General features: G+C 34.6%; 6 protein-coding genes across 8 annotated transcripts; 3 read left to right on the top strand and 3 right to left on the bottom strand.

The window, feature by feature from the left end:
• Window positions 1-1,863: 1,863 nt before the first annotated feature.
• Window positions 1,864-5,407, top strand: ACR4 (ACT domain repeat 4). 2 transcript variants are annotated; one of them, XM_088515341.1, is made up of 8 exons: window positions 1,864-2,156; window positions 2,973-3,057; window positions 3,170-3,215; window positions 3,338-3,452; window positions 3,547-3,614; window positions 3,698-4,288; window positions 4,380-4,484; window positions 4,807-5,407. In XM_088515341.1, the coding sequence occupies exons 2-8, from the start codon at window positions 2,993-2,995 to the stop codon at window positions 5,146-5,148; spliced, it is 1,332 nt and encodes a 443-aa protein (XP_088371467.1). In that variant the 5' UTR covers window positions 1,864-2,156; window positions 2,973-2,992; the 3' UTR covers window positions 5,149-5,407. The 2 variants fall into 2 exon arrangements, with proteins under 2 accessions (XP_088371467.1, XP_059445781.1); XM_059589798.2 differs by having other exon boundaries at window positions 1,865-2,163.
• A 6,625-nt stretch (window positions 5,408-12,032) lies between these two features.
• On the top strand, window positions 12,033-18,331 carry LOC132177333 (Chaperone DnaJ-domain superfamily protein). 2 transcript variants are annotated; one of them, XM_088516085.1, is made up of 6 exons: window positions 12,033-12,199; window positions 13,846-15,350; window positions 15,534-15,631; window positions 16,946-17,056; window positions 17,288-17,437; window positions 17,974-18,331. In XM_088516085.1, exons 2-6 carry the CDS (start codon window positions 13,856-13,858, stop codon window positions 18,115-18,117), a joined length of 1,998 nt encoding a protein of 665 aa, XP_088372211.1. In that variant the 5' UTR covers window positions 12,033-12,199; window positions 13,846-13,855; the 3' UTR covers window positions 18,118-18,331. The 2 variants fall into 2 exon arrangements, with proteins under 2 accessions (XP_088372211.1, XP_059445585.2); XM_059589602.2 differs by having other exon boundaries at window positions 13,846-15,631.
• A 2,335-nt stretch (window positions 18,332-20,666) lies between these two features.
• LOC132179397 (nucleolar-like protein) lies at window positions 20,667-30,433 on the bottom strand. The gene is made up of 14 exons (XM_059592120.2): window positions 30,103-30,433; window positions 29,832-29,966; window positions 29,003-29,138; window positions 27,938-28,020; window positions 27,018-27,077; window positions 26,717-26,929; window positions 26,267-26,395; window positions 25,082-25,780; window positions 24,095-24,287; window positions 23,761-23,954; window positions 22,287-22,391; window positions 21,976-22,115; window positions 21,266-21,544; window positions 20,667-21,150 (listed from the first exon to the last, which is right to left on the bottom strand). Exons 1-14 carry the CDS (start codon window positions 30,325-30,327, stop codon window positions 20,886-20,888), a joined length of 2,856 nt encoding a protein of 951 aa, XP_059448103.2. The 5' UTR covers window positions 30,328-30,433; the 3' UTR covers window positions 20,667-20,885.
• Window positions 30,434-31,876: 1,443 nt separating this feature from the next.
• On the bottom strand, window positions 31,877-33,056 carry LOC132179532 (Adenine nucleotide alpha hydrolases-like superfamily protein). Its single transcript, XM_059592265.2, has 3 exons — window positions 32,606-33,056; window positions 32,408-32,502; window positions 31,877-32,319 (listed from the first exon to the last, which is right to left on the bottom strand). The coding sequence occupies exons 1-3, from the start codon at window positions 32,913-32,915 to the stop codon at window positions 32,035-32,037; spliced, it is 690 nt and encodes a 229-aa protein (XP_059448248.1). The 5' UTR covers window positions 32,916-33,056; the 3' UTR covers window positions 31,877-32,034.
• A 6,956-nt stretch (window positions 33,057-40,012) lies between these two features.
• Window positions 40,013-41,813, top strand: LOC132178420 (E3 ubiquitin-protein ligase). The gene is made up of 4 exons (XM_059590857.2): window positions 40,013-40,132; window positions 41,211-41,394; window positions 41,556-41,665; window positions 41,787-41,813. Exons 1-4 carry the CDS (start codon window positions 40,013-40,015, stop codon window positions 41,811-41,813), a joined length of 441 nt encoding a protein of 146 aa, XP_059446840.2.
• A 482-nt stretch (window positions 41,814-42,295) lies between these two features.
• LOC132179115 (agamous-like MADS-box protein AP1) lies at window positions 42,296-59,268 on the bottom strand. Its single transcript, XM_059591758.2, has 8 exons — window positions 58,982-59,268; window positions 44,390-44,468; window positions 44,173-44,237; window positions 43,980-44,079; window positions 43,836-43,877; window positions 43,651-43,692; window positions 43,400-43,515; window positions 42,296-42,495 (listed from the first exon to the last, which is right to left on the bottom strand). Exons 1-8 carry the CDS (start codon window positions 59,164-59,166, stop codon window positions 42,396-42,398), a joined length of 729 nt encoding a protein of 242 aa, XP_059447741.1. The 5' UTR covers window positions 59,167-59,268; the 3' UTR covers window positions 42,296-42,395.
• Window positions 59,269-71,106: the final 11,838 nt, after the last annotated feature.

A 71,106-nucleotide genomic window follows, 5' to 3' on the forward strand; every position in this document is an offset into this window, starting at 1 on the left:
TTAACAGATTTACACTATATATGTAGCATTATATATACTATTAAATGCAATTAAATAAAATCTTAACCATAAAATAGATTCTAAGTAAAATAGAAAGGAATAAAAGATGCTTGTCATATATTTTTCTTGCCTACTTATCAAGTTATCATTATGAGTGATGCTTAATAATGTGAACATGTCCTATATATTAGCACATGTTACACATAAAATCCACCATCACGTCAGTCGGTAAGATTTTGTTTTTTAATTTTTTTTGTTTGTATAATGCTACTCTTTTTTGTTTAAGTATTGTGTAAAATCCACTTAATTCCCTTAAACTATCACCCCAATGACAATCTATCCCCCAAAATATCAATTGCAACAATTCATCCTCCAAACTATCAAAACAATGACAATGTACCACAAATTTTAACAAAATGACGAAATTACCCTTACTAAAATAAAAACAAAAATACCAAAATTTATTTATTTTTTCAAAATTTTAAGAATATTTTTGTCTTATTAAAAATTATATATGGGTAATTTCATCATTTTGCCCAACTACAACTATATGGGTAATTTAAAAATTAAAATTTTTTGTCTTATTAAAAATTATTAAAAATTATACATTGTTATTGTTTTGATAGTTTGAATGGTAAATTGTCGTAATTGATAATTTGGGGGTAAATTATCATTGAGGTGTTAGCTTGAGGGGGTTAAATAGACTTTACCCTTAATTATTTTTAAAAAGTTTGTATAATGAATGAATATACATATTGTCTTTCTCGACATGCGTGTTGTGCAAAAAGACTTTGTAGGTGTTCGTTTCTTGGAAAGCATTTGGTGGAAGAACAAAGGCGATGATGTCAATTCAATGCGCCTGAAAGTAGGATGGGGCTTCGGTCCACAATAACTTTCTTTTAAAAGAATATAAAATATCATCTAACGTTATCATTTTAATAGATTTTGGTGTTATATATACGCTTTTTTTTTTTTTTTGACATGTCCGCATAATAGGGGAGAAGAGGATTCGAACTAATAACCTCCACTTCATTAAGTGTGGTCCCAGCTGATTGAGCTACCTCTTGGAGACGTGTGCTAACTATTGTAATTTATATAAGGTTTTTATAGAAGTTATTTTATTTCAGATTTACTTATTTGATTGCAAAGAGCAAATCATTGTACAAAATCCCTAATCGTAGGAAATTTGGATCCGTTAGTAAGTGGGACATATTACCCACTTTTATAATTAAGTAAAACAAAAAAAAAAATTTCCCTTTATCTTTTTATTTTTTATTTTTTTCCTTTTTTTGTAAGATCAGATTCAACTTATCTAGCACTATTACAGCACCATTTACTTGCACGTTTTATAAACAATATCGTTAATCGGATGTTTCACACAAAAGTGATTGTCGTACATGCATGTGTGGATTGTAAAATACATACTCATAAATAGAAAGTTGCATTTGGCGCGATGGAAACTCAAGAGTCAAGAGCGAGAGTGACCGCAACAATTTTTTTATTTTATTTTTTTACGTTTTTACCGTTTCTGCCTTTTGATGAAAGAAAGTAAAAAAGTCATTAATATTGGTGTTAGTGAATTGGACTGGGGTCCAATTGGTCCGCTCCACAAACCTTGGAGCGATTATTAACCCAACCGACTAATAACACGTGGCTTATTGTTACCACTTACCACCCCTTCCTAAATAACGAAACTTCAAGCCCACCAGCGCACTTTAGCATATACCTGCCACTGTGTCTAATATGCACCGGGGGTAGTTCAGACTCACTGCTCTGTTTTAGAGAGAAACTGAAATCGGAAACAGAGCATACAAAAGAGAGAGAAAGAGAGAGAGAATGGGGGAAAGGAAAGGCTAAAAGGGTGCGTGTGTTACGTGGTACTTTTTCGTTGTTGCAGGTTTTGGAGCATCGTGTCGGGGGAAGGGTCTGATTTTTTTGGAATTCTTTTATTTTTGGGTTTTCTTTAAAGGTTGAGACTTATATATATAAAAATATTTCCTTGGTGAGAGAGTACATAGAGAGAGAGAGAGAGGTTGAGATCTCCGAGTGCGTATATAAATATATACTGTGCTTTGTTGGTCGCAAACACACGAGCTTCCGTGTTTACAGAACCGAGAAAACTTTTGGTGTAGTGGATCACTAATCTTCAAGAATTGGTAATGGGTACGTGCTCCTTCCCCCTGTTCCTCTTTTGTTTCTCGTGCTCTGTTCTTGGATTTGTGCCTCCTGTTCTGTGTTCCTCTGTGTGGCTGTTAATCCTTGTTTGCTTTTGGGGTTGGGCTTTATCCTGGGTAGGAAGTACCGGGCGGTGTGTGTTTCCTGTGGTTTTTGTTTTAAGCTTTTGGGATGGGTGGTGGTCATAACTTTGTTTGTTGTTTTGGCTTTTTAGTTTCGGCTTGTGTTGGTGAAATTTTTTGTGTTCATTATGGTTAATTTGTTGTTTCCGGGGATTTGTACCGGTTCTCTGGTTTTTTTTTTCTCGGATTTTGTGTTTTTTGGGGGCTGGATTTTGTTAGTTATGTGTTCTCTGCAGCCTTAATTGTGATCCCGGCGGATGGAATCTGTGCCTTTTTCTGGTATTTGTGCTTGACTCTCTCTCTCTCTCTCTCTGTTGAAGCTTTTGTGCTTCAATGGCTTGGTGGGTTATGTGTGTGTGTTTTTTTTTTCTCCTGTTTTCTCTCTCACATTCGCCACCGAGCCTACCAACACATTTACATTTACACGCGCCCCCACCAACTTTTTGGTGGAGGTGGCTTGGCTTAATTGGCTTTCTTGGTATCTGGGCAATTCTAGAATTTGTTAGTTTTCTCTCAAGCCCCCCACCCCGCTCTCCTCCCCCTTCTCTACCCTTGAGAGGATTTGGTTTATGGCTTTTTTCTTTTCTTTCTAATCTTTATGAATTCCAGTGTCTTTTGTTTTCTCTGTAATTGTCCTTTCTTCTCTGATTGGTTCATTTTTTATTATTCCTACAGCTTTTATTTCGGAGGTCAACATGAGCTTTTCACATGACATGGATGATGAATATGAGAAACTCTTTCGGAGAATGAACCCACCTCGGTATGTAAATTTCTGTCTTCTTCAGTGTCTCTCTGAAAGTGACCTTCAAAATTTGGCCCAACTCACGCTGAGATTTACGCCTTTCTGTCCACCAACCTTTTTTCTTTCTCAGGGTTGTAATTGATAATGAGGCCTGCAAGAATGCAACAGTAATAAGGGTATGGCTTTAATTTCCTTTTTTTATTTTCTTTTATTTATTTATTTATTTTGTCCTTTATTGCCTTTTTTCCCCCTTCTTTGAGAATCTGTTGGTACTTATTTTTGCTCTATTATGATGCAGGTTGACAGTGCAAACAAATATGGAATACTTCTGGAAGTTGTACAAGTCTTTACTGACCTTAACCTTATCATAACTAAAGCTTACATATCTTCTGATGGTGGATGGTTCATGGATGGTAGGATTCTTTTAGAGTCTCTGAGACCCATTCTCTGATATATTTAACTGCAGAAGTCAAAATTTATTTTGTGATTTTTTTTTTCTTCCACTAGTTTTTAATGTCACCGATCAAGATGGAAACAAGGTTACTGATAAAGGGATTTTGGACTATATTCTAAAGGTGAGTTGCATTGGATATTGATGTATTTCTCTGATTTTTTGCATATACTTAGCTGATAGCTGATTACTTGTGTTCATCTTCAGTCTCTTGGGCCAGAATCATGCTTTATATCTTCTATGAGATCTGTTGGGGTTAAACCATCAACCGACGACACTGCAATTGAGCTAACCGGAAGTGACCGACCCGGACTTCTTTCTGAAGTTTGTGCTGTGCTCACACATCTTAAATGCAATGTGGTGAGTGCAGAGGTGTGGACACACAACACCAGGGCTGCATCCGTGATGCATGTGACTGATGAGGAAACTGGGTGTGCAATTACTGACCCAGAGAGGCTATCTAGGATCAAGGAACTTCTCTGTAATGTACTCAAGGGCAGCAACAAATCTAGTGGAGCCAAGACTGTTGTCTCTCATGCAGCCACACACACCGAGAGGAGGCTTCACCAGATGATGTTTGCTGCTAGGGATTATGACCGAGCTGATGATGATGCCTTGGAAGAGAAGCAGAGACCTAATGTGAATGTTGTCAATTGGTCTGACAAAGACTACTCTGCGGTTACCATCCGGAGTAAAGATAGGCCAAAGCTTCTCTTTGATACAGTTTGCACATTGACAGACATGCAATATGTGGTTTTTCATGCAAATATTGATGCCGAGGGGCCAGAAGCTTATCAGGTATGCCATTTTCCTCCTCCTTTGGTTAGTTACACACGCTTGTGATATTATTTGTAGCATTGTGGCTAATTTTGTAGGGATAAATCTGCAGGAATACTATATCAGGCACATTGATGGATCCCCTGTGAATTCAGATGCAGAGAGACAAAGACTAATACAATGTCTTGAAGCAGCTATTGAGAGAAGGGTATCTGAGGTGAGTACTCTAAATATGTTGAGAGGAACTTGCCAATATTTTACCAACAATTATGTACATTGAACATATGGATAACTATATCTTTGGAATAATTTTGCTGAACATATTTATTGCTTTAACATTGATCTTAATCTTTTGAGCATATTCACAAATTGACTGTTTGTTTGTGTGATTAGGTTCTATAGTTCTCTAGTTCAGATCTCTTCAAGAAATATTAAGCATCCAATAGAACTTGTAAATAGCAGCTGAAAACAAGTGCACTTGGGTCATCTTTTGTTCCTTGGAGAGGCTCTTTTTATTAAATTGTTTCTTCCTCATTCAGGGCTTGAAGCTAGAACTCTGCACCACCGACAGAGTTGGGCTGCTATCAGATGTCACCCGCATCTTCAGAGAAAATAGCCTCACTGTCACCAGAGCAGAAGTCACAACCAAAGCAGGCAAAGCTGTTAATACATTCTATGTTCGAGATGCATCAGGGTATCCTGTTGATTCAAAGACAATAGATTCCATCCGACAAGCAATTGGGCAGACTATACTTAAAGTGAAAGGCAGCCCGGAAGAGTCAAAGCCTGTTACTCAGGAGTCTCCCACCCGGTTCCTCTTTGGTGGTCTCTTCAAGTCTAGATCCTTCGTTAACTTTGGTTTGGTCAGGTCCTACTCCTGAGGAAAACTCATCAAGACCTCACGCCCCCTTGTACATTGAAACCCTTCAAGCTGCATACTTCATTACAAATCTCAACCACAGTGACAGAGTCAAGTCCTTGTAAATACCACCCATTTTTCCTGCTTTTTTAACCCTTTTATTTGTTATTATGATTCCAACACTCACGTTGGAATCTTGAAATCAAAGAAGGAAAAAGTCTAAAATCTAACCTCAATGTACATAATTTTTCTCTGCCTTGAATGAATCTTTTTGACTCTAATTTTGGATTCTTGTCCACATCTTGAATGTTCTTTAGAATAGGTTTGTGTTAAGATACTATTACAATTTACAAACCTCGGGGAAGGAATTTCCAGTGAAAAGATGTGCCTAAGAGTTTGAATTTTGTGGATTCAGCTACCTACCTTGACCATTATCACCCCATTGGACGGGGTTGTTTGAGTGGCGGCTTACCTTTTTCCAGTCATAGATTTAGTATCTAGATTCTACCTAACATTTGGATGCCAAGATCTTTTAACATCACTCCCCTACAAAGACAGCCACTTCATAGCTGGGTCCGGTTTGTCAACTAGAAACCATTTGGTTTGTTGTTGAACACTGTGCCAACCCTTTGACAAGTCCATTGTTTTCTTTTCACTGGAATATATATATATTATATATTTGTTTTTGAATAGTTGCACCCAAATGATTTGGTATATACCGTATATGTAAGATTCTGCTAAGGATACCAAAGAAAAAACCCATTTGGATTGAAATAGAAATAGTTCCCTCATTATTCTTTTCACCAACTAAAATAGTAGTTTGCAAGTCCTTCTCATCCAATCCAAAGCAATCTGAACATTCTTTTTGACCAAGTGGGGAGAGAAGAGGATATGGTTTGAAAGCTGAAAGCAAAAAGCTCAACACAATATGAAAAGATGAAGGAAAAAAAAAAAAAGGTGGGGGAAAGATGCGGCCTTCTTTTCTGAATTCCTAGCCCCACACTTGTTATAATAATAATAATATTAATAATAATAATTCTATTTCTATTTCTATGTCATCGTCACCACCTACATGATTGGCGCTATCATTATTGGTTGCTGCGTTTCCAGGGGTGCCTCCGCGTGGCATCAGTTTTCACTAGAATTAACATCATTGGATTACTCCCCACCTGCAAGATAAGATGCACCATATAATGTTTAGGTTAATGTGGAAAGGTAATCAGCATCCTCATTAATTCTAGTTGCATAAAAGTAAATCATAATTTACTTTTTATTAGCATGAAAGTGACGAGATGCTTTTTTGTTTTGTTTGAGCACATCTTATTAAAGCTAGAGCTGCACAAGTCTTGAAAAAGTTCAAATAATTGGCCACATTATCCTCTCCCATAAAACCACCCTATTGGCCAAGCATTTCCACTTTATTCATACATTTTGCAAGGCAATATATATATATATATATATAAACAATAGAATAGAGAGACGTGCACAGAGCTGATCTGATACCCCTCTAGTGTTTTGTGTTCTGCTAGACTAGTCAGCAGTCAGCAGTCAGCAGTCAACCATCAATGCTCCCATAACATGTGAAGCATCAGATAGTGATTTATAAATAATAATAAGAAATGCACATCAGCTGGGTTGGCATGATAATCATAGTCTAATAATAAGCACGATTATAAGATATAATATATAATATATAATAAACTTAATTTTATTGCTACATATGCTTAATTCTATATCATAAAAAAATGGGCACGACTCCGTGAATAAAGAAACCCAGAGTGTAAAGGTGAGAAATCAGTAACTAAAGTGTTATGTGCGTCTATGGAGTTGCTGTCACTGAAAACTTTGGGCTTTTAATGTGTGCATTGATTCTTGTTTCACGTGGAGGACGGTTGGAAATTGCCAGTTTCTTATTATGGCACATGCACCATCTGGGCAACCTCCCCTCACATGAACGCCTTTGGAAGAGTTAAAGCCTGTGTGTTTTTTATTAAGTCGTTTTGTTGGAAATGATTCATTCTTTATACATTAAATATATATATTTGTGATGTGCCACTCTCTTGTGGGTCGAGGTGATGCTGATATTTACGAGGCCAATTTTATGTAAAGGACGACTTGAAATTATTGAAACAAATGGCTTAGAGGTATGTTGGGGTGAGACGGTGATTCGGTGAAGGATTCGTCCAATGCTTAAGTCAATTGAGAGTTTGTCTTCGGTGTGGATTCTCTAAGCATAAGGCTATTTCTTCTCCATACGAGTCCATTAATTACGGTCACCGATTATGGTAGGAGGTGTACCTGATAACCCTCTCTCTGTTACGGATTAGGTGGCATTAAATGCTAACTGTCATAGTAATAGGAGGAGAATGGTGCTCTCACATTGTCTTCGGTGTGGGTTCTCTAAGACAGCTGTTGACACATCGAGGTTTGAACTAATTTAGGTAACGGAGTGATTGGGTACTTCACACGGTCACACCCATTGAGCTGCAAGCTGGCCGAAGCGTGGGAGGTAAAATCTAGGCGTATCAGGTACATGCATGTGGGTGCACTTAAAAAAGATAAGTTTATAATGAAAATTGCAGCAATAAAATGCATCACAACTGTCCAGCAATTCTCTTGTCATAATAAATTTCATTAGTTTATTATCTTTCATATTACATGATTGAGATCTGTCTCGATCTCTCTATCTCTCTTTCTAGGCCACTACTAAAAAGAGAATAGATAAAAAGGTCCAAGAACATTAAAAAGTGGAGACCCATGGAGGATTCTAGTTCTGAGTTTCCTGGCTTCCAAATTTGTGTTCATAAGGATGACTTCGTATTTAGAAGTTCTTTAAGCCGTTTGCAAAGGCAAGCTCCTTCTCCTCTTCAGTTAAAGCCTACAGTCCCTTCAGCATGCAATGCTGCGTCAAAACCGTTTGTGGGCAGTTCAAATTCCTCTTCGTCGCCATCACCATCTTCATTGAATTCATTCTATCACAGTAAAGATCCCATACCTCTACTTTCGCCTCTTGTGTTGCCTTCGTTGCTTGATTCTGCCTATATTCAGGATGGAAATACAAGGAAATCACTTTGAATATTCTATATATATAATCTATGGCATATGTTGGCTGGCTCTTAGATCCTCTAAAATGTGGCCAATATTGGTTCTTCTTAAAGGTTAGTCTAATTACTACAATGAATATTTCTCTTCTTTAAGAGTAGTCTTTTTCCCTTTTCCACTTGCTTTTGTGAGATAACAACTATGAGCTGATGATTACACTATCAGCCTGCATTAGCGCTAATGCAGGCTGATAGCCCTTTTAGCAAGTTACTTGAAAGTCACTTATGAGATGTTAATCAATAAACCTTCCACTTCAAAAGTCACCTAATAATAAGTTGCTAAAGTTTTCAATTTTGGAGGATATATACATCAACAGTTGCACCATTTCAGGTGGATGCTATATGGTTAAAGTAGTATGAATGCTTATTGATTAATGATCCAACAGTTGCACCATTTGGAGTCATGTGTGTGTGCCAGTAATGGTTGCATTTCCTCTCTTATGTAGAGTGCTTTTTCTTTGGCCCGACAGGAAATAGCTCTGACATTTAAGTTAGCAAACAATCCAATAAATTTTTGGGATTGTTGCTATCAATTCATTTGACTTGTGTTTTTGACATCATTCACCAGAGTTCTCTTTCACCTTTTGCTGCCAAGGCCCTGCAATTGAAGTTGGCTTTTGAAAAAAAAGAAGAAGAAGAGGAAGAAAAACGAAAAGCAAGCAAAACTTTGCTAATAAGTTTTCAATTGAACCCAATTTCAAGGTAGCAAAATGTACATGTGAAACATTGTATAGTTTGACTTGTTGCGTTGTATTGTGACATTAATATAAGATTATATATATCAATCTCAACCTAACCTATTTAATTAAATGAGTCAAACCTCTCAATTCTAACCTGTTGTATTGAGTTCAGGAGGCATGTAAAACATGTTGGACATAATTTTGGATGGTGCACAAATTCTCATTGATATAAAATAATTACAATATTAAAATTAACAATAAAATACAAGAGATAAAAAGTAGAGTATGAAAAGATCTCACAATACTATAGAATCACGCAAGAGCGTTGTCTTTAAAGGTTGATTCGTGCCTCCCGGAGTGTATAATTCAGTGCGATCGGATCCTTTGACACGCAATCTTCCAAGATTAGACTATAGCGTCTACTTTCGTTAATGATGCACTTCCAATAACGAAGATTAATAGAACAACCTTTTGATTTGCTTGATAAAAATCCGCATAGAGAAAAACATCGAATAAAAGACACTAGGAGGACTTTTATTTTATGAACAAAACTAGATAAATATGTCACCAAAAATTGGATGTAAATATAGAAGCTTTTTTTTCTCTCTCAAAAAAAAAAAAAATCAACAATAAAACTAACAAAAGTAGTCTTTTATATTGCTACTTTGTTAGAAGGTGTCAACTTAAATTATGGTAAAACTTGAAGAAATGTAATACCAAACGTATTAAACGGTCAAACCGTTGAAGACTAAAACCATTTAACTCACCAATGGCCATAAATCTTAGAGAAAATCATTTGGTCAAAAAAGAGAGTTAATGACCAACAGATACAAACGGAAATGTGAAAGTTGATATTTCTTTTCCACTAAAACTCATGAAGATGTGATAAATGCAAAAAGGTCATAAAAGATATATATACATTTAAAGCTTATGACCATATGTTGAAGACTTGGTCTTCAAAGTATGAAATAGTCATTAATAAAATAATTAAAAGCTTGTAAATAAAACTTTAATGATTAAATGGTTAAAACAAAAATAATGGCTTTTACAAAGTTTTTTTTTTTTTTTTTTTTTTGAGAAAAACATAACATTTCATTCAATAATATCACGAGCATAAAGCTCTTACATCACAGAGTAAAGCTCTGAAGCAACCATAGCATAAAGGAATAAGATTACTAGGTTTAGTACAAGATTAAGACTAATCCGCTAACCCATGACTAAAATCAGATTTAATACTAGATCTGTGACAGACAGACTCAACCAAATGCATGGATAGCAATTATTCCTCAACCCTGAGAGCAGAAAGACTTTCATGCCGAAACTCTTCATCCTCGACCCGAAGGCCAGGATAATGATCACATCTACAACCCAAAGGTCTGGACCAAAACTAATTAACCCGAAGGCGACATAGATCGAGTGAGAGAGGAAATAGCCTTATTACGAACCGAAACAAAACATGGAAATTAAACAATACAGGAAAAAAAACACACGTCAAAACACAAATACATCTTAAAGAAGCAACATAATAGAGAAATAAAACAAGAAAAAAATAGCACACTCCGATCACGCACACGCCGGGAACCGAAAACCGAAGGGGCGTTGGAAGCTCATCGCGGCGGGGACGCGTCGAAAGGCCCAACAGTGGACGGTGGGAGGCAAACAGGCGCGGAGAAGACCGGCAAAGCAGGACCCGTGCAAGCCTGAAACTAGATAAAAGCTTTTGCAAAGTTTTTAATACAAAAAAAAAAAAAAGTTTGTAACACATATATTACAACAAAACATTGACAATCCTACCTACTAGAAGTATTTTGTGATGCATAATGGGGACGTCTTAGGGATATTCAATGCTTGGTCTCTAGATATTACTATTACTTGGACACATGAGTGGAACTAGAATTTTAGAAGAGTCGGGACAAAATTAAAAAAGATAGATTTTTTTAGGGTAAAAATTAATTTTGGGGATTCATTTCATTAAAATAATTAAAATTTAAAGGAAAAATTCAAATTCTTGTGACATTTTAAAATTTTGAAGGGCCGAGACCTCAAGACCATAAGTGGTTCCGCCACTGCTAAGACACAATGATAGTTCCTCTGCATCTAGTTACATTATATTATGTTAATAAAACAACAATTTGCTGATTTGCTTACGAAATTTCTTGGCTTGACAAAATGTCACTATCTCTTTAACAAAGTTAAATAATTCTGAATATACACGGTAACATGAGGTGGGTGTCAAGGAAGGTGTTAAGGAAGGTGTCAACGCAATTAATTGTAGCCCGATTTGCTCCTTATTCCTTCAATATTTTATTCTTTTGGTCAACTATGATTTATATATACTAACAAGTAAATGCCAAATATATTGCAATGAGCAATGTTATCGGCTTTTTTTTTTTTTTTTTTTAATCATTTTTTTTTTTTGTCATAAACTTGAAATGACTTTTAAAATCATTACTCGATCAAAATTCAACAATAATTCATGCCACTTCAATTTTAAGAGGATTAAAAAAAAAGAAGATAAAAAGATACTAAAAGTACATACTATTACAAAATATGTGTACTTTTTATATATTAAAGACACATATGACAAATTTAAATACTGATTTATAAGAAAGATTATGCAAACAAGTGAGAGGAAATTTGTGTCCATTATAAACGGATCTGCATCTTATAGGCCCATGAAGCTCATTACCTCAAGCCACACATCAAATTTTTTAAATTTAAACCGTAGCGTCCACTTTGCATAATGCCCGTTATTTAATAAATTATGTATATTTATTTATTTTCTTGAGCTACATCCGAAAATAAATAGGGAGATCAGGACGAGTCTTTCTTACACTTAATTCTAACATATGAAAGAGAAGCAAAGAATGTTGAAATGCATTCATAATAATGATAAGAAGCAACTCATTTGACAATAACATGTGCCCCAAGATTAACTCTCCTATAAACCTAAGAGCATAAAATTGTTCAATTATATATATATATAATTGTTATGTATCATTTAATATATAAAAAATACGTGGGCTTGTCTAGTAATACTTTTGAAGATAATTAAAAAAAAAAAAAAATCCCTTTTAATATTACATTAAAAAAATATATGCTTCTTACGTCATGCCAAATTCAGGTTTCTCCCGGTTTCTCTTTTGGTACCAATTTGTAGTTTCCAAAACCCTCACGTCGTCGGTCACATTCGCTCGCGACCTCTTAATCACCTTCTATCGGTCTCCTTCTATTGCGAAGAGTAAGGCTGGCTCGTTCTATTGCGAAGAGTAAGGCGGCTTTTCATTGAGAGGTAAGCCTATTTACTTTAATTTCTCCTGCTATTTTTCGATTTCATGCTTTTAGTTTTCGTTCTTGGAAAATTGGGATAGTTTTGTGCTTACAAAAATAAAAATATGGATTATTATGCAGTTGCTTTGTGTTCGATTTTGACTTTGTCGTTGTAGTTAGGGTTTGGTTGCGTTCAGCAATACGCCAAGCTTCTTCCTCGTGAGAGACGATTACGCTCTCTGATTTTTTGCTTAAGTCTGGTTTGGGTGTTTGAATGTGAATGTTATTTTTAGGGCTTTTGGTTAAGGCATATATTTGAGGCTAAAAGATTTGGTTTGTATTGATGAAACTGTTCTTTGGCAAGGACGCATAAAGATTTTGGCGTTTCAATCGAATATATTTCCTAAAATTACTATATAACTATATTAGTAATTTAAGACAGGGAAATGCTTCTTTGTATAAAATCTCTTGGTATTCTATTCATTATTAGTTTTTTTTTTTTACTTATCAAAAAAATATATATATATATTTCCTAAAAAGAAAATTTGGGCGAATTGTTATTTCACTTGTTCTGTATCGTTTTGAAAAGAAATGATATGTCCAGGAAGTTTTTATTTTTATTTTTATTTATATTTATTATTTATTTATTTTAAAAAAGCGCAGTAGCATAGGCATCCAGAATTATGTGCAAACTTGAGAGGAAATTGAAGAGGGGTTGCACCCAAGTGTCTTCCTCTTTCTTTTTTTTTCTTTTTTTTTTCTTTTCAAGTACCATTTATGCAGACAATTATGCTATTGTTTTTTGTTATCGGCAGAGTAAAGATCTCCATCCCGTTCTCCTTTTCTTAGAGAGAAGTATTTATTTGATGGAAATTGGTAAGAATAGATTGATAAATCAACAACTTATCGATATGGGTAATGCTGTTTATGCTTTGTCAAATGTAATGCAACGATTAAATTAATAACATGAACTATATTGCTGTCCTTGCACCATGGGACCCCAATCAACCATACATCCCTGTCAATTCCTTCCGCAGAATACTTTTATCAGAGACCATACACACCTGAGAAGGCCATCTAATGATATTTTACACATTGAGACCTACAAGATGCAGAGAAGTTACCTTCTGCATCATTACTCTTTTTGACCCAAAGCAGCAGCACCCCACCCGAAGGACATACTGCACACAGATTATCCCAGCCAGTGACTTGAACCCAAAAGCAATGAGTTAAGAAACCTTTGCCCCAGTCAATTATCTGTAAAATGAACACTGGACCACCTTCTTCGGCAATCACTTTGAAAGATTTTCACTCAATCTGAAAAAAGCTACTCCTTCAATTAACCCAAAACTTGGTTGATTGTATAAAAACGGAGGCTGGGTAATTTCAGGATCTCTAGACGCTAGCGTGATATAACAGAATCATAATGAATTGGAAAAATAGGTCTGCTGGAAATATTCACCGTTGTATTGCTTGTGGATTAAAATTTTATCTACTTTTAGCAACATATAATTAATTCTCAAAATGGTACCTCATTTCACTTTCATCTGCCAATCGAAATAGGGTGGAAATACCATCCTTATTGGTCTCATGTTGTGGATATGTTGTTTACTACCTGTGTATTTATGCTATCTTGAATAGTAATTTTCTTACATATGTTGTTGCCAGGCAGAAGTAAATGGGAGGAAAAGGAGTATCAAGAGGTCATTCTCAACCTGGAACTTCTTCTGGGAAGAAAAGACTGAAAACTGGCGAGACTAAAGGAAATCTTGATGATGTTGTTCTCATTGATGTTGACAGTGATCAATCTAGTAATGTTATTATTATTGACGGTCCCGAACCTATACAACAGACTTTAAGAGGTTCCAATGTGCAGAGAAAAGGGAGAAAATTTCCACTTGAGGGTGTTATTAGTATTGACGATGATGAAAGTGATATCATGGACCATCCTGGAATCAGTGACAAAGGTGGTGGGGATCTGGATAGTGATGCCACCTCAAGTAAAAGATGTTGTCCTTCCTCTAAGAATATGCGGAATACTGTAGACTTGGATGGTGATGAATGTTGGGTTGTCCATGAAAAAAGATCTTCATTCAAGTTGTCAAAGTGCAATCAAACATACTCAGAGAAAACTGCTAGCAGAAATCGTTATGGTTTGGATTCCGAGTTCGAGAGTGGTTCATCTGATAGCGATTGTTCTGATTGTGAGCTTATGGAAGGTTCTTTTGGAAAACTTCATGAACAGTGGAAAAAAGCTTCTTTAAAGAGAAAACATGATCTTCCCAATGGTCAATCTGGTTCAGATGATCAGACTAGTATTTCTGGTTCCCATACTGATAGCCCCACAAAAGTTGAAGTAGAAAATAGGACAGAAAAGCATCCAGAGGTCCCTGTTTGTTCAAGTTCTAGCAATGAGGATTGTGAAAAGGAAAATTTGTTTGGCTTCTTTGCAAGTGGTGATGGATACATGCGGAGTACTTCCTTAGGCTCTGGTATGGAGAGCCCTTTTGTGAAATTTGATCATAGAGATCCTCCTCTCAGCCATGGGTGGCAGAGATGCAATCATGTTAATAGTGGTGGCAGTGGTTTTTGCCGTGGAGAACAAAGTCATCGAAGACATCCTTTATCAACTGATCAAGGACAGAGTGATAAACAATCTAAATATGCAAGGTCCAATCAAGAAGGTGAAATACATGCTGGTCCTGGTAGAGTTGTATCAACGAACAAAGATGGTGACTTTCCACAGGCACCTTCTAGTTGCAATTCCTTTGATGAAACAAATGATAATCTTGATAGAGTCGTGACAAATGAAGCTGGTGGCAATGAAGAAGAACAGGTTAATGGCATTGGCAATGGTTTTTGCAATGAAGAAGAACACCAACCCCAGAGTTCTTTATGGTCCAACCAAGAGCAGGGTGGTAAACGATCTAAATGTGCAAGTTCCAATGAAGACAGTGAAGTACATGTTAATCTTGATCGAGGAGGTATATTCAGGAACAAAGATGACGGGTTTCAATGGGCACCCAGTTGCAGTAATTTTGATGAGAAAGATAGAGTTGTGTCGAATTCTCGATCATCTGGTGAAACACAGTTTGATAATGGTGTTGCTTGTGCTGAGTACAAAGTTAGAGCTTTTCCTGAAGAATCTTTCTTTTGCAACATCCCTTTCAAAGGCAAGTCAGGAGTCGGTAATGAAAAAAAATTTTCTAAAGAAAAGGTTATAGAGGATTCTGAGCAAAGACATTTTAGCAACACTCAACGTACTGAAACACATTTGGTGGAAGCAAAAGAGGCATATGATGTAAGGGATCAATTACTTGCCCAAGATGGTGATGTTACTCCTTCTTGTCAAACAGATATAATTAATGAACGAGAAAAGCTGAAGGAGACTGATGAATACAAGCGAGCAATTGAAGAAGAATGGGCATCTAGGCAGCGACAATTAGAAATTCAGGTTTGACATATATATTAATTGTGGGTAGTTGCTTCTAAATGCCATTCTGTTTTCTCCCATGTCATATTTATCCTCTTCTAATTTTATACTGTACCATGTATTTGCATGACTGAATATCTTTTTTCCCCTCCTGATTTGCACTCACATTTTCTTATTTTGTCCATTGAGCAGGCTCTAATATTTGTGTGTGAATGTATAATTATTGCCTGGAATTGTTAAAGAAAGCACATGTGTGGTACACGCATATTGCCAGCTAATTTTTTCTTCTAATGTATTTCATACACAGGTCATATGGATTAAAGTGTCCGCTTTTATGCCTTCACATAATTCTCAACTATCTCTGTTGAATAACACTTATGTCCTATGAATTCTTACTAAGTATCCGATGCAGTTAATGGTCTAATGCATATCTAACAAACAAGAGTATCTATATGAACTATCACATTCTGCTCGATAATGTGTTAGTTATGTAGTTTAAAACTAGGTACAATTAATGTTTAAGTTTACAATGCTTTTGAGATGATAAAAATTCTCTGAAAATTGTCTATGGTAAGAGTTTCTTCTGGTGAGATGGTAGGGACATTAAATAAAAATTTAATTTATTAGAAGTTTTTTTACCCCTCTAAATGTTTTTTTAATTTTTTTTATTATAAGTAATTGAGATATTATTAAATGTAAGACACCCACGCACACAGGAGTTTAGCTGCCCTAGCCTTTGGAGGTAGCTAAACCACCTCCAAAGGCCATTGGGTTCGGCCGCTTCCTTTGGTAATCAGGGTTACTTCGGCCACCTCCAAAGGCCAGGTTGGGGGTGGGGGAACCACCCCTTGTGGCCATGGCCAAAGGGGATGGTTCGGCCACCCCCAAACCCCCTCGTTCTGTTAATTTTGTTTTTATTTTTTTCTAATGTGGCATTTTTAAAATGGTATGGCAAAGTTAATTGGTGTTGACTCATTAATATGTACACGTGTCAAGATTTCATTAGATATGATGTGGCCATCAGCTTACATATCATTGCTTACCGTTAAAAAATCTAATGGATGTAGTGATTTGATAACATTGCATACTTTAAGAACTGCCTTTTACATTCTAAGGAGTGATTTTAATAAAAGGTAAAACTATAGAGCCCTTACAGTATTTCTAAATTTTTCTCTTTAGTTTTGAACATTTTTTTGGGGCTGTTCATGAGACATGTTCTTCACTTCTTATCTTAAAAACTTAGGTTGAAGCATATGGGCAAACCAAGAACTATTGAATTATTCAATAGTTGACAAACGTATTATCTGAAACTTAAATATACTTGCTCTTTTGCAGGCAGAAGAGGTACAGAGGTTGCGCAAGATAAAAAGAGCGGAAAGGCGTTTACTGGACATGCAAAGAAGGCAAAAGCAACGTGTGGAAGAAGTGAGAGAGACTCAAAAGAAGGTGTTGAAACTTTTGATTTAGCATAATAGATATATTATAACTTCCCTTCGACAAGGATGCTTTTCCTTAGCCTTCTCTGGTTTACCTTCTCTTGCTCTGCTTCCGCTTGTCTTTCTGCTACAGTTAGCTGTTTATGTATTTCCTTCTCAAGTTTAGCCAGACACGATTTACCATTTCGAAGATTGCTAATATTAATTTCTCCCCCTATCTTCTAAATGATGCCAAATACAGGATGAGGAAAATATGAACTTGAAAGAGCAGCTTCGTGTTGAAATAAGGAAGGAGCTTAATAAATTGGAAATGATGTGCATTGATATGGCTTCATTGCTTCGTGGTTTAGGAATCGAAGTTGGAGGTGGTTTTTATCCCTTGCCACATGAGGTGAGTTACATACATCGCATGCCTAGATACGTACCTACCTACCTACCTACCTACCTACCTATAAACGTTCATAGATAATGGTTCAGTTCTTAGTTCTTATTGATATGGTGCAACTGAGACTTGCATACAAGTTTATGGATTTACATATGTCCATAGAACCTTTTGGTCAGAAGTCTTTTTGTATTACAAAGTGCAATATGTTGCTTTTATGAGTGGGCGGAATCAATTGTTGGTTGACAGGCTATTTATTATGATTATATATACTTGTAAGTTATGTTGGAAAATGTCAGTGGACTGTATTGATCCTTTGTCACTGCTTTAGTAGTTTTGTGTATATTCTTCACTAACAGAAGCAAAACGCGCTACGATACTTGAAATAGAGATTGGTGTATTTGAATTGTGTGGTTTGGTTAGATTCTCATAGCATGAAGCCACGGGAAAAGTGGCCACACATACACCTTATATCAAAACTCTTTTCTGTTGCTTTTCTTTTTTTCGATAATTTTTTTTTTGATGAAGGGTGGTGATGATTTCAGGTGCATGCAGCTTATAAACGAGCCTTGTTAAAGTTTCACCCAGACCGGGCGTCAAAAACAGACATCCGCCAGCAGGTTGAAGCTGAAGAAAAATTTAAGCTTATCTCTCGCATGAAAGAGAAACTTTTAGGGACTTCATTTTAGTGAGTGCTAACAGAAGAGTTTTAATTTTAATTAGAAATTTATCGATTTCAGTTGCATTGATTGTAGCCTATTTGTGGGGCTTGTATCCTAGTTAGTTTCCAATTTTCTTTCATATTTTATCTGATGTCCCTGAGCCAGTGAGTCAGGTCCCGCAAGTTGTATTTGTAACACGGTTATAATTTTCTCTTATTCTTTAAGGAAATCATTTTCAGCATCTGTGAACTGCAATATTCTCCATCCTTCGTCTCTCTCCACCCCCCACAATATTGTGAACCGCAATTAATTTTTGCCCTCCCAATTCTAGTTCCGCCTATGTAAACATGTTAGACTTCTCAATTATATCCTTCTAATTTCGTGTTAGGTATATGGATCGTGTCAAAAATTGTCAGTCCTACATTTTATAGTTATGATTTAATGTTGGTATATCTAACAATGTAAACGATGCCATATCATTTAATATTTTTGAATGATATGCATATTTATTATGTGGCATCATCTACATTGTTTATACCAACCCAAGACTTGTAAAATACTCATAGAAAATTGACCAAAACTCGTCTATGCCAACCTAGGATATGAGGGGAGGACATTTTTAGGTCTAAGAATTTGCTACCTCAGCGATTTTCTTCATAGCTAAGCTGTGAAGGGACCCCTTGTATGGCAATGAGATTCTTGCGAAACAAAAGCAAGGTCATAGGGTCTCTGGTTGGGGCTAAAGACTTTCCAATGCTTAAGTTAACATCTTTATTTTTAGGTAAGAAAGATAATGAAAATTTGCTTCTAATTATCCATGAATCGGTGTGTGTTTAGAGAGGTATGTGAAAAATGAGAGGGAGAGAGGGTTGTCACACACAGAGAGAGAGAGAGAGAGAGATGAGGGAGAGACGTGTGTGAGGGGGAGGAAGAAAGAATCAAAAGAAGACCCATTCTCCTTTCTCATTTTATCTAAAGATGCAACAAAAAAAACAAAAAAAAAGTGTACACTAGGTGAGTGGGTAATGACATATTAAAATTCGAATATATGTTTTTTTTTATTCACAAGTTGCTTAAAGTTTTATGGATATATAGAGAGACAGAGCATCGTTACAATGTCCAAGACTTGGAAAATACACGTAGAAGATGGACAAAAACTGTCGTTTACGCCAACCCCCAGGATACTATTGACTGCAACATGACTTTCTATGTTCCTAGAGATTGACCGCTTTGTAGTATAAATACTCTACGAGCTTTCTCTTTCCCAGCATCTGTTCGATCAAGAGCTGAAAATTAGATCATCAATATTGACATCATTGTGGAGTGTGGGGTCATAATGGGTGGCAGCGAAAGCTCACAGAACCATAAGAAAAACGACGATTTGGCTGGACATGTACATAGAGATGATGCGTCTAAGACAGTCGAGTTATCAGGTGGTGATATTGTCGCAGGTGTTCTATTAGCGGGTCTCGCAATTGCTGTCCTGTTTGGCTCAGAATCTAAATCTAAGAGGAAAACAATGATAACTCCCGAAAGAGGCACTCGCATATTCAGGGATGACTTTGAACGAGACCCTGCGTCCTACTTTCGCGACTTGCGCAAGTAGTAAACATAATTTTTATATGGGATTTGGTCCTCTTCTCTTTTGTCTTCTATGTTCAATAAAGCTTTCGGTATTGAGTCTTATATTTTTTGCTGGTTAAGGCATGCGGCTAAGGATACCCTCTACATTTAGCTGCGTAAAATTCATTGGAACATGTCGTTTTTGAATGGAGTACTATGATGGATTGTGTTGTTATCTACGTGGGATGTTCTTTTCTTTTCTGTCTTCTATTTATTCTTCTGTCTAAACCTAATGTGTTTTGCATTTCTAGATGAATGTTCTCATTCTCTCTCTCTCTCTTTAATCAAAGAGTAAGTTATATATGTTTGGAAAATTATGTCAAAAAAAAAAGGTATTTAAAAGATAATAGAGAAAATAAATAATTGAATGTGGAGTCATTAGTTAAAATAGAAAAAACTAGCTTTTAATTAATTATTTTATATAGAAATGTAAAGTATCAATTGTCAATGCTCCAAGTCATCAAGCGTATGCAATAATCTAATGTCTAACTCTCAGAGAGCTTCAGAATTTCTAACTTTGATATGATTGAATGAATAATTTGATGTTTTAACTTCCATCATATGAGTATTTATAACCAACCAAGAAACACAACTTTTGGTAATGGAAGTTATTAATTCCAGGAGATACAACTCTTGGTTTTATATGGACCAACTCCACTGTGGGTATATTGAAGTCTAATTCCTAACATATTGAGGTATAATTTTTATGTTTTTTTAATTGACAAGTTATGTGAATCCTGTATGCTAATATTGTTATACTAGTAGTTAAGGCTTCCGAGAATTACACCCTTGCATATTTCCGAACCTGCAGTCTATAACTCCCATCCGTGCAGTTTATACTTGCTTTAAATGTATAGATTAAATTAACTAAAAAAAAAAGATATATAAATTAAATCATCAAATTATTTGACTGCTTTGACTTGGCTTGACACATTGTGAGAATGTTAATAATGTTGGCACGGAGAATTAAAATTGAGCCTCTAATTCCAATTCCAGGCTTCAACTCAATGCGATCAAAAATATCCAAAGTACAACCATATCCCCTCTTCAGCATGTATATATATATATATATATATATATATATATAACAAGGCTACAACCAGAGGGAGGGCATGGAAATCAATGCTACTATGTATACCTAAATACATCTAACAAAGCATGAAAAGCCACCTTCATCTCCTCCTCTTACCGCCTTTTCCTAATTGCCCAGATTTGAAAGCATGTTCTTGCTCTTGAAGGAATGCTAAAGCCTTCCCATACTTCTCTGCTCTTTCTTCTTCATGCAGTCTCTTGTCTTTTTCTTTCACCTCAAATAAGAAAGAATTGTCTTTACGCAATTCACGAGCTGCCCCTTTAGCTTCACGTTTCAGAAGTTTCTTCAACTTTCTGCTCTCAGCCCGTTCACGATCTGGATCATAATCTCTCCCCTTGACAAAGCTGCAAAACAACATGACATTAAATGCTCCATTCCAGCTGTCCATTCTATGTAACGTTATCTAACACAACAAAGATTAATATTTGGGGAAAGGTGAAGAAGAGAGTAGTAAATTACTTCTCCTCAAATTTTGGATTCAGTAATTTGATAGGCTGTGGCTTCTGCTTCCGCATTTGAAGTGGTCGTCGTAGCATGTAATGTTCCTCTGCTTTAGTCTTAATGAGTTGAGCAACATCTTTAAATTTATCTTGCAGCACATATGGCATGTTTTCCTGCTGTGCCACTTCAAATAGCAACATTGAAACCGGCAAGAACATTTCAGGGAAGGAACTCAATCCCTCGTAAGTGTTTACATATTCACGTAGGGTTTCAATCACAGTTACCAGCACACTTGCCCTGCAAATTGAAGGATACAATTTTGATCAAGTGGCAACAACCTTGAGAAAGGGACATCCTTAAGGAACTACAAAATCTAATTTACAACATTTTGAACAGAACTAGAAATGAGACCCAACACTGACTGACATTTTTAACCTAGAATCTTGTGGGGATATAAATATATTCATAGAAACCATCTAAAGAAAGCGATCTTCATATTTTTGTGCCAGTCTAAATGGAGAACTTTCGAGGTTCGGTCATAAACAATATCTTGTCAACTGGGTAGTCAAAATAAGAAAGAGAAAAAACCAACAAAGTAATGCATAATTACTGGACAATATCACTATAACACTATGGTATACCAGAGTGTATCAGCAAGTTCTATACCACAAAACAATATACCATATTGTAGCATTAAGTAATGTGATCAAACCCCATCAACTACAAACCTGAAGTTATCAGAGTTGAAAAAAGGCGAGTCCTCAGGCATGTCCATTATCATTGTGAAATTTAGAGGACTACTCTCAACTTCACAATCACGTACAGAAAGTAATGGACTGAGTGCTTTGAATTCCATAAGATGATAAAACTGCAAAAAGGTAAACAATCATGCAACTTCAGGATAAGTGTGCCCATCATCTGGTAACGTCTCAAGCAAAAGCAAGATAATTGACTCAATACTGTATTAAGAAAAAATTAGGTGCCTTCTAATATTAAAAAACGTGATCCAAAACACAAATAATGGATCAAAGAATCATACTTGAGAATCCTGACATGAAACCTGTTTCCTGTTTGTAGCTGCCATCAGCAAAGTTCGGAGAAACATTATTGCTTCAGGACAGAACTTCTTAGATTGTCTAGTGACCTGCAAAATGAATTAATCGCACAAATAGCTCAAAATCACAACTGATGAAAAATGTGATGACATACAAGTTCAATCAAGGCTAATAAAGAAAGCATACGCAAAATCAAGGAGTACAGAATAACAGGTATGCATAATGAAGAAACACAATTGGATTAGCACAGAACTCAAATGAAATTGATTAATTATGTAACAAAATGTATTATTAATTATGCAAAGGTCATTCAGAAGAGTCAAAAAGTACTTGTGGTAACTTTTATCATGATGCAAGGGGCAAGACATGCATTTTGCTTTAATTTAGTTTTATGTTTTATTTAATTGTCTTGAGTCAAGGGTATTTTTGGTAATTCAATAAATGGGCATTGCCTTCAATTAGGATTAGGATTTAGTCGTGAGTCTATTTAAGAGTGATTTTTACTCCAATGGAGGGGGACTTTGATGGAATAAAAAATACGTAGAATTAATCCACCTTATTTCTCTCTTTCTCACACCCCCCCCCCCCCCCCAATTTCTTCTCTCTTCCCGTACTTATTCTCTCTTTCTCCTCCTTTTAACTTCTTTCTTCGTCCCCTTTACAGCTTCTTTCTCCTCTCTTTTCCCTACTTTTACCTACTGATTTTGTGATCATTTGTTGTACTACATCACCTTCCACAATGTTGTGTTGCACGATGTTTTAACCTAGACCAAATCAACCTGTTGCATCGTCAGCCAGTCATCATCTGGTCCACTCAAAGTTATTTGACAATTTTTGGTTGACAACCAAATTGGAAAGTGTTTGGCCACAGTCCTACCACCATGTGGCCTATGGGTCATTGCACTTTAACAAGTACTACATCCGCAACAGGAATTGAACTGAGGTTTGTGAACAGAAGTCCTCAAATACAATGCCTTATTACTTTTCATTGATCATTAGGCCAATGGAAATATTGTATGCCCTATATTTCTTTATAACAGATATCCAAAGCTTCTTACATGTTTTTCCCCAATAACAAAAGTAATTCTCTATAAACACATTATGATTAAAATAAGTGTGTATGTTCGTATAAGTTCTATATTATATCAGGTCCAAATAAGTCATTGTTTTATGTACAAATTATCTTTAATTTGACAATCCAGTGATTAAATATTTTATTGTGTCATGCTAATATTATAAGTTCATGTAGGTTGATCTGACGGTCTGAACAATGACCCACGTACCAGGGACTTCTCTGGGTAATTGCAGTAGCATGAAGATCACAAACATATGATCGAAGAGATAATGCTCTTGTAACAACTTTCTAAGACTCTTCAACAAACCTTATTAAACATACCATAAGGACATTGCAGAAATTGAGGAAAGAAGAAATGGAAAATAGTTATAGAAAATACATACAGAGAGAAGCATAGAGCATAAGAAAGATCCAATTGCAAAATCCCGACCCGACACAATAGGACAGCGCATCAGATATTCACACATCAACAATACTGCTGGAGTCATGACCACATGACGAAAGTCGGAGCAAGGGAATATCATGGACCAGAGCCTTAAAAGAAACAATGTTTTCAATGAAGGCCAACTGCTAATTTCTGCAAGAATAAAAAAAATTGAACCTTTTACAAACATTGAACAAGTATGTGTGTATATATATTATGATGTATCAGAAACACTTGGTCGCAAATGATGAATTTGGAAGAACAAACAAGTATACAACTTCATTAGGTCAGACCTGGGTCTTTGATGCTCTCACAAAGTTGTGATCGAGTCCGTAATATCCTTTGACGAGCACATATTGCAGCAAAGTAAGGAATCTCCACACTCATCTCCATTAATGGCTTCACCAGCAAATTTAGTAGCTCGCAATTTAAAGGCTTTTTACCCGCTAAGATGGCAAAATACTGAAGTAGCACACCATAAAACACCTACACAGGCGCAGAAACACTGATGAACATCTATGGAAACAGGTTGACAACATGGTTTATATGTAAATACAAATCAAGAGCCATGGCAGACCATATCTTAGTTCTCACGAGTAGAAAGTAGATTAACGTAAAGCCAAAGCTATACTAGAAAAATAATGAGCTATTTAGAAGGTAATTACAGATTATAAGCTTATTGCTTCAGAAATTATGTGAAAACTATAAACTAATGTAAGTTAATGACTAAACCCAATCAGCTATTTCGAGAGCTCAGAAAGCGAGTTATGTTTTTAAAGTTAACAGCATCTAGAAAAAGAAAAAAACAAACTGACTCATCTACATGTCAACTTGAGTTGATCGAATCAAGTATGCATGAAAAGTTGTTCTGTTATCAGCTTCCTTATACAATTTGAATGCTCAGAAGTCATCTAGTTTCTCATGAATTTTAAAATTTTCTACAAAAAGATGAAAGGCAAAAAGCTTCTTGAAAGGAGCACATATTAATATTTTGCCATACAAGTCACCTTAAAATATTCAGCTTATAATTATATTATAGCTTTCTTACTTGACTCAACCTTATGAATTGTAAAAGCTGAGTCAGGCATTGTGAAATTTAACTCATGTCTCCAAGATTCCTTTTATATACTTCTGGTGTACTTAGAGGCACCTTATGCTTTTAATAAGATTGGTTATTACTTATCAAAAAAAAAAAATTGGGAAACCTAATTGGTGAATATTACAAATAAAGCAGTAAGAATATATTTATATCAAAATAAGAGCATCTAAAAGTTTCATACTTGCATTTTCTTTCGATTTTCTGCTGCAAGCTTGATTGCATTGCTTGCCCGAATTCGATTGATTATCAACACAATTTCAGTATTAGTGCAATTGTCCAACAATGTAGATAACTCTTCAAAACTCGTTGGAGCTTCAATTAAGTAGGGAAGGTCTGCTCGAGTTGAAAGGTTTCTACCATCTGCTTTTATTTTCTTGGCTTCTAAAGCATCTTTATCTCTCTTACTAGTTTCAGCAGCAGCATTTTTCTCCACCTTCTTCTGGTCTCTTGGCCCCATCAGTTGCTCATCACTATCATCATCATCATCATCATCAAGTTCTTCTTCTTCACCTTCTTCTTTATCATCTTCCAAATCTGTGTCGAGATTATCATCATCACTTTGTTCCCAGTCCTTCAAAGATAGGTTGCTTTTACCTTCCTCATTATCTTCATCGGATTCTTCTTCATCACCTTGATCTTCAGCAGTTTCTGAATCACCAGAAGAATCACCAGCTTCACTCTCAGAATTGTTCTCGTCCCTTCTTTCAAGAATCTCATCAACCCAACCCTTTTTGGTCCTGGGCTGCTCTTCAAGCGAGAAGGAATCACCTAGATCATCCCCAGATATGGATCTTAGCCCCCGGGTAGACTGTTTCTCAGCAACATCATTCTCTTCATCACTGGAAGAATCAGGAGCAAGCATTCTCTTCTGTCGCTCTTCCTGATATGTGGTGCATAATACAAATTTGTAAGTATTGAAGTTTATATTACCATATCATACAGTTGAAAACAATGGTGCATTTCCAGATTAGAGCATTCTATTCAACAATAAAGATGTACAACTCAATGAAACAAGATCCACATTCAGCTTGGTGACAAGTGCGGCAATACATGCATGGTGCATATTCAGCATCTTACTACAAATAACATGTATCATTATTAAACTATATCAAGTATTACACGGTAGGACACTCAATGTTGGCCAAGTCAAGCTATATTCATGTACCCTAATGAATATATACCCTAATGAATATATAGTCAAGCTATATTCATGTACCCTAATGAATATATAGTAAACTCACTATTAACAATCACAAACCACAAAACCATTGTCAAGATAACAAGAACTCCATCTTTTATTAGCATGCATGCACATGTACCCACACACAAAGAGCACAATTATGATTTGAGTGTGTAGCACTCATACCTCCAAACGCTCTAGTCGTTCTCTCTCCTCCTGAGCAATCTCTTCAGGGGTCTTTGTCCTATCTGAGGGGCGAGCACGCATTTCCAGTCCCATCTCTTTGACAAGTTTGTCATAAGAGTCAGGTTGATCCTGCAGATACAACAATTTAATGCTCAAAACTGTGCAAGTAGCAAAACATTAGCCTCACATCACATATGAAAAAAAAAAAAAATGATAACATGTGAATACATAACACAGACAACCTTCGCACGGATGGTGGTTTATTGTATGCCAAGCTGGAGATTTGGTGGGGTGGGGGCTCAGGGTTTTTTAACTTTTTTTGGGTGGGGGTGGGGGGTTGGGAAGGCACACAAAAATGAAGTAGTAGCAGCAGTGGTAGTAGTAGTAGTAGTAGATGTAGGAACTATAGAACGAAAGTTGCCATCTAGAACCTTCATCAGGAGACCATACCTGATTAATAGTTTCTAATTTTTCAGTTCTAGATGACTCATCCTTCTTCCTTTGCTCATTTGGGATGCTCTTGTTTACAAGAGCCTTCAAAGCATTCATCTTGCCTGGTTCAGTTAATGATAATAACGCCTCAGACTGCACTAACGACGTGAAGTTTTTGTCCAATTCTTCCATCAAATGTTCATTTTCGTCCTTCTCTTTTGCTTTTTGGGCCTGGAAGAAGTTAGTGGAAAATGTAAATAAGGAAATAATGCAACTTCATTGACAACGCAGTTTCATTAATATGAAAAAGAATGTTTACCTTAAAAAATTTGCTCTTTGAGATAATCTCTGCCATCACTTCTTTCTTGCTTTTGTGTTTCTGCAGTGAAAAAGGTATTGCTTTGAATCAGGTTCAAGCCGTCATCCAAAATCATTCACATACTTAGAGAGAGAGAGAGAGAGAGAGAGCTTCTTTGTTAGATAAATATAAAAATATGGAAATTACTTTTACAAAGATATAGATCACTTTCTTACACCAAATTAAAAATTATTCAGCAGATGACACAATCCGTTCCAGGAATATGAATCTGGGTCAGAAAACTCTAATCTTCAGGTCAGGAAATATATATAAACCAAATGATCAAAAGCTACAATATACGCTGCTAATCAAAGTACTCAACTAACAGTAATGTCCACGAGAATTAACTAGCACAATCAAGACGAATCTTAGTGGAACAAACAAAGAAATGAAACCTCCTTTTTTTTTCATAATATATATAAACCAAATGACTACTTATCAAAAAAAATATATAAACCAAATGACCAAAAGCTACAATATACGCTGCTAATCGAAGTACTCAAGTAACACTAATGTCCACGAGAATTAACTCACACAATCAAGATGAATCTTAGTGGAACAAACAAAGAAATGAAGCCTCCTTTTTTTTCATTGATGCTAGAACCAGAAAAACAGAGGACTAAGCAAAGGATTAAAAACAATCATTGCTGGCTAAAGCTGCAAAACAGCTCACTGGCATAAGATGGAGTGAGGGAAAAGCAATTCCCAAAAAGAGGTAATAAACAAGAGCAGTTCAGAGATATAAGACAAAAAGGTCAAACAAAACAGTCCAAAATAAGAAAGTGTCATTGAGTTGACAATCTACACTGTCATCATATTACAAGTAATAATATAATTGTGAATGTAACAGACCAAAAGTGAGATAGCAGAATAGGTCTCACATTTTCCTCGCCTTCAATCAGACCCCTTTCCAGTTGATTCTCTGTCTTATGAGCATGAAATTGCTTTAGCATCGCTGACTCTTCTGCACAATTAGAGGCAGTGTTGATGAAATCGCCAATCCCGAATAACCAATAATCAGATAGTAAGCAATAGCAACTGTCCAACAGAATCTATCAAAAAAATAAACTACAAACTGCATATTGTAAAATTTTGTAATCCAAGCAAGTTATCAAGGGACAATAACACTAATCAGCAGCAAAACTGTCAGCCAAAGAAGTGGTAAAAAATTGTAATCAAGAATGTCCAAAGAGAAGAGTGTCTAACAGGACAGCAACCTATGCAAGGTGCACACAAATGTTAATACCCAAATGTAGTGCCTTGGGGACCCTATATAAATTAATGGAATAAAATTAACATAAGACCAAAATTTAGATTATTTAAAAAACATTCTGAAGAGCTTGTTCTTCTATCCGAGAAGGATATAAGTTTGTTTTTAAATGTCATATTTTATAATAATTTATCATATCCCAAAGCAGTTTGTAAATGTCAAGATCCAAAGGAGTGGATATTTTCATCCATAGAAAGACAGAGATGATGAGCAATCACAGCACCTATGCATCTGAAATCACACCCAAGAGCAAGAACTTCAGAAGATAAAATTCAAGTGGAGTTACATTGATATGATACAAGTCAAGAATAGTGCAAACATATTGTCACGGAGAGAGAGAGAGAGAGAGAGAGAGAGAGGAAAAAAGAGCATTAGATAAAGAATGATGTCCATATCAGGTTTTTCTTTTTCTTTTTCTTTTTTGCTTCTGCATATAAGCAAGAGTCCACTCTACAGGTAAGGCTACAACTAAAAGCCTAGTAGTATTTTCATAGCAGACAGAATAGTGCACCTCTGCAATTGTCTGCATTTGTTAATAACCAAATACTACAACAGGGGAAAAAAATCTCACAGAAATGGATGAATCAGTTTGCCACTAATGCTGGCATCATCTACAGAACAAACTGTTTTAGAAAGCAACGCATTACATAAATTTATATACTCTCAGGGGCCTCACCATCATGGTCATCATCATCAGGCAGCATTTCATCCTCAAAATCATCCCTTTCGGACAATGCACCAAGGCCATGGATTTCAAAATCTTCTTCTTCTCCATCTGATAAGTTATACTTGCTTTTTTTGTTCACTTTCAACTACAAAGGAAACAAGTTAATAAATTTTTACCATAAGAGAATTATGGATAATGATAACAATACACTCCTCTGACTCAAATCAGTTTAGAAAATATTAAGTTATCTGATGTCTTGTGCCAAGAAAACTCATGCAAACAAAAGGATATCACATTCAAAGTGATACACATATCGTCATTTATTCCCTTGAAAATTAAAGACTCATAATAACTGAGACAAAACAATTATAATGGTATGGTACACTGAACAGCTGAGTCAGTACTAGTTTCTATGGCTTTCTTTTTGTTTTCTAGAAACGTATAGTCGAGTCCATTCTTTCAGGTTTTTGAAAGAGAAAAAGCTCTAAGATTTAAAACTTACATTCTTCATTTTTTTAGTACTATCCCAACAGTCAAATAGATTATGCAAAAGAAACTAATGCAACGTTTAACCGAGAAGCTACAGGAAATCATACTGAGCTAAAGATTTGTAATTCTTCATCTGAATAACTTGGCATGAGCTTTTGAAACTATTGGAAACGTAAAAAATTTTTTTTTTTTTAAAAAGGATAAATCACAAAAATTTGTATGGTATCTTATTTGAATGTATTACATTCCTACACTCTCTCCGCAACCAAACAGAATATTAGGCTACCACCAAAACGCGGTAGACAAACAAGTGAACATCCAAGTGTTCAGGCAATCCAAACGAACATACCTGACGCTCACGCTGAGATCGCATAATGGCCTTATCGAACTCGCCAAGCGCATCGTTTTGCTCTCCAATACGCTTATCCAAGAACACGGAAGCCTTCCCACTTTGCTCATACTCCTTCAGCAGCGTCTTCTTCCTCTGCCTCAACCCAAAAGAAGCAAAAATACCATCACCAACCAAAAAAATACATATATGCATATATAATTTATCACGCAGAGAATGTGGAAAATGAATGAAATTAAGGGAGAGGCAAAGGAGTAAAGCTCGTTCGTGCCTTTTCGACGGCGACTGAGCGAGCGAGGCCGATACGGCGCTCTTCCCCCTTGCGCTTCTTTCCGAGTATGTCGAATTTTCTTCGGGACCAAATGGTCTCGAAAGGGTTGTGCTTTGGGGCCTGCACTTTCATGGCTACGACGTTGGGGCCTGACTTGTTCCTCTTCTTCTTCGTCTTCTTGCTTGCGTTGGCATCGGTGCTCGCGGGTTTTGATAGTTTAGCCATGCCCGATTTGATTTCAGAGAGTGCGTGCGCCTGTGTGGTATTAGGGTTTAAGGGTTTTGGAGGAGGTTGCAGAGCTATGGGTTTTGGTGATAGGGAAAGACTTTGGTGGGGCTCCGTCGGATATGGGTCGGATTGCGGTTAACTTCCTCATTAAAAAAACAAAAACAAATAATTCTTTTTTTTTTTCTTTTTTTTTTTGTGTGTGTGTGTCATACTTCATTTTTATTATTTTTAACTTTATAATGTGAACTTGTTAAATATTTTAAAATATAAAAATGAATTATATTCATAATGTAATAGATATAGCGCAAATCATTGTAATGAGTATTTATATAGAGATATGGGTATGTGTATGTAAGTAAGATTATGTATATGTGTGTGTTCTATAAGATAAATATATAAATTTGAGATTAGATTCTTTAAGATTTGAGTTAATTTATCTAATTATTCAAATAATAAATCTTAACAATAATTAAATAATTTATATTTAATATGAATTTACTAAGCAATTGCGATATTTAAGTTAAATAGAGTTTAAACAAATTATGCAGTCCCAATAATAAGTTCAAAATCAATTTGTATTTAAAACAAATTAAATGGACCGAACTTAAATATTCAATAGTTAGCGGAGTACAACCCTACCCATCCCGTGCTGCATTTGTGAAATGAAGAATTATGGTTGTTATGTTGGGCCACGACTAATGATAACGTCGGAAAAGCCTGGGAATACACAGCCGATCAAGACCTTTGGAATGGACCATGATTTGGGCTCAAAGTCCCTGAAAACTGAACTTGATGGAATTTAGGCCCAAATAGACATTTGACAGAGCGGTGAACCCCGGGCTTAGAAAAACGCTCATTTATCAAACACAAGGGCCCAAAATGCCTACACCCACCGCCAGCAACAAAGTAATTAATTATGTGCATATATAAGAGCATGTTTAGGAAATTAGGATTATTTTTGAGAAATATAATTTTTATGTTAAAAAATTTTTTTTTTTGACAAAAGTTTTATTTTTAAGCTTTTGCAAAAAGTACGCCGAGTATTTTTTTTTTCTTTAAACGAACTTTTAAACTCCTTAAACACATATCCAAACAAACCCTAAACTAAACGGTTCTTGATGCTTCCACAGTTCCACTTGCATTCATTATTATCGTCATATTATTATTTCAGTTGTATAAAAATTGTATAGCCGTCTTTGGAAATCATTATGCTATGGACCTATATGGTAAAACAATGTGAAAAAGCATGGATGGCTCTGCTGCATAAAGCAGCAGCCGCGAAATTTGATGATGAAGGTGAGAACAACAAATGTGAACCAAGGGCATTTCCAGGTGGATCAAAGTGTCCCCCACGTTGTCCTAATTTAGGTTCCATGTCGGCAAGAAAGGCCTGGCACCATGTGCCCTCAGCTACCACGGTAGCGTCCGGAAGAAACCCCAAAGGGGGTCAAAGGACCCCCACTGTCTCTCCCTTTGGCATAATACCCCAATGGCCTAAATAATGGCACTACTCACCTTTTTCAGTCACACCCAATACGTACCCTTTTTTTATTTAACCGTATGGTTTATTATTTACAGACAAATACGAAAACAATCATACATTTCCATATACATTTCCATCTGCAGGTAAGATTAGACGACCCTTTATGCATCATCACAAGACTCACATATAGTTAATATACTTTATATATGTAGTTTAATTAATTAAGCCAAGAGCCAGAAATCTTTCTGACGCTTGGTGGTGATCAAATACCCTCCAAGCTTCTTGCTTTTCCTCCTCACTGCAATCGCCATGCAATCAGCATTTTGGATACAGTACTCCACTACTCCCCCGGTGACCCGGCTGCCCGCCCACATCATCAGGAGACGCCATGTTGTGGAGCGTTTTTTCTGCCCCAAAACCAGCATTGACGCCCCTTGTTTTCTTGCTTCTTCCACTATTGTAGGCCCTTTCTCCTTCCCTTCCACCACTGCAACCTCAATTTGTACCTATAACGACCGACCATGATCATCATGAATCATCACCACAGAATTATAAGATTGAACAAATTGCATAAGCATGTCAGGAATTACCCACCTCCGGTTTCTTGGATTTGCACAATTTCTTCAAAGAATCGATAAATTCATAATTAGCCCTTGGAACGATCTCCTTGCCGGAGCCTTGAGCAGTAGCTGTGAAAAATGTATAGATGACCATACTACTTTTTCGGTACTGATCATCATAAATTAAATTAAAGCAATGAACTAATTAGATGGAAAACAGAGAAAAAAGAACCTGCAGCAGCTTGCTTATTAGATGGCTTGGTTACGCAAAGAAGAATAACTGTGTCCTGGTTCTGAACAGTGTGGGAGAGTGCCCATTGCAAAGCTCCCTTAGCTTCAAGGCTGGAATCAACCACAATCACAATCTTCCTACTAATTACCAACAGGGGTTTTTCCTCTTTGACATGGCCAGGATTCAGAGTTTTGGAGGAAGTGAGATTGCCGTGAGGAGGCTTGGATTGTGCAGGAGGGGAGCGGACCCTGGCATGAGGCCTAATTCTGTTGAGGCAGAAACCGGGCAACTTTGTAGTTATTTTGGGCATCTTGGTCCTGAGAATTAAGCGGAAGAAGAGATATTGAGTGGAGAGTGGCAACAATGAGGGCTGTGGGTGAACAGATTTCTAGATGTGGGTGTGGTCCAATATGGTTTAATTTCATCAGCTTTGGCTTTGGCTTTCGCCTTTTTCTTTCTTTGCCGTTTCATCATATGGGACTTCTATTGTTTCCTTTTATTTCCTGCTCGCAGTGGGGGCTTACTCCTCCACAACGTGCTTGTCATGAAGCTGTAGGCCCATCCCTCTTAATACCACCTCTTCACTTCATCAACACCATGTTAGTGTACTCATTTGTATTGCTTAATTAGCCGCTTTTACTCTCTTTATTATAGCACCTTATATATATATATATATATATATAAAGTTATAAGGGAAAAATATAAAAAAGTCTCTCAAACTACTGGTCGTTTGCCATATAGCCTCCCAATGTTCAAAAGGTACTAAAGTAGTCCCCAAACTATCACAATGTATCAAAAAGGCCACTTATTTTTTTATATTCCTATAATATCCCTATTCTTTTAACAAATAAAATAATAAAATAATTGTAAAAAAACCAAACAATTTTTTAAAAATACAAAAAACACAATGAGTGAATAAATACAAAAAAAAAAAAAAATGGAACAAATAAATAATTTAGGTCAACTACAGTGACTATTCATGTCGTATTAAAGTAAAATCAAAGGTAAGGTTTTTGAGATATTCCAAAAAAAAAAAAACAATTTAGTTCTTGGAGTCAAATTATGTTAAAAAATTATTTTTATTCGCCCATTGATTTTACTTTAATACGACATGAAGCAATTTGTAATTTAGGCCACCTACCGTGACTAATTATTTATTTATTTCAATTTTTTTTTTTTTTTTTGTATTTATTCGCCTATTGGTTTTTTTTTTTGTATTTTTCACTAATTTTTTGATTTTTCTTTTTTACAATTATTTTGTTATTTTATTTGTTAAAAGAATAGGGGTATTATAGGAATGTAAAAAAATAAGTGGCATTTTTTATGCATTTTGGTAGTTTGAGGACTATTTTAGTACCTTTTGAACATTAGGGGACTATATTGCAAATAGCTGGTAGTTTGGAGGGCTTTTTTATATTTTTTCCAAGTTATAACGCATGTGACTTTTGACGACCTCTAGTGGTGGCGACTTTCAGCGAACTCGATCTGGTGGCGGCGTCCAGCATCTGACGGATACTTTCAGCGAAAAATAAAGTGCGAGAAAAAGTTCATGCAATAAGAAGAAACTCAAAGTTGAAAAATGGTTCACAGTTTTAAAGAAGGAGAACCATGATTTTTTATCTAAAAAAAAAGAGAGAGAGAGGTTATGTCGAAAGAAATGGAGCTTATGATTAATTTTAGTTTAAGTTTGTACAAAGAAGTAGAGGAAGATTCTAACAATTAATTCCATGACAACTAGCAATTAAGCTACGCACTAACATTTCAATGAGGCCTATCCAATACAATTAAGTGCATTATGGTAATAAACCATGGGGACAAGCATTTAGGCCATCATAATAAAATAACAACATGATTTCCGGCCACTTATCATATAATTATTATAATCGTCCTTCCTTTAGTTTATTAGATCTAGCTATAACAAAGTTGAAGGTCAATTTATTCTGTGTTCCTTTTTTGCAACAAATAAAAGCATAATTAATAATGGAAGCTATAATAAAAACATATATCTTCATTATTAGCTTCCTTTTTTCTTTTTTCTTTTTTTGGCCGTACAATCCTCTATCCCAGACAATACAAATACATTAAATCCCTTAGAGACATTTCAGTCTGAAATAGCTAGCATATACTATGTACATTCGTGCATGTCAAAACTCAAAAGGCAACCAAAGTTGAAGGTTAGATTTAAAAGACTACTACGTACATAATTAAAGAGAACACCAGCACCCATGCATCAACCACTCGATGTAGTTTCTGACAGCAATTTCAACTTCTATTGGTCACTCGATCTTTGAAGTGGACAACATCTTAGAAGGATGACCGTGCTTTTTTGTGTCATTTTAAATGTGATGTAACTTTTAAAATTATCGTTGAATTTGCAATGATCATTAGATTTTGATCTATTAAACCCTTGTAATTAATAATGAGGCTGTGCTCTCTTATTAGGTGAGCAGTAAGCTTGTAATTTTTAGTTGCTGCAAGCCTTTTTGTTCATAGTTTAGTGCTGCATGCACCATTTAATTAGTATAATGATTAAGGGCTTAGCTTTTATATATTTATATATATTTATGTATATTTTATCCAAGTAACGTGGCTCAAACGCTAGCTACACAAATTAATCATCATTCCGACAGAGTAATGGAAATTATAGCACACATTTTCAATGATTTTTTCCTATAAGAAGGAAAAAATATCTTCAAATGATCGATTTCATAAAGAGTCCACCTTTCTTAATGTATTAAGTTCTCTTTCTTTAATGAGATATTTCACTGTTGATGCCGGTAATGTGGTCCTCCTGTCTTTTTTCTTTTATCCACATACATGCCTCGTGCTTTTCTCGACCAAAGTTCCCGAATCCAAAGTAATGGAATCAATTGATGCCACATTTGTAATTGTGCATTTGCTATCTGAGTTGGGATCTACAATAATTATCAGCTTGAATTGCTAGCAATTTATGTTGGGTGGTTTTGGGGCGCCTCCTTCAATCCCAAAAACTAGTTCAAGAGGTGAGGCTTTCTCTCACACTAATAAACGGACCACCAGTCCATTCCACAACTGATATGAGATAACTTCAGCAATCTCCCCCTCACGCATCGGGCCATGGGTCGAAGCAGAGACAACTCGTTTCTCCTGTGGATTGTTGAGCCAAGACTTGTTGTTGAACTTGAGCTTTAATACCAATGTTTGGTGGTCTTGGGCATCTCTCAACCTAAAAGCTAACTCAAGAGGTGAGACTTTTCCATACACTTATAAACCGACCATCAACTCCTTCCACAATCAAAGTGAGATAACTCTAACAATTTATGCAGATAATGTGAGAGTGTTTGTATAGAATCCATCTGTCCAACTAAAATGTAGACTTCTTAACCATTGACTAGAATAGAGAGATCCTATGTGGACCTTTTTCACATTACATACCCAAATTACTAGCAACGATAGTTTGTATGAGATGCACCTGCCCAAACAAAATCTAGGCTATCCGATCATGTATTCAAATAGATGAATTTCATATGAACTCTTTTACCTTACTTATTCAAATTACTAACAATTTGAACAGATAATTGTGGTAAATCTTTAACCCTGCTATGCTATACAAAGATAAAAGCTTTGGGAGAATGATGGCAAGGGTGATGTAGCCAATGGGCTCACGTAGGGTGGGGTCGACAGATTTATGTTCATGCAAAAGCCAACCTGAATTACCACTTCCATCACAAAAGGGTGACACTCCAACCCCCACTTTGACCTTCTGGCTTCTACCCAAGGGCATAATCAAGTGGCTTTCCTCACCCAAATGGGGTGCTACGTGTCAATCGAGCAAGATACCCCCAAATCCAATATGGCCGGCATGAGAATGTGATTAGCCAATGGGATTACATGGTAAGACTTTATTATCTATTTTCACCAAGTTTAATTGGTTTTTACCTCTTTCTCAACCTTAATGCTTTTTCCTTCTAATTATATTCAAGGTTGACCAAGTGAGGTGATTACACATATAAAGACATGCTCTTGTAAATAATCATGATTAAATTGTTAGGGCAATAGAAAAAAAGGGGAAATTTAATCATGATTGTGTGTAACTAACTTGGACGTACGATGGAATATTTTATGTCCAAATGAAATGAAATATTGAAATGAGAAAAGTGAGATAGGGCCATGCATGTCAAGAAGGGCTAGGCTCAAACTTGGGCTTTGACAAAAATCCTTTAGGAGTACCCCCATTGGGTCAGCCCAATTTCAGCCCAACAACATTTTCGACACATTGCTCAGTGGGCTTTTAAGAAGTTCATATACATATATGTGAATGACCAAAATATCTATAATGAACTAAAAAGAGTTGGACTTTTAACTAGGAATATGATTTTATTTATAAAATATTTGGAGTAATACAACTTTTGTTACAATTTTCATATTAACTCGAGTAATGCTAGGTACTATCTTTTTATCCTCTTAAAGTTAATATGACTTTCAAAATTACCATTGGATCAAAATTTAAGTATGATTCATCTAAAATTTGATGATAATTTTAAAAGTCATATCAGCTTTATAAGGATTTTAGAATGATAAAAAAATGATATCTAGCATTACTTTATTAACTCACCTAGCAATTCACATGTGTGTCATGTGGCATATGTTACTTATCTCAAAAGCTCATATACGAAGGTCGAGATGAATTTAATAATTTAATTTATATTTTAATACTCCTCCTTACTTATGGGCGTGAAATATTTAATTTAAATTGGTAGTGAATTGATGGAGTCACTAAATCACTACTTATCATAAAAGCTTGAATTTATAAAAATAGTTAAATTTAATAATATGGGTGAAAAATTTACATAACAAATTTGGCTGATAAATTTATTTTTTAAAATAGCTAATATGATAAATGCCAAATAAACTGACATATCAATTCGTAAGAAAATTATAATAAAAATTGTATTACCCGGCTTTTATTATGCTAAAGAAGCAATATTAAAAAGGGTTAAATACTAAATTAGTCCCCGGGGTTTCACAACTTTATTTTTTCCTCCTGAGATTTCATTTTTATCATAGGAGGTCCCTGTGGTTTTGATAATAGATCAAGTTAGTCCTCCGTCAGTTGACCGTTAATTGACTTAACGGAATTTCACGTGGTACAATCAAATGTTGACACGTGGCACCTACTTATTTTTTTTTTTTTAAATTAAAAAATATATATTTTCTTAAAAAAAAAAAAGATTGGGGGTGGATCGGCCACCCCCTTGGAGCCCAAGGGGGTGGCCGATCCACCCCCTTGGTGCCCAGGGGTGGCTCGGCCACCCCCAATCTTTTTTCTTTTGTTTTTTTTTTTGTTTAGAAAATACATTTTTTTTTAATTAAAAAAAAAATTAAATATGTGCCACGTGTCAACATTTGATTGGTTCGCGTGAAATTCCGTTAAGTCAACTAACGGAGGACTAACTTGGTCTATTATCAAAACTGCAAGGACCTCCTGTGATAAAAATGAAATCCTAAAAAGAAAAAAATAAAGTTATGAAACCCCAGGAGGGTCTGAAGTATTTAACCCTATTAAAAATTGCAATATAAAAATTGGGGGGAATACAATTTTGAAAAGAAGAAATTGATAAGGTCCTTATCATCACGAGTTTAGATTTCTTAAAAAATTTAGAATATTCTCTCGTAGATTATTAATTCTTCAAATCTTAAGTACTATTGTGATTGCGATTTTATTACTTTTAAAATATATAAAAACATGATAAGTATTTTGAAAAAATAAATACGATAAAAACTGAGTTGTTAAACATTGATAAAACAAAATCTAAACTATTCAATTTAAAAATAATAATTACCGAAATTTAAAGTGAACTGATCTCTGGCTACAAATATCTTCACCTTATTTAATGGTAATTTTAAAATGTAAAATAATAATAATAAAAAAAAATTAAAAGCCTTTTTGTGATTGTGTTTGAAAAATAGAGCTTTTAAGTTAAAAAGAGTTTTTGGGCAAAAGCTTCATGTTTTTGCCAAAAGTACGTTTTGACAATTTTTAGGTTTTTTGGACCCTTAAAAAGGTTTTTAATTTTTTTTACTAAACGAGTATTTTTTTTTCTTTCAACCAACTTTTTGAGTATTAAAAGCACTTTTAAACTTTTAAAACGCAATTATATCAAACGGCCTATATATATATATATATATATATATATATATATATATATCTTAATTTTTGAATGCACAAAAAAATTGGATGGCCCCCACAAAATCTTATTGATTCAGCGAAACCTTCGGGGCTACGGCTACGTACAAACTTTAGAATCATAGTTTTTTCTAATAGAATCATAGTTTACTCCAACTCCAAGTTGAATATTTTTGACCTTTTCTTTTCTTTTTTCTCTTCCCACTATAAAATCTCAAACCTTGTCTATTTGTATTCTCAAAGTATATATAATTACTCGTTGAGAGCTACTTCAAAGGGGAATTTACGAGGAATTTTCTTATAAAAATAGGAGAAAGCGATCAGAGTAACTACTCTACTTCTGCTATACAGGTTGACAGTTCCTTTAATTTTTAGTTTTTAGTGTTTTTTTTTTTTGGGGTTTTGTTTTCAAGTTTCCAACATGTTTGTTTTGTGTTCTCAAAGGTTTTGTTTTAACGGTGCTTGCTATTTATACGATTTAAACTTTCGTGGGATTTGATGAATCGAGTCTTTTGGGTTTTTGTCATGCAACTATTATCATCATCATGACCCTAATGAAGAACAAGGATGAGGATATATGCCAGATAGACAGTTCTTCTTCTCTATCATATCGTCAGTAGTTGTCATCCTCATAGTTATCAATACAATCTTTTGGTTGCGGTCCAATTAATTGTATTGTTGTGCAATGTTTTTGCGAAGATTATATTTTTGTTTGCAATCAAATAACTATTTTTTCTTTCTTTCTTTCTATTAACTGAATAATCGGACTGGGAAAGCGACGTGTTGGCTCCGTTTTTTTTTAGTGTTTTAATGAAACCATAGACAAAGATGAGCAAAACAGTTCTAAAATCCATGAAATAACGTTACAATATTGACGCTAGTTGTTTCTTCTGGAAGGTTCAAGATTCAGGGGCGCAGAAGAATCTGGATTTTCACCATATCAATCCTTGATGCAATGTTGTTTTGTTTTCTTTTTTTCTCTCTCTTTTTTTTTTTTTTTTTTTTTCAAAGCAAAATAATAGAGACTGAATTAATTGATATTGTTGGATGGCTCATCATGGCATTGATTTTGCAGCGGGCTTTGTATTTTCAATAAATTATCTTTCTGCTTAGATGTTCTTTGTATCATTGTATGTGTTAATTATGGTAGAATTGATAAATTTATTTGAACTTTTCTGATAAAATAGATCAATATTGTCTTGCAGAAGCCTAAGTTGCTGTAGAGATTGGAGCCTTATGTGATGGGTTCTGCTTGTTGTTGCTTTCGTGTCAAGGATCTTGATCCTAGAGAAAATGTAGATACATCCAGCCATGGAAACTCAATCTACCATGAGTGCTTCTTTAGTAACTTATTCAACAAGGTACATTCAGGGGATTCCCTCTAATTCTCTATTTGTTTCCAGAGGAACATATGTCAATTAGCAAAGAAGTTCATGTATATTTATTAAGGAATATAATAAGTAAACTGTATTTAATCTGCAATATATAAGAGATTATAATCTTTCATTGCAAGCTCTGATTTATAATTCTTAATTGTAATCTTTAGATTCTAGTCAATTGTTATTATGTGTAATCACAAATATCTCTAAGGCAAACAAACTAAGCCTTTAGGAAACTGTTCAAATTAGTCATTTGTACTTGTTTCTGCATTCGATCTTAGTGAAATAGTAATGTTTCATCAAGAACTAGCCATGCTTGATAGACAGGATATTATACCTGAGAGGTATATATGCTGCCTATTGAATTTTCTCATTGTGCACTCTGCATGTAATCCCACTCAATCACTTAGACAGAACTCAGGCCATTTGTGATACCCAGCAGAATGAAATTATTCTTGCTTCTTTGTTCTGTAGATTTGCAAGTTAATTTTCCTCAAATTTTTATTGTTTCAACTTAAACTTGAAATTGGGGGGATTGGCAAACAACACCCCTACCCCCAAACACTATTCACTTCATTCCTTAAAAAAATCAACATCAAAGCATTTTTACTTTTATAAATTATATCACATCATTCACTTTTACTACTATAAAAATAAAAAAATCACTACAAAACAAAACTTTTCTACTTTTCAATACTAACATCATCATCATTATTATTATTATTATTATTACAATTTGGCCTTGGAAGAACTAAGATGTTCTCTTACTATAACAACTTATACTACACAACCTCAAAGGGTAGACTTAAGTGGTAAGGGTTTTGGTATTGGTATAGCGTTTCCATCAAGTCTAAGGTTTGAACCTTGAGTGCAAATAATTCTTTTAGGCCAACCTACTAGCAAAGCCGAGCGTTACCCGATTCATATAGAGCGGTTGCTTTATACGGGTCTAAAGTTTACCCGATAGGGGTGAGTACACAAAGTGTTTCTATCTTCGAAGGGTTATTAAAAAAAAAAGAAAAAAAAAAAATTCCTAGCTAATGCAATTATATATCTACAGTATGCAGGATTCTTCAGCAGTGGCCAAATGCATGGCCTCTCTTCATCCAATCAGGAGGCAGCTTCTTCGACTCCTAATGGGGCACCTGAAAATACAGAAGCTGACACTACGACTTGTTCTCCTAGAAAGTCAAGATGTCATTCATCATCAGAAGAAGAAGATGTCTGCCCTACATGTCTTGAAGGTAACCATTTTTTGGATCTAGTACCTTAATCCGGCATGGTAAATATGTGAGAATAAGTTGTCATTTTGTCCAACTTGTCCACAAGATTGCTGTTTTATTTTGTTTGTCAAAGAAAGCTTCACCTTGACTCTTACTATATATATGTGCTTTTCTGTTGACAGAATACACGCCTGAAAACCCTAAGATCATTACACATTGTTCTCACTCTTACCACCTTAGTTGTATATATGAGTGGATGGAGAGAAGTCCAAAATGTCCACTTTGTTGCCGGGTAAACAATTTCTTGCTGCTACTTCTTTCATTAATTTTTTTTCCATTTTCCCCAAAGTATTCTTGAAGATCCATACAATCTTACATTGAACTAATCAACTCTTTATCAACTGTTTGTCTAGGTGTTGACATTTGACGAAGCAAATTAATCTCAAACAGCATTTGGCATGCAAGACTAATGAGTGAAGATGAAGAAGATAAAATTGCAGAAGCAAATGAGGCAAAGGTGGAGAAGGAGGTCTAATGAATTAGCTGAAATACACATACTTGCACATTCCCTTTTCTTTTCTACATTCATTTTGAAGAGTGGGGTGTCTTTTAAGAAGCTAATTAAATCTGTAGATCGATAAAAAAACAAATTTGTTCTTTCGGGTTAAAACCTGTTTTTCTCTCCCTTGTGTTGATTCTGCTCAAAATTTCTATGCAAACAAGCACGTAGCTGAAAATAGCTACCTAATGACACAGAGTAAAAATAAAAATTACAACATATATATATAATTTATAGCTGATGTCAATAGATCAGATAACAGTTTCAAAGTTCAAAGTTCAAATTTCTCATTGGCTGATTAGTCTCAGCCAGAGAACAATAATTTGACTTTAACAGCCCATATTATCCTTCACTTCATGATTCAAAACAGGGAGAATAAGATAACATGCAGGATTCGAAATATTTATTACAAGAGAAACCAAAGTTATATATGCAGGTAGAAGTGTCTTTCTTCCCCCACAGTTTAAGCGGCAAAGCATCCAAGGTGACATGAATATATTGGCTCAAGAGTGAGCTCCAGCTCGTTCCTCCTCACTTCTGGCGCTTCTTCCTGGTAACTGCCACTGCATCAGACATTCCAAAAATTGCATCTTAATGTGACACCTTCCAAACAACTCCTATCTTTTACTTTCTAATAAGAAATTGGGGATGCAGGACAAGCATATAGGCAAGATTGAAGGCATATAATCTGACAACCAGTTTGATTAAATTAACGAAATTGTTACATTTAAGTTGATAAGGATACAAATCCTCCTCTTCCATGTGTTTAACCGCCGACAAAGACACGTACAAACAAACACTATTTTATTCGTTTCGGCCCTATTAGCCATTTTTCAGCCATTTGATGTTCAAGAACAATGCTCGCTAACATAACGTGTTCATCTTTCAGGGGCATGATAAAGATAAAAATATTTTGTGCTAAATGATGATTCGATTACCCTAAATTATGGGATTTATTACTGTAAAGCTTTATAAATAGATCGAGCATTGTACTTAAATAAAAAACATTAAGGAAAGATGTAGCCTATAAAACTTTTATGTGTGGATGTAGACCATATGTCAAACCACTTAATTCTCGTATCTCTTTCTCTCTTCCATCTTTACTTTATTATGAAATTAAGTAATGCTATAAGTCTTCTTAAAGTCATCTCAAATGTGATGTGGCTTTTAAAATCATCACTAAATCAAAAGTCAATAAATCACATCTCAAATTCAACAGTAATTTTAAAAGCCACATCACATTTGAGATGACTCTAAGAGGACTCTAAAAAAACTTATAGCATTACTCTATGAAATTATATACAAGTTATTGTTGATGTTATTAGAACTTCTGCCAACTTTCAAATTAACTAATTACTCATAAAAGAATAATTCTAGTCACTAATAGCAAATTAATGTAAGAGATGGACACTTGTGCTTTGGAATAAACCCTGTAACAATTATATTATGTGAGAGAAGAAGGGTTACCCAATGTTTAAGCAGGGAAGTGGCTGTGGCAGCAGAAACGATGTTGATCCATTAGGGCCTTGGTTCTGCTGCTCCCAGTCTACCTGCTGTGCCGCAGTTTTCTCATTTTCTTTGATCTATTTCAAAATCGAGAGAGAGAGAAGAGAAGTTACACAATTCTTGTCTTCAGTAAATTACTAAATTCCCTAATGAACTTGGTGTAACAGCTAAAATGAAATTTGCAAGCATGCAAACGTAAAAAGGGTGGTCACCTTCTTTGCTAGGATGGTGTTCTGCTCCTGTATTGCCTTCTCCTGCGTTTACCATATTAAAAAAAATGAGATATAAAGTTTACGCTAATAAAAAAAGATAAATTTAATCATTTAATTTATATTCTATCATGAAAATAGGTAAGGTCCCTAATGATTTATAACCCAGATGTGCCAAAAGGCCTTGCCTTTCTCTGAAGCTGCGAGATTGACTCGTACATAAGTTGGTTCTGCAAGCAAGATAAAAGATATTTCAGTGGCCAATTAAGTAGATTTAACCAACGGTAAAATGGACTATAGTGGAAGACTTTAATAAAAAATTTAGAGTATACTTTTCTTGTTCGAACGTGTTTAAGAGCAGTATCAAGCTGCTGCTCCAAATGTTGAAGCTCCTTGAGACTTAGTGATTCCAGATCATCTCCCAAATAGTGCCTAATTAAATAGTTTACATTATTAATTAATTAACGAAAATACTTATACATGAAAGAATTTAAGGAGAAATTAGTCAATGGCATGCACGTGTACCTGTGGTTTCTTTGCAAAAGCTCCACCTTACCCTTGAGTCTAGCAAACTCCAGTGTCCAGTTTCCCTGCACAGGACGAACGGACAAGTTTCAGTAGAACCGACAGGCCATGCATGGAGGAAATCAAAACATGTACCCTTTTTAGAATGTTGAGAAATTGCCGTCTCTCAGAATAACATTATACATTCACATGATGTTTATAACTTTTGTACAACTACCTGTGCTTCAGAATCAGCTGCAGCAAGCTGTCGCTCTGCGTATGAATATCTCTCATAGCGTTCAAGTATTTTCTCCATGCTATTAATGCACAAGGAAAACAAGTTAATATTTTCTCCATGATGACATACATGTGAAGCACTCGATCGATCAAGACTCAAGAGAACACATTCATTCTATATAAAATATCATCTCAATATATGCTGTTTACAGTTTCTTATAACGGCTATATGCACACAATGGAACATTACAATTTGTTTCATCTGCTAAATTAAATATACATAATATAAGAGTTTTGCTTCATCCGCTAGAGAAGCTCTTAGGCCTGGTTTTGTAGAAGTTTAATTACCAAAAACGTTGGCTAGGGAAAAGAAAAGTTGGTCCATTGCAAAGTGCATGATCACAAATCTTATTCTCAGCTTCAATTCTGTCTAACGTAAGAACAAACAATCTCTACAAGATTTCTCTTCCAAAACACCTAAGCATAAACTATAAATATATACCAATCAAATCCAAACATACTTGATTTCTTTTAATTGACTTTTATCAAGAATCTCTACAATATTATTCCCTAGCATTTAAAATCCTAATGCAATATTATGTCCTATCAAAATAAAGTTATATTACTTAAAAAAAAATAAATAAATAAAGTTATATTGTCTGTCTGTCATTAGAATTTTTTGAAGTGTTTCTTTTACTAATAGTAGAAGAAAGATTCAAGTTGCCTTTATTGATAGTGATTAGAAGATTGGAGTACTTGCATGAAATGTATTATAATGCATCAAAATAAAGAAAACAAATCAAATATTAAAAATAATTTATTTATTGGGAAATGAAAGAAAAATCACGGTCTATATATATATATAGTTTTTTCTTCCGTGGCATTTTTTTTGGTTTAATGTTTAAATAGTTTTGTATCAAATAGCCTTATAGACTTGAAGAGAGAAACATAAGGATGTCTTGGGAAGAATAGATAATTCTTACAATATGCCTAGAACTGAACCAAAGGGAATGTTAGATTCTGTGAACCAAATGCCACCTAAAAATCATCCACAAAGATTTTTCTCAATCTCTCTTTCTTTATCCAAAATCCTGCACTATATATCTCATCTATCAATCTCTTTTAATTTCAAATTCAAGACAATACCAAAAGAAGAAAATTGAGGTTACTTAGGAAACTACTAAGTATGGATCTCAAGTGTCCATAAAAATCTCACCCTTTACAAACCATGAACCAAGAATCTGCCTCTCCTTCAGTCCATATTCAAAGCTAATATCACATATGGAAAGGATATTTCAATTTAAGAGGTGAGTTAATTATACTTTCAAAACTAGCATCAATTATGTATTCATTATCTCTCAACTTTTTCCTTATCAATGGTTTAGCCAATTTCAAACTTTCCTCCCCCCATCACACGTTTGGGTATATTCATCAAAATTGATTTCAAAAAATTGCACCTAAATCCCTCCTTAATCGTATGCCACCTTGACTAACACAATTTGGAATAACACTATTCATCACCCCATCATCCCTAGCCTCTAGTAATGCTATACACTACCCCTTCATCTCTCTCTTATCCTTCAAATGCTTATGTGACGTAGTCTTACATAGTATTTGGTGTATGGAGATTGGTTATATGTAGCGTGGTTTTTCTTTGGACAGAGTTTTCCTTCAAACTGGGTCGGAGGAATTTTCTTTAACCTAGTTTATAAAAATGACATATGTCCTTTTAACATGTGAAAATCACATGCTTTTTTAATATCATGGACAAAATTGGAATAAATTTGATAAAAACTCATGTGCATCTCAAATATTATTAAAAAAATGGACACATGTCATTTTTATAAACTAGGCTGAAGGAAATTCCTTTAACCCAGTTTGAAAAAAAACTTCGTCCATCACCCCTCCAACCAAATTGGTTGTGGGACCATGCTACATAGGCTTTGGAGTGATGGGAGGGAATAAGTAGGTGATGTATGGCATTACTCCACAATTTGAGTTTCAAAAATTCACCCATGACTCAACCCTCTTTTAACCCATGCCACCTACATTATAAAAATCTGAATTTCAAAACAATTGCTCCTAAAATCCCTCCATCCAACTTCAAGGCCACTTAGGGATTTTACCAAAAAGATTTTAGTTTCAAAATTTCTCTAACCCCTTTAGTTGTGTGTTTTAGAATTACCAAACAAAAAATCCTAGCTCTCCCGAACACTCATCCCATTTGGCCACTCTTCCCTTCGATCACTAAACCAAAATTTACTCACTTCGTGGAAAACTCTAGCATTTGTAAAAAGCTGAATCAAATGTTCAAAAAATTTTGGTTGGGTTTCCCTCCAACAAAATCTAGAAATCTTTCTCTTAAATCTTAGGACTCTCTCTGTGTGACAAGAGATGCTAGAGGGTTGGGGTTTAGGAAAATATAAGATGTTAATCTAGCTCTCATTTCTAAGCTAGGTTGGAAGCTCCATACCAACTTAGACTCCATGTGGGTGAATCAACTCAAAGGCAAGCATCTTCTTTCTGGTTCTTTTCTCCCCCCACCCCATTCTTCCCCCTCTTGGCTATGGAAAGACATCCTCTCTTCTCAACCTATCATTTCCAAAGGAGCCTGCCATAGAATTCATTCTCTTTCCTCCTTTTCCATTTGGAATTCCCACTGGATTCCTTCTATCCCTTCTTTCTCCCCCTCTCCCCTTTCTCCAGTCTGTATTTCCTCCCCTCCTTTTCTAGTCTCGGACCTCATCAATCCAAATGCCACCTGGAATACCCCTCTCCTTCTATCTCTTTTTGACATCCATAATGTTAGGGAACTCCTGAAAATCTCCATCAACCCTTCTCCTTGTCCTAATTTTTTCTGGCCCCTTTCTTCTTCTAGTAAATTTTCCACAAAATCAGCTTACAGATTGATCAGCAGCCCCAAAGTTTCCTCATTTCCTTCCCCTCTTAGCTCTATCTCCTGGAAACTTCTGTGGAATCTCAAGCTAAATGCCAGACTCAAACTGTTTCTGTGGAAAATTGCCTGGGATATAATCCCCTCTAAGGCCAGACTTAAATCAATTTTCCCTATTCCTTCTGCAGATTCCCTCTGTCCCCTTTGCAAATCAGAAGAAGACTCTCTTCCCCATTTGTTCTTCAAATGTTGTTTTGCTCATATAGCCTGGAGAAATTCCTTCTGGCCTCTGGACTCTTTGGCCTGGTCCTCTATGAGCCTCTCTAGTCGGATTAAGGGAATCATTAAGCCCCATTTTACGTTTGGCATTCCAAATTCTGAGGTTCACATTTTTCAAATTTATGCTACTATTTTTTGTGATCTGTTATTGTTAAGCAAGAATAAAGCTCATCATGAAGGTGCCATTCTAGACATTGCCACTTTAGCTTCTTCCATCAAAAATACCACTTTATCTCATGCTGCAGCTTGAAAATCCTCTTCTTCTAGAGAAATCGAATTCTAGTCCCCTCCTTAGGAAGGTTATCACAAGATCAACTTTGATACAGTCATTAGAGAGCATTTCTCAGCTCAAGCAGCAGTTTGCAAAGACCACAAAGGGAAAATTATCAAAGCTATCTCCCTGATCAGCCCTCCTTGCACTCTTAACTTTGGGGAAGCCTTGGCAGCTCTGCTGGCTGCCTCTTTAGCAGTGTCTTTGAAGCTCAAAAAATTCATCATCGAATGAGACTCCCTCATTGTCATTACTACTCTTCAACATCCAACAATCATTCAAGACTGGCACATAGAAAAAGTTATAGTAGATACCTTAGCTCTTCTCCCTCCCTCTCCTAAGTGGGAGGCAAAGAAGATTAATAGAAGTGCTAACTTCTGCACCCATCATATGGCTAATTGGGCCGCAGTAAGAGTTCACTCGGGCTGCATTCCCACTTTTCCCATTTCTCCTCTTCCTCCTGTTATTTGTAGTGGTGTAGCACCACCTTCTGTTTTCTTTCCCCCTTGAGGGTTGTTTATTCTCTTATTTCTAATGCAAAGTTTGGTACAAAAAAAAAAAAAAAAAAAAAAAAAAAAAAGGAGCTTGGAGTGAGAAAGGAGAGAGAGCTCCAAGTTTTCTTCCAAAGTTTGGATTTTCAACAACATATTAATAGTAGTTTGCAAGAGGTAAAGATTAAACTCTCACCCTGATTCAATCATCTTTGTAAGTGTATAATTCATTTGCATAACAAATTGCATGGTTGAATTAAGGTTTTGGTGAAGGAAAATCGAAGAAAGTATGATTTTAGAAAAACAGTTTTCAACCAACAAGTATTATGGTGAAAATTTGAAACTTTAACTTATTTTAATGAGGCAGATTTGCTCATGTATGGGCCATTTTAGGAGTTTTAATGCATGGTGGATGGGTTTTCATAGCCGAAAGCCCTAAGATTACAGAAACTAGAATTCTGGAATCTCTAACAGCTAGGTTGAAAACTTGGAGTAATGATATAAGTAGAACTTGAGTCATCCTAGAGTCCTTCCAAATGTGACGTGGTTTTTAAAATCATTATTGAATTTAAAAGTTGGAGTAATGATATGGTTTGAACACCCTAACAATCTGACTAGAAGCCAAATCATACCCATAATTAAAACTTAAAGAGTCTACCTTCATATAGTGTAATTTTAATGACCAGATTCTTCATAGTGGCTGAAAAACTAGGTTGAACTCACTGGGTGCAAAATTTTGCAAAATGTAGATGCCTGAAGATAACCACATGTACATATGGTTTTGTTGCTTTGGAAGTCTAGTTTCATATGGTTATGGATATAAAACCAGAAAATTGATCAGTAGATTGAAAGTTATCAGTCAAAAACCCAGGATTGTTCAATCTTGTAGTGAAGAAATGTGGTTATTTTATTCAGGCTTTTAAAAAGCATGTAAATGGGTGATCAGTGAGTATTTTGAGCTTTTAATTAAGGATTTGAGGTAAGTTGTATATACTGCCCTACTACGTTAATGTTTTGTTTTTAGTCTCTTCTTCCCATGCATAAATGTTTTTATAATGTTTCATGTTATACTCCTTAAATGTTTCAATGATATTATTATATGTTTTGATTTTAGTTACATGACTTGAATGCTATTGTAAGATGGTAAGTTTTTTATTTATTTATTTATTTATTTTATTTTTTTTAAGTACGAAAGAGACAATTACTCAAATGGTTTTTGGGGGGACAAAAATTTGCTATAATTAAACTGGTTTGTATCTAATTCATACAAACTAGATTGAAAGTGACATGTATTTATAAAGCATGTGATAAGCACATTTTTTCTTATTAATGCTATTAAAAAAATACATGAGAAATATATGCTATTAAAAAAACATGTGCTTCTCACATACTAAGGGACACACATCATTTTATTAGACTAGTTTGTATGAATTAACTACAAACCAGTTTGTAGCTAATTTAAATTTATGTCTGTTTTTGGGGTACTTACTCTCAATTTAAAGTAATATTTTTATTTAAGGAAACTTTCCATTTAAGAGAATTACATATAAGGAAGGTTTTTATAAGGATAGAGAAACCCCCCTCCTCACACATGCTATATGATGATGAAATAAATGAAATTTTAAAGGGAAGAAAAGAAAGCAAAGAGCATGTGATGTGGCAGATTAAGTTTTGAAATTTTATTTTTGCCTAAGAGAAACGATAGATATCAGGGCTGGGATGGAATTCATCACACTTAAGAATGTTTACGTGAAGGTGTGGCTTATCACCAATGTTTTGCCATGCTGAGTGCACCTGGGTACACCTAGCATTAATCAGGCATGGCCCAAAATGACTCAACTCATAGCCTCAGGTTGAGTACAAGTCCTTCAGGATTAGGCAGAACCTCATACATATGAGGCGTAATTGTATATATGCGATGCCATAAGTATGAGTGAAAGAAAGTTTTTATGAGCTCAAGAATTTCAAGTTTATGTCAAGTTTTAAGCAAGAAATTTTATTTCATGAAACCCCTTTCTATGTTAAGGATATAAATCCTTTTGATTAATGAGGATTTGATTTGTGATCATTGTTGATTTGATTAGTTATTAATTACCCTTAATTCAAGTGATTTGTTTTGTATTTGAAATTATGTTAAAGCTCTATAAATAGAGCTATGTACTCAAATCATACATCAAGAAAATATGTAGCTTATTGAGACTTTAGTGTGTGGATGTAGGCTATATGTCAAACCACCTTAATCTTTGTGTCTTTCTCTATTTCCTTCATTTCATATTGTTCCGCTTTATATTTATCATTTTTATATGTTTTTATATTCTAAACATATTTTCAATAGGTTCAAAAATGAAAGTTTTATGTCAATTAATGAAGTTCATTCTACGAAACATTTATGAACTTGAATTATTTCTTTATTATAAAATGTTTTAACTCAAGCGTTTTAAAACGGTCAGGTGTATTACTTGTCAAGTTATCACTCACTTTTGTTTTTCCTCTCAAAATTCAAAGCAATGGATTAGTTAGATTATGGCATCAACATGTTTTTAGAAAGGTGTCATAGGGCACAATGGAAATTTTATGACCTTATTTGTGATGTTTTAACTTAGGCTTTAAATTTTAGTTGTTATTAATCATAGGTTGTTTAATCAATTTATTTTCACTTTGGGCTTTAAATACTTTGAGACTCTGAGGTTATTGAGTTAATTAATGAACCTAACCTTAACAGACCGGGGGTGTTACTTTTGAAGTGATGAAACATGCTTAGTCAACATATCTATTAAACTTTCTAATAATCTTTTTTTTTATAATCCAACTTTCTAATAATCTTATTCACTATGATAGTGTCTTAAACTCTCAAAGAAATTATATTGATGTCGATGTACTTGATTTTCTCATAATATATTTGATATTTGGTCAAATGTTTTGCTTCTAACTATCAGAAAATATTTGGGACCACACTTAATAAAGTGGAGGTCACTAGTTCGAATCCCCCTCCCTCCTTCTTTGTGCGGACATGTCAAATATATATATATATATATATATATATATATATATATATATATTGCAGTTACAACCTATTATATACCAATGAATCTTGTCAAGATTTTCTAATTGTCTGTGAAATGTCTAGACAAGTTCAAGGGATGTTATACATGATGCTTCAACTGCAATAGAGTAAGAAACACATGATATAAATTGCACCTTCCCAATCGATGGTAATAAACTGTAAACAGTCTAAAATGAACAGTACCAAATGGACTACTCATAGTTTAGAATTCTATATATATGCCAAAATGTTTAACCATTTTCTCAATGTACCTTTTCTGTGATAAATAAAACCTTTGTGTTTTCTTATTTCTATAAATCTCTATTCTCAAAACATATACTTAATAAACATGTCATCTACATAGAACAACAATAATGACTTGTTCAACCAACAATTTTATTTTCCTTCAATAATAAATCCCTAAGGTTGATGCATATATATAAAAGTAGTTTTCTAATTTATCATGTAGAAATGTTGTTTTAACATCAAGTTCCTCAAGTTCTAAATCAATTAAAAAGTTCATGGTAAGCTATAAGAAATAGCTAGAGCTATGTTTTATAACGGTTGGAAAAACTTCATTGAACTTCGTAACCTCTCCTTGAATGCAGCCCTTTGCCACTAAATACACCTTGTAGCTTCTTCAATCTCTAAGATCCCTTCATTTTTTCTTGAATAACTATTTGTAGCCAATATTCTTGGAACCATATTTCATTAGTAGCAGAAGTAGAGAGAAAGATGAAATGTGATAGATGGAGTGAGATGAGAAAGATGATCAAATCTTAGATATATGTATAAAGACAGTTATGGTAAATTCATATAAGGAAAATATATGAACGCTAGATATTCTAACATCGACTCAAACTTAAGGTTGAAGCTACATCAATTTGGTATGACAAGGCATAAATTTTGACATGAGCTTGCCTCTCAAATGTTTTGAAGAATCATATTAGAGTCCTATGTCATAAAAGTGAAAATTTAGACGTGAGCTCAACATGGTCAGAATTGTTAAAGTAATAATTAAATGATTAAATTTGCCTCTTCCTATCGGCTTAAACTTATAGAAAAATAGGTGATTTAACAAGAATTAGGTGTGACAAGGAAAGAAATCCAAGCGTGAAACCAAGTGGAGGATCTGATGATGGTGGAAAGAATGATGAAATCCTGGCCAACAATGCCAAATTAAGGGTCGTTGGGGGGTCGTCACATGTGTTAGTGAGCCACTAGAGATGGAAGCAAGTGGTGGCCAAAGACAATGGCTAAAAGTGACCAAAGACAATAGAGGGCCGCCGAGGATTGTGATTAGGCAAAATGTTGCTAGCGTTGGCCAAGGTAGACGATGGCTAAAGATGGAGTCAGGTGGCGCCAACAAAAAAATTGTGAGTGAGGTGTGTGAAAAAGACTCGCAAGAGAAACTGTTGGCTTGTGTGGTGCATGAATAAAATGTTAATATCTTTGGCAGTGCATGGAGGTGCGTTTGTCAAATAGAAACTGCACTAATTTGTCACTAGTGAATTGATTTTGGTGTTTTTTTTTGGGGGGGAAACAATAGATCCAGTGGCAAAGCGTGAGGCACATTGACAAAGATGCATGGTGGTGCATGATTGCACATGAGAGGCTGTTACGGTTGGAGTATTCACATATTGTGTAGCATTTCATATCACCTGGGTACGGAAATAAAGATATGCTTATATATACTTACATTTTTCATGACAATAACACGTCTTAAAACCGTGATTGTACTTCATCAAAACTTCGCAGTTAAGTGAACTTATGCGAGAGTAGTACCAGGATGGGTGACCTCTTACGAAGTCTAGTTCGGAAAAGCCAAAAGCCAACAATATTATGTGCCAACGGGATGTGATGTTACATATTGGTATATCAACACCTTGCAAATATGATTTTGGAAGAACTGGCAACAATGGGAGTAGGTGCATGACAGTGCATGCATTTGCAAAGGATCAAACTTTGACCTGTTGGTGCAGGTACGACGAGTAACAAGGAGGTAGTTTTTTTTTTTTTTTTTTTTAATTGAATAAGGGAGAAAGGACTACAATGGAGGATCTTTCTTATTTCCGATCCGAATGGAAGAAGAATAGAAGATCCCGTGGGAATGCTTCCAAAAACAAGAGAAGCGACCCATTTAGGTAGAGCATGTGCACGAAAGTTGGCACATCAAGAAACTTTAAAAGCATTCCAACTTTGAAAAGAAGAAAGAACTAAACTAATATTAGAAATACAATTAGCAAAAGTTCAAGAAGAGAATAAAGATGGGTTGTTTATAGCCAAAACAACTAGAAGGGCATCACCTTCCAACATATGCTTATCACAACCGAAAGAGACTGCCAATCGAGCAGCCAACAAAACTGCAGAAGCTTCCCAACAAGGAGGTAGTTGGAGTGTTGTGTAAGTCGACAAAACACCAATTCTTTGATTTGACATTCTTGTGAGGAGAAGTCGCTAAAGACTACAGGACACTGATTTTGACATTGTGAAAAGTTTATAGTAAATTTTAAAAGCGAAGAGAAGAAAGATAACACAATAATTTTGGAGTGGTTCGACTTTAGAGGCTTTTGTTCACCACTAGGAATATATATATGTCTTATAGGATTACATTTTAATCTTATTGACTTGCTTTATTTATAGGTGTTACAAAGTACCATATTTATAGAAAAAAAAAATGGAGTGCATAAAGTGAGATAAAGAGTTGATTACAAAGAGATATAATAAATTCATATATATATACATATATATGAATATATATGAATTTATTATATCTCTTTGTAATAAGGTTAATAGAAAAATACGCGCGGAGGCTAGGTAGATGTACATGGCTTAGGGTCAATCACAAAACCAGCTCAAAATAGACAACCAAAGTTTGACTAGGTCTTCCTGAAGTGTACCAACAATCAGCTAAGGGAAAAGAAAGGAAAATTCGCTGTGAAGTACACGTGCCAGAGTCGACTGACGCACATCACCTGACAATTTCTCCACAGGATGACATTCCAAACTAAAGGTTTCTCTGGCATATCAATCACTTCGTACATGAAAAAGGATCTTAACTGCGTTCAAAACCGCTGTTCAAAACCGAAAGTAACAAACAAAACAAAAACCCGCTATTGAAAAACCAACGGTTACCTCTGTGCCCTAAAGGTCGACAGACATTATGGAAGTTTTTGTGGCGGTCTTAATGACTTACCATTGTATAAAACATACAATGGCTGTTTTTGTGGACACTGCTAAATGGACCACCGGAAAATTCTCTATTTTCTTGTAGTGTATATAATTAATTAATAATATATATATATATATATATATATATAGTGACATGCAGGCCAATGTTGGTAAAAAAAAATTACATAAACTAGACAAATTGTCACGACTGAGGGCTGCAGCTGGGAGTTTTATCACCACCGTATTCTCCATTTTCTTACTCTCATAGTGCATGGGGAAGAGATCATATGCACTATGCATGGTGGATGTTAAGCAACAATTTCGATTCTAGCTTATAATAAGAATCTTTAAGAAAGCATTGCCAGTACTCCTAGGCTTGCTTCCAAAAAATCCTTGTAAATATGACTCCATGATAACAGACATTATGTTACCATCCTTGCATGCTTAGAACACTATCCATACAATAAGTCCATCATTAATATTGTAACTCTATTTATCTTTAGATCAATTTGATTTGTAGAATAGATCTCTATAATAGGATGGCTATTTCGATTAAATAATCATTCTTTTATTTGGTTGGAACATATTCCTATATTTAGTTATTTTTATGGGAATAACTATTTTCTTACTAACAAGAATACATATTCCTTTGAAAAATGAGAAGAATAGGACAACATCTTTCCCAAAAAATACTTTCTTTTTTTGTTCATCGAAAAAAAAAAAAAAAAAAAAATTATGGGTGGCCGGCCACCTCCAAGGATAGTGCGACAACCCTTAATGAATTTGGGAGTGACCTGGCCACCTCCAATTCAAGTTGGGGAGAGCCACGGCCAAGGTTCACCTTGATGGCACCGGGGGTGTGCGTGGTCGGCCACCCACATAACTTAACGTTTTCAATTTTTTTTTAAAAAAAATTTGAGTGTTAGAAAAATAAGAAATCATGTGGAGATGAGGGGGGGGGGGGGGGGGGGGGGGGGGTGGGGTGGGAGTTTTTTGAGCATTTTTGGTTCATAATTATGGCATATCTCTTGTCACCAAACTAATTTTATTCTACCCTCCTCTATTCCTAGTAATAATTATTTATTTTCCCAGTGGAATATACATTCTACATATCAAACGAGGCTTTAGAATTATTTAGTTTGGTCATTTGGGTCATTCTCATGTGTTTTAGCTGTAGTAGAAGGTTATTATTATTATTATTATTATTATTATTATTTTTAATGATGAGAAACTTTTTCAAGGAGGGACAATTTCGTGTACCCACCTCAATCGGGTAAATCTTAGACCCGTGCAAAACACCCCATCCACAAGTATCAAGTAAGAAGACTCTAGCTTCACCGGTAAGTGTAGCCCTAAGGAATTGTTTACATTCAAGAGAATTCAAATCTTAAGACCTAATGGGGATGACACCAAGACCAAAGTCTTTTCTACTTGAGCAAACCCCTTAAGGTTTTGTGGTAGAAGTTGTTATAATAAGAGAACATCATTGTTGTTCAAGAAAGACGTCTTAGTGCTTGTAGGATTCCTTGTATAAGTCAAGTCCAAGTCCTTGTTTAAGTTATTATTTGAGTTTGCTTTGTAGTAGAAGTCATCAAGTATGGGTGGGTTGTAAGTTATATAAAGGAGTCCTTGAATAAATAATTGGCAGAGAAGAAGTGTTAGAGTAGGGATTATACAGATTCTAGACAATCCATGGATTCTATTTCTAGTCATTGGGGAGTTGTTAAGGAATAGGAAATGGAAGCTCAGCATAAAATTAAAACTTGGGAGTTAGTTGAGCTTCTCAAAGGAAGGAGGTTACTGGTGGCAGATGTGTATACAAGCTTAAAAGAGATGCAAATGAAAATATTGAATAACATAAAACTTGTCTTGTAGTGAAAGGTTATGCTTAAAAATCAATCATTAACTTTAATATGTATTTAGACCAGTAAGAATATTGCAAGGATTTTGATGAAACCAATAGTAAGAGACAAATTTGTATGGGTTAGAGCTTCTATTAGGCTTGTTAATTATCAACTGATAAATGGTGACAGAGACATGTACGTTGTGGTAATATTGAAACTAGTCTTCAAGTGAGATAATGTTGGAATGTTGGAATCTTGGAATCTTGGTAGTTTTGAGATTGAACATTCTAAGACCTTTTTGGTAGGATTGTGTATTCTCTTAAGATTATGAGTCTTATTCTTGCTCTATCTTAAGAGAGGGAGAGAGGCTTATTGTATATTTTCCTTGACACTAGTAAAGAAGAAACATTGTTGTTGCTGCCTGCGAGAGTAGGTTATCTTGTCAAACCACGTTAAATTCTTTTATCCTGATTTTTGTTTCTTTTTCTTCTTCTTTGTTGAACCTCAACAATATATATTCATGAAGTCCATAGCCTTTGATAGCATATGGAACGTCTCTTTAATTGGTACTCATAAGAAGAAAACTTAAGGATGTCATCATCATATCAACTAGCTTTGAATCTTTGAATACAAAAAAAAAAAAAAAAAAAAAAAAAAAAAAAAAAAAACCTAGCTTTGAATCTTTAATATTGTTTGAGGCAATCAATTATGACCCTTCTTCAGATCTTCTGCTATGGTTCTAATTCTTGGATGGATTTTATGCTATTGAACACAAAATGGAATATAATTTCTAGACTTACATGTCACCCCAAAAAGAATAGCAAGACAACCTTCGGCCATCCAATTCATCATATTTGTTGATACAAATAAGGGAATAATTAACGATTTGATTTTTATTTTTTTTTTTGTCAATTGGATTTAATGAGAGGCACTACAGAATGCAACAATATTTACTAGGATCACATTATATATATTGCAATAGAGGAGTCTCGCAAGAACTGATCATGCTATTTCCATAACATGACATGGTGAATGTCACTGCCCTAGGTTAACTTACCATGATCAAACCCTAGAAGTGGTATTTTCTTCTCGGACCGTTGCTTTCTTGTCTAACATTTTTTTTTAAAATTTTTTTACTTTTTAATTTTTGCATTTAAAACAAATTAAAGGAGTATTCACCTAGTTAGTTGCACTCAGTCATACACACTCAAAAGTCCTTGGCAATGCTGTTAATTAACTTGAAAACCTCCCTAGATCGATTAAGGGGATCTATTGACTGGTTTAAACAAATAAAGAGATGAGATGGTTTGGTTGAAAATAAAAAATACTAAATCAAATTAGACATAAAAGTAGTCACAAATCGATCACATTTGTGTATATATATATATATATCCCCTTAGTATGCCAAGTTTATAAGAAGAATGAATTGATTAGATAACTTAAGAAAACAAAGCAAATGATATTTTAGCAAAAGAAATTAAGCCAAAGTAAGCATTTTCAAATGTCTTGAAAGACGTGTAGCCTCATTAGCTTGCACTTTATTTACCTTCCTTAATTAGAACAAAATCAAAAGTTTAGAGTTGCAAGACTTTGATGTGATAATTAAATGAATGCAAGGAAATCAGTGATGAGCTAGTTAGGCAGAAGCAACTAATTCGCTTAAAATCAAACTCTACGTCAGGTGTACGTACGTTGAGCCTGGTTCCTTATAAATTTCTTGCATTTCTTTTATACACACACATATTAGCAATTACCATTATTTTCTCTAGGACTATAGGAAAAAGCGAAACTCATGCATATATAAATTAAGTATATAAGAAAAACACTTAGAAGAAGAAAGAAGAATATATATATGTAATAAAAATAATGAAAGCTAACCACAAAAAAGTAAGAAAAAACAAAAAAGGACTCGAAGCTCCACCAAAAGAGTGGTTTTTGTTGCGAATTAATTATGTTTTTTGGATTAATTAGCAGCAAATAAAGCTTTTTACTATAAAAATATTTATTCCCGTTCTTTCCCTTCATGTCCCGAAGTTCAAGGGTTTCCTTCAGTCAGATATGACCTACCGCAGGGCATATAGTTGAAAGGATTCATCAGGAACCCGCCAAGTGCTTTTAAACTATATATTTTACTATTTTATCAAATCAAGCAAAACGCTATCTTCTATTCTTCTCCCTACTCTGTAGGAACCACCTAAAAACGACCACCTCAATAGCTGTATAGTATCAAAATTCATAAGCAATCCATATAATAAATACATCACCCAAATGCTTTTTTCATACCAAAACGATGCTACCCTAGGCCTAACATAAATATATAATATCTTATTATCCAAAAATCTAGAGAAAGATAAGGTACAAAACAAAAACATTCTTCCCAGCAGAAAATTCAGTATATATAGCTACATAGACAAAGATCTAGCTAGCCTGATCACAAAACCAATAGAAGATGAACAAAAAAAGAAAGAAAAAAAAAAAAGCATTTAAGAACATATATATATATATATATATATATATATATATATATATATATATATATATATATATATATGAGTGAGAAGGAGAAGAAGAAGAAGAAGAAGAAGAAGAAAGTTTGTTTACCTAGAATCAGTGGCGTACTCAAAGAGCTTGCCCTTGTGGGAGAAAACAATCACAGCAACCTCAGCATCACAGAGCACAGAGATCTCGTGAGCTTTCTTCAGTAGCCCACCTCTCCTTTTGGAAAACGTAACCTGGCGGTTGATCTTATTCTCTATGCGCTTCAGCTGAACCCTACCCCTCCCCATATCTGTTTTCTTTCTCAAAAGAGAAATATGAAATCCCAAAATCAGATAAAAGTCCAAAAAAAGAAAAACAACCTGAAACTGAAAGAGAGATAGAATTTAATGGGCTTTTCTTCTTCTTGGGTGTTTTGAGAAAACATGTTGCACATATATAGAAAGAGGAATGGTTAGGGAACTTGGCAGAAAAAAAAGCGGTTTATGGGATAGAGAGTGGTTTGGGAAAAACCAGGGTGGTTTTTAAGGATGCGTTGTCGATTTGTGATTCGTGAGGGTGTACTGTGTAGTCGTTAATGTCTAGGTGTAAGAACCACGCTTTTTTACAAGGGGAAAGTCTAGAGTCCCAATTAAGAAGTGTCAGATTGGGGATTGTACGGAGCTTATTAGCATGACCAATATGCTGCTCCCAATGCTTGTGTTGACGGCGCCTTTCTGGCTCAGTGACACCATTTTTTCTATCAAAATTGCATCAATATTATGCCTTGCCCTCCTTCCAGTCATGAGTCATCCATTAATATCACTGCATTTTTGCAATTTTTTTCTCTATTTTTATCTCTAGATCTCTCTCCCCTCTCCTGCTGTATGGGGCACTAAAATTTTATTTGTCCATGCATGTATTTTGAGGAAGGAAAAAAAAAAAGTTAATGGTGGTGAAACAACCCTTTAAGGTGACTGTCCTCCGAAAAGCATCTACATGAGAATTTAAAAGTAGGCAAAATAGCTACTATAAACTATAAACTTTTACTTTAATTACTCATTCTTTCATATATATATATACTCCAATAGATTTTCTATCATACTCTTTATTTTCTTTAAATTTTATTTTGTGTGGGAAAGAATGTGAAAGAAAGAAGAGGAAAGAGATGGAGAGTAAAAGAAAGAAAGTGAGAGAGAAAAAATAATAAACAAAGTTTATAGTGTGAATAGTGAATATATAGGCTAATCAACCTACGGTTAACACTAGATGAAAAAAAAATTAAGTTGCATATTCTGCTCGAAACAAAAAAAACACCCATAATAGTCAGATTTGACTAATATTAGGGATTTAGCTATTCTTTAGAGATGCTGATTAGTCTATTCATTATTCACACTATAAACTTTGTTTATTATTTGTTTTCTTTCACTTTCTTTCTTTTACTCTCTTTCTTCTTTCTTTCACACTCTTCCCCTCACAAAATAATATTTTTTAAAAAATAAATATATAGTAAAATAGAGAATCTGTTAGAGTGTATCTAAAAAATGAGTAACTAAAGTAAATGTTTATACTTTTTCATTAACTATTTTGCCTACTTCTGCTGCTCAAGAATGTAATTAGGATATGCCTACCACCTAAGGGGTGGCTAACCACTCCCTCACCACCCTAAGGGTGTAGTTGGGGTGGATCGACCACCGCCTCACCCTTTGAGGTGGTGGCCAACTGTATCATGGGTGTAATGCAACCACACCCTCAAGCCTTTGAGGACCACTCCCGATAGCCTAGAGATGGCCCGAGCCAACAGAGGGGCCCTCGATGGAGAGCGAGAGGTGGTGCGACCCTCCTCGATGGTTTAAGGGTGTGGTCCAGCACCCTTTTATTTACTGTGTTCTTTTCTTCTTTTTCTTTAAATGTTGATGTGACTTAATTCAAGTTGTTCATTTTGTATGAACTGTGTTGATTTTTTCAATTTACAAGCCCCTTAAATGCAAAGCTTTAGGGTTGACAATATTTTTTGCTACCACTTCATATGCATTTTATTCTCTCCCACCCTTCTGGTTCTGGGACACTCGGTTTTTTTTTTTAAAAAAAAAAAAAAAAAAAGTACACATATTCTCCCTTGAACTACCATGTACATTGTCAAATGCATGTCAATGCCCCCAAACCATCAATTGTGATAATATTCTCTTTAAACTATCAAAAAAGGTTAATGTCCCTCCTAAACCTTAGGGTATAAAGTGAAGAAAAATAATATATATATAATCAAGAAAAATTATTTATTTTTATGCTGCGGTTAACTCTCACAAGAGTTGACACAAATTAAAATTCAATGAAACTGTTGAATAGAAGATTGAATGAGGGTAATGGAATTTGAATAGTGGATTTTTTTTTTTTTTACTTTTTTTGGAAGACAAAATTTATCAATTTTGTTATACATAAACAGAGTAATAATATAAGGAGGTTAGAGTCCTCCTTGAATCCTTCCAAATATGATGTAGCTTTTAAAATCACCAATAAATCAAAATTCAATAATACTCATCTCAAATTCAATAATGATTTTAAAAGTCACATCACATTTAAGAGGATTAGAGAGTCCTCCTTATATCATTACTCTATATGAACATGGTGTCACGTAATGAATTTTCTATGTGCTGAAAATATTTGGCCACATTTATTAATTGTTCATATGAATAATACCAATCTATCTGACCCAATTGGGTCAGGATTTATCTTGTGTTGTTTACTCTATTTGGTGGGAGAGGAATGCAAGAGTTTTTGAGAGTAAGGCCAGTTAATTTGCTTCAGGCTCATGAACATGCCGGACCACAACCGGGCAGGCAGATAGGAACCCTTCGCTTGTATACGTACAGTGACAATATATATCACTGTCATCCTTTTCTCCACAGGGTTCGAGTTCTTCGATCGATCATTATTGTAGCAGACATTATCTTTAGGGTTAGGGTTAGGTACTTTAACTTTTTATAAGGGGTCCAATCATCTGATCTCTTTAATTGATGGCTCATGGTGCCTAGTGGGTTCTTCGGGTCCCTCAAGAAAATGTAGTTTGAATGAGATAGCCACACCCACATGTTCTTGGTCAACTTTGGGGGTTTGTAATTTGTATATATATTTTCTTCTTAATTTGTAGCCTTATATGTTGTGTATATATAATTGTATTATTGAAGTTTTGTTTTCTTATTCATAGAAAGAAGAAGAAAAAGAAAAAGAAAAAGAAGACGACTTTTTCTTGATTGGGAGGAAAGAATGTTTGATCCGTAAGGAAATTAAAGGGGTTAGCAAATTTATATTGCGTCTAACTTACTCTATCGACATACATACATATCAATAAAAACTATAACTTAAAAAGCAGGTAAATCATCGAAGAAGGAAACATTACAAAAGACTAACAAGGCTAATTAATCTCAGAAGGCAATAATTAATCATCCAAAGTTGAAAAGACTCAACAAAAGCAACGGTATAATCCTCTTGGTTAATTACCTCAATCTAACACAAACGCACATTAGTAAGTTCTAGATAGCGAAGGAGTTATTGATCTATATTTTACTTCTAAACTAAAAGGCACACAGTTGCATTTGGAGGGGAACTAACTTATAAGTTGGGTGGGGGGGCTAAAAGTCCCTCTTATGTCACTTTTGTATCCCTCCAAGGATAATGTGGCTCTTGAAATCAATATTTGATTAATTATTAAATTTTAATCAAATAGTGATTTTAAAAGCCACCTCATTTTTAAAGGGATACAAGGTGGACTTCTAGAATTACTGGGGAGGGGGGGGGGGGTTGTCTTTCTTTGCTAACCCTAAATTTTCTTAAAATCTTTATACAATGGCCCCGTCAATAATTACTTTTCACCCCTAGATCACTAGATATTTAGTTTTCTACTCTACTACTCTTCGTATTTATGTATTTATTCAATTACGCAGATTTGAACCTGCAAGCAAAAAATTCTAGTTCCACCCATGTGTGGAGTAGGGGTGGGCAGAATATTTGATTATCACCCACCGACCGCCATCGAACCTCTACTTATCGCTTACCGACTTCTGGCGGTCGATAGTCAAAATAAAAAAAATAAAAAATAAAAAATAAAAATAAAAAAACTATTTCGACTTTAGTTCAGTTCAATAGGCTATATAATTTTTGTTTCGTCACGTAACTGAACCGACTTTGGCCCTCAATAGTTTTTTGCATCGCTTGCTTGTTCAGCCCAAAAAAAACCCATTTGTGCCAAAAAAAAAACAATCTATTTGACCCTTAAAAATAGGTTTGCCATATTATAAAAAGTTCACGACTAACCGACTTAATTGAAATAGTCGAAATTTATTCTTGTCAGTATAAAGTCAGTTAATTAAGTGACTTAACCGACTTTTTTAGATCAATGGGCAAAATATACCTCTATCATCACCGATTTAACCGATACACAACCCTAATGTGGAGGCCTAGCTGATGGAGCTAGCGGCAAAATAATGGTCTTAAGCTAATGGCAATTAATGGAATAATATTTTGGTGAAAAAATTGATGGTTAAATGACTACGGATCCTGATAGCTAGTGACAATGATAACAACAGAAGTTATAATGTTAACAATATTATAGCCTGTGATTGTGGTCCTTATTAAGAAGATAATGATAATTCGACTTTTGTGACAAAGATGATAACAACCGTAGTGAAAAAGCCTTTGAGGTGACATGAAAGTGTTGTTTATACCTTTTTCTTTTTCACTTTCTAGGAAAACAGGTAATTTTTCTTTTCTTTTAATTTTTAGAGCGTATCTGGAGTGAAATTAAATATTGACAGTTAAAAAATTACAAATAATCTCCTGTATAGAATTTGATGGACATTTTCGGTAGTTCACATCCAAAGGGTTTTTCTATGGACTAAAAGAAAAACAAAAAAAATAAATAAATAAAAGGTGCTAAAGAAACTAAAAGATCGAGGGTGCTGATATTTCAGCATCCATTGGGTACTTCAACGTGCAAATGTCTCTTATCGTCCGACGTTTCAACTTTGTTTTGTTCTGGCAGCTATCATTTACAACCAACGTTTAACTTTTTGGCTTTTCGTACATTCACCACCATCTCCTCCCAACAGTTAACACCTAGTGTTTGTCATATATATTTTCATTCCTTTTCTTATATAAAATCTCATGTATATTTTTGTTACAGTTTATTGGATTTCCTAAGGATTAATCTAAAACAATAGAATCATGAGAATAATTAGGTCGATCATATATTTCTCATTGCATGCCACCTGCAACCCCCTTAATTGCATTGTGCAAAACAGACACGATGATCTCGTGTAATAGATCTGTCTTATTATTAGTTATGTTCCGACGGTCCAAGCCAAAAAAGTCTGAAATGACTCTCATGTGATACATGGGGCCAACTTCCATCTGGGTATTATCCTTTTGTTTGCTCATGTTGTTTTTTTGGCTATCATATATAGTCACATCATCCAGCAGCCACTTGTACATAGTGACGTTAGATAAATTTTTGATAATCAACCAGTTTATTTCCCTTCTTTCTTTTTTTTCATCCCCATTATCCAATTTTGGTGAGAAATGCTTTTCAACTCACTAGAAAATCCTCCACCCTGGAGGGGAAGGATTGGGATCCCGACCAATAGGAAATTGTCCATCAATTTTTTTAAAAAAATCTTGACCCTTGAAGTTCATCCGATGGTTTACAAATTGCCACGTGTCCCTTTAATTAAAAAATAATATTTTATTACTTAAATTTTAAAAACAAGAGATATACTATAATCTAATAAAAATTTCATATTTTGCCCATAAAAGTCCATATAGCAAGATGCCACATCATTTTATTTTTGTTTTGTCTTTTTCTCTAAAAAAAAAAAAATGATGTGACATCTTACTATGTGAACTTTTATGAGCAAAATATGAAGTTTTTATTAGATTCTAACATTAAACAAATATAAAACAAAATAATAAAAAAATTAAGAAAAAAGTATCGGGTGGCCGGCCACCCCATACTTTTTTCTTTATTTTTTTATTATTTTATTTTATATTTATTTTTAAAATTAAAATAATAAAATATTATTTGTTTAATTAATGAGACATGTTGCAGTTGGTAGACCCTTGAATGAAATTCAAGCATCAAGATTTTTTTTTTTTTTTTTAAAAAAAAAACACTGATGGAAAATTCCCTAGCTATTGCTGGGATCCCGATCCGAAGGGGGAAGCGAAACGACGGGATCAAATATCTATAACCGATCTAAAAAACCGCGTGCTATAAACTTTTTTTTTTTTTTTTTTTTTTTACACTTAATATTGCTAGAAAACGAGATCATTTGTTAAATCATTACTTGTTTTAAAAGTTTATAAATAGAAAACATTTAATTTTATATTTTACCACACATGTGGGTTTAAAGTCTCTTTTAATGTAGAATATTTAGCTAAACTATGATAAAACTAGTTAAATCACTATTTATCCCAAACAATTTAACTTGATAAGTGATTAGGAAGTGTGAATTTAATAATTTAATTAAATTATAAAATTAGTTTTCGGATTAATATATATTTCATCTCTCTCTAAATTTTTCTTAGTAAAATTCTATTTGAAAACTTCTTGGATCTCTATAAAATAAATGAAAGGAAAGCAAAATACTCTATGATTTGATTTTATTAAAATCAATTACCATATCAAAATTATATCCCACAATATATATAGTACTAGTAAATGGTGATAGAATTTGGCGGGTGAAACAAAAGGGTTAATAATTTTTCTTAACTACTTCGAGAAATTTAAACATTTTTCCTTCCTTTCTTTTGCTACGTTTTTTTTTTTTTTTTTTTTTTTTTTTCAAAACGAAAGAGAAAGGCCGAAAAATATAGAAAGGTCAGAAATGTAGTGCTGCTGGTAGTTTGGCACTTTGGACGTTGACTGATGGCAGCTACTTACACACATGGAGGGTGTTTTTTTTTTGGTGTTTTGGTTAACATAAGTTTTGATAGGGTTTTTGTGAAAGTGGATCTTTTTTTCTTTTTGGTCTCTCGCCAGATCTTTGAAGTGCTAGTGGTCTGTCTGGATGAGGTTTTTGTTATCCCTAATTAGTTGGGCTTCAGACTTATTGCCTTTGAAGGAATCCTTTTTTACATTGTTCATTTTCATCTAAATCTCCACCTATTTAGGTGTTTGATAAAAGTATTCATACTCCCGACGATAATACCTATCATATTGCGTCGCTACTTTCATCGGTTGCATCTGCAGGTTATCTCCATTTTCACCTTCTTCGAGGTGTTAATGGTCTGTCTGGATTGGGTTATTCTTTCTAAGCTTGTTTTTAGCTTAATGTCTATGCTTATAATTTTAGCTTTGTGTGATTTGTCCTGTAACCACTTTTATATTTTATGAATGTCGATTTGTTAAAAAAATAAAATAAAATAAGTTTTAATTTTTTTTTTAAGTATATATATATATTTTGGTTGAAAATTGTTTGCTACTGTTTTACCTTTTTTTTCTTTCTTTTTTATTTAATCCACGCACCTTCTTAAACAAACGGAGCTGTTAGCTCTCTTTAAAAGGATTTCATTGTTAGAGTATTCACATCCGGCTTAACAAATATTTAGCTAAAATTTAGTTAAAGAATATATTTTTCTATTTTAGTTATTTATCTTTTCAAAATACTTACATTCGGCTTTGTATTTTGATTATCTCATCTCACTAATTCATTTAAAATATTATTTTTTCATCTATTTTTTCAATGCCCAAAGAGTTTCAAGAATCGTATTGAGTTCCTTGCAGCAAGTAAATCTTTAGCCATTTCATTGAGCTCAATGTAAAGCATTTTTTTTTTACAAGTTAATAACTTTCATTTCATAAGACATTATCTTCCTCCTCCCTCCTCCGATTAAACTTTTTGGAAATCTTCTAACTATATGTTCATTTCCCAAACAATGCAAAATGTACTCGGACCAAGTACAGTGGGTAGATCTGTAAATATCTAATCCGGTGGACAATAATACACTGCCACGTGAGTTTGCTATATAGAGCTAAACATACTCTCCTTGCTATTGACAACAAAACAAATGGATCGAAACCGATAGAATCTATGCGCGTGGGCAAACAGTAGACATAGTCCAATAATGTTTTTACCATCATGCACGCGCGTTATCCTTTATGTCAACTCCACCAAGAACCAGATCCGCTGTTTTGGGCCCTATAAACAAACGCCTATAAATAAAAGTTTTAGAATATATCATTATTTTATCACTAATTTCTCAAACTTATGGCAAATAATAACATTAAAAAAATGGGGTAAAGCTCACTTATTCTCCTCAAACTATCACTCCAATGACAATCTACCCTCCAAACTATCAATTGCGACAATTTACTTCAAAACTACCAAATCAGTGATAATGTAACCCCCAATACTAGCAAAGTGACAAAATTACCCTATATAATTTTCAATAAGACAAAAAAAAACTTTAAAATTTTGAAAAAATAATAAATTTTAGTATTTTTGTTTTTATTTTAGTAAGGGTAATTTTGTCATTTTGTTAAAAGTTGGGGTAAATTGTCATTGTTTTGGTAGTTTGAGGGGAGTAATTTGTTGCAATTGATAATTTGAGGGTAGATTGTCATTAAGGTGATAGTTTGAGGAAGTTAAGTAGACTTTACCCAAAATAATGAGTTACAATAATTGAGAATTCAATTAAGCCATAATATTTTAAGCTTTATTTATACTCGAAGAATTGTAGATCATAATATAGCATGCATGCTAACACATCTGTTACATAGATATATAGTAATTAATTAAATGTTAAACAAGTTTTAAATAGTGAACAAAAAAAATGCATTATTTAGTTTGGAAAATTGCTATTATGTAGATTTTAGGCCACTTGATTGTATTCCAGCCGAGAACCCTATGAGAATCCATAGTATAGCATGTTAATAAGATATCACTTTGTTATCTTTTGTGTTCACAAATTGGTGTAAGTCTAAGTTTTGTCTGAAGAATTGACCAGAGTTCTGAAGCTATTGCGGTAGAGATAGGCGTGCTGTTTGTTGAGGTACATATTAGGCTTATTTACAAAAGTTTTATAAGAATAATTAATGTGTTATTTGATTCTTTTATAGTGGATGCGCTTTTTATAAGTTTCGTTGCCCCGAAGTAATTTTACTTTGAAAAGTTCGTAAACTCGAAGATAAAAAAAAAAAAGCTGGAAGTTTACAAAATATAGAAGTTTTGCTGGAAATGAGTCATTGCAGTATTTCTTGGTCGGGCCGCAAATTGTAGTACTCCTTCCTTTCTTTCTTTATCTTTTTCCTCTTTCTCCTTTTGCTTTGAATTTTATTTTTCTTAATTAATCATTTGCATTTCTTTTTACATATTGTGAAGAAAGAAAATTGCGTATCAGTTGGAGAGTGTATGAAATTAATTTGTGCCAGGAGAAAATTTTGGTTGCAATTAATATGTTTTAACACGATTCGGTTACTTGCGAGTTAAATTTGATCACAATTCAAATTGATATTAAATAGTATTAATAAAAAAAGTATAAGCTTCTCAAAATCCTCCCCCCTTGTCTCTTTCTCTTCCTTTCTTTTCTTTCCTGTTTTGCTTATATCTGCCTGTTACTTTATGCACATCGCTATCCCATCCAATCTTATGAGGTCTTTAGATCTATTTTTTTAAGAATAAGATCCGGCTTTTTTCATCAGTTCTGTCCATCCACATTACCGCTTACCGTGCTCACCGGCCACTCCTTCTTCCAGTCGCCAACCTTCATGCATCATTCTACCGACCACAAGTCGACGTGTCAGCGACATCATCACTGGGAGTAGGGTTTTTTTTTTATTGTTTTTTTTTTTTTTTTGTTTTTTTTTTTTTTTGTTTTTGCTTTTGAATAAGACAAATTTGTTGTTGCTTTGGTTGCAACAGGTCTTGCATTTATTATTTTCTTAGGTTTTGCTTAAGAATAATGGAATAGTTTTCGGTAAGTCTTTTGTTTTCTTTCTAGTTCATTTTATGGAGCAAACTTTTGAATGATGACACGGATGAGTTATCACGTACATAGAAAAATTGTTATTAATGAAGGAGATATAGCGACAAGAGACGTGATTCGTCGGTTTATGTTGCAGATTTATATATTGATTGTGATGATGACATTTTCAAAATATTGTTTTGTAATAGCACCAGAGGCTATTGGGTATGTCATTGATAGTATTAGGGCTGTAGAGTTCTCAATTGTATTTTTGGCATTATATGATGGAGCATTTTGCTCCAAATTGATTTTATATTAATGAAGATAATTCGTTTGTTAAAAAAAAAAAAAAAAAAAATAGAACACATATCACTTTTAGAGGTTGATTTAAAAGATTTTTTTAGAAAACAATTTTTTAAAAATTTATGTCTTATTAAAAAGGTCATTAACCCAATTTAAAAACTGACATGTTGGCACCAAAAAAAAAAGGTGTTATTTTGCATTTTTTCAGCATACTTAATTCTTTTTCTTTTTTCTTTTCTTTTTTTAATTAAAATTAATCTTTATATAATCTTGTTGATCTACTAAATATGATAGAATATTCGTTAAACCATAGCCGATTAGCTTTGTTGTTTAGAGCGTCCTGCTAACGCGAAGGTGGCAGGTTTGAAATCTGCATGGGCCACAACATAGATGGGCCGAGCGATCGAGGCTGGCAAATAACATGCATTTACCTATTTCACCCGAATTAGTTACCTAAAAAACGTAAGGCCCAATGGGGGAGCTAAAAAAAGATTTTTTTTATTATTATTTTATTTTCTTCAAGTTAGATGTTGTGAAGAGAACATGGAATGGGTCGGCCCTCCAGAGTTTCTGTGGATTTGTTTGGGCCCTCTTAACTGGTCCTCAATACTATCCATGCGTGGTGAATTTATAAGGATTAGGGTTACAATTTTAAAGAAATTGTAAATTAGAGAATTAGATAATTTAGGCATTAAAATACTTGAAAATGTAACATGTTATAAATGTAACATGTTACAATTGAGAATTAAATATATTTTCATCAAGTTCTTACTCTTTATGCCGTAAAGAAAGCTGTGAGAAAGCACTTGTGCTTATCTAAACGAATCTATTGCAGTGTCTAACTTACACTTAAATAAATTACAGATTTACATTCCTAAAATTCCCTCTAGAGATTTTCTATAAGATAAAAGAAAACACAACAACGCGGTGGGAAAGCACTCGTGCTTCTGATCTAGATCATGACAAAAAACTTTGACAAATAAAATGTTAACTTACCACTTATCTCAAAAGTTTAAACTAATAGAAATATTAAATTTAATAATTTAATCAATACTTTAATACCTCACACGTGTGGACTCAAACTCTCTTTTAACAGACAATGCTTAACACATAAAATATTTAATTTAAATAAAAAGTAAATTGACAGAATCAAGGTTTAAACTCAGAACATCTAAGTCGGTGAATACCATGTCCTTACGAGAATAAGATAAAATTGGTTTTTAAAAAAGATAAATTCAAACATTAACGAAGCAGACCACAGTATTCCAAATTAAATGATCATTGCTTATCTCATGATCGAGCAACTTTATTTTTATTTTTTTTCAATGGATGTAATCACGGAGATCGACGACTGGAAATATATTTTTGCAAAGACATATTTCCCTTTCCAAGAGAGCTTTGGTGATCCTAGATTGGCCACGTTTATGTTGACAACAAGAAAGTTGGAGAGCTTGGATCGTGTGGTTTAGATGGGCGAGACAGAGCTTTTACAATTATCTTCTTCTTTATAAATCTATCTCACAAGTAGTGTTTTGTTCAATGCATATGATCATCTCCATAGCCATAGGCATAGCCATAACCATATCCAAATTATCTTCTTATCTTTTTCTTCCCTAAAAAGACTTGCACAAGGGCTAAAGTTAAGCTAAATGCAGCCGATTGGTGGACAACTTAGGGTGATGGTCCCATGTTGTCTGGGGTAGGGGGGCACAGGGGTCAAGGGTAGGGTCCAGATAATGAATACTTTTGATAGGGTAAATCTATAGCCGAGATCAATAGATCATGGGTTGTTGGGTCAGTGTCTTAACAAAAAGGCTTGATAGGATCAATCTCGGGGCTTTCTTCTTTGAGTTGCGATAAGTTCAATCTAGCCTATAATATGAAACGATCCGAACCAAGCCAAAATTTGTTTTTATTTTTGATTGAATGCCAATATCAGTATGCCATGCATGCTGAAAACATAGCTAGGGCTACAGATGGGACTGATGGGA

The sequence above is a fragment of the Corylus avellana genome, chromosome 4, assembly GCF_965113065.1.
Source record: "Corylus avellana chromosome 4, dhCorAvel1.hap1.2, whole genome shotgun sequence".
Classification (NCBI taxonomy): domain Eukaryota; kingdom Viridiplantae; phylum Streptophyta; class Magnoliopsida; order Fagales; family Betulaceae; genus Corylus; species Corylus avellana.

Excerpts from the sequence above, each read along its gene's own strand:
- ACR4 (XM_059589798.2), top strand. Across the intron at positions 3,216-3,337 it reads AGAATGCAACAGTAATAAGG|GTTGACAGTGCAAACAAATA; the intron begins GTATGGCTTTAA and ends ATTATGATGCAG. Across the intron at positions 4,289-4,379 it reads AGGGGCCAGAAGCTTATCAG|GAATACTATATCAGGCACAT; the intron begins GTATGCCATTTT and ends ATAAATCTGCAG.
- LOC132179397 (XM_059592120.2), bottom strand. The coding sequence starts at position 30,327 with ATGGCTAAACTATCAAAACCCGCGAGCACCGATGCCAACGCAAGCAAG. Across the intron at positions 28,021-29,002 it reads TGATGATGATGACCATGATG|AAGAGTCAGCGATGCTAAAG; the intron begins GTGAGGCCCCTG and ends CTAATTGTGCAG. Across the intron at positions 26,930-27,017 it reads CAAAGAGCAAATTTTTTAAG|GCCCAAAAAGCAAAAGAGAA; the intron begins GTAAACATTCTT and ends AACTTCTTCCAG.
- LOC132179115 (XM_059591758.2), bottom strand. The coding sequence starts at position 59,166 with ATGGGGAGGGGTAGGGTTCAGCTGAAGCGCATAGAGAATAAGATCAAC. Across the intron at positions 44,080-44,172 it reads CTTTTGCAAAGAAACCACAG|GCACTATTTGGGAGATGATC; the intron begins GTACACGTGCAT and ends CTATTTAATTAG. Across the intron at positions 43,516-43,650 it reads ACACCATCCTAGCAAAGAAG|ATCAAAGAAAATGAGAAAAC; the intron begins GTGACCACCCTT and ends ATTTTGAAATAG.
- LOC132177333 (XM_059589602.2), top strand. The coding sequence starts at position 13,856 with ATGGGAGGAAAAGGAGTATCAAGAGGTCATTCTCAACCTGGAACTTCT. Across the intron at positions 17,057-17,287 it reads TGAGAGAGACTCAAAAGAAG|GATGAGGAAAATATGAACTT; the intron begins GTGTTGAAACTT and ends TGCCAAATACAG. Across the intron at positions 17,438-17,973 it reads TTTATCCCTTGCCACATGAG|GTGCATGCAGCTTATAAACG; the intron begins GTGAGTTACATA and ends TGATGATTTCAG.
- LOC132179532 (XM_059592265.2), bottom strand. The coding sequence starts at position 32,915 with ATGCCCAAAATAACTACAAAGTTGCCCGGTTTCTGCCTCAACAGAATT. Across the intron at positions 32,503-32,605 it reads TAATAAGCAAGCTGCTGCAG|CTACTGCTCAAGGCTCCGGC; the intron begins GTTCTTTTTTCT and ends CATTTTTCACAG. Across the intron at positions 32,320-32,407 it reads GCAAATCCAAGAAACCGGAG|GTACAAATTGAGGTTGCAGT; the intron begins GTGGGTAATTCC and ends CGGTCGTTATAG.
- LOC132178420 (XM_059590857.2), top strand. The coding sequence starts at position 40,013 with ATGGGTTCTGCTTGTTGTTGCTTTCGTGTCAAGGATCTTGATCCTAGA. Across the intron at positions 40,133-41,210 it reads TTAGTAACTTATTCAACAAG|TATGCAGGATTCTTCAGCAG; the intron begins GTACATTCAGGG and ends ATATATCTACAG. Across the intron at positions 41,666-41,786 it reads AATGTCCACTTTGTTGCCGG|GTGTTGACATTTGACGAAGC; the intron begins GTAAACAATTTC and ends CTGTTTGTCTAG.